At 49.3% G+C, this 70,210-nt stretch overlaps 2 protein-coding genes across 34 annotated transcripts in view; one reads left to right on the top strand and one right to left on the bottom strand.

Annotated features, from left to right (window-relative positions):
- The first annotated feature begins 8,270 nt into the window (after nucleotides 1-8,270).
- PKNOX1 (PBX/knotted 1 homeobox 1) lies at nucleotides 8,271-52,937 on the top strand. Of its 21 annotated transcripts, none has more exons than XM_060405947.1 (15): nucleotides 8,927-21,468; nucleotides 21,687-21,764; nucleotides 25,898-25,972; nucleotides 26,984-27,052; nucleotides 27,967-28,073; nucleotides 28,695-28,782; nucleotides 30,376-30,503; nucleotides 32,510-32,681; nucleotides 34,404-34,574; nucleotides 38,024-38,123; nucleotides 39,108-39,205; nucleotides 42,914-43,042; nucleotides 46,725-46,801; nucleotides 48,923-49,095; nucleotides 49,809-52,937. In XM_060405947.1, the coding sequence occupies exons 7-15, from the start codon at nucleotides 30,376-30,378 to the stop codon at nucleotides 50,018-50,020; spliced, it is 1,260 nt and encodes a 419-aa protein (XP_060261930.1). In that variant the 5' UTR covers nucleotides 8,927-21,468; nucleotides 21,687-21,764; nucleotides 25,898-25,972; nucleotides 26,984-27,052; nucleotides 27,967-28,073; nucleotides 28,695-28,782; the 3' UTR covers nucleotides 50,021-52,937. The 21 variants fall into 21 exon arrangements, with proteins under 21 accessions (XP_060261898.1, XP_060261900.1, XP_060261908.1 ...); XM_060405913.1 differs by lacking the exon at nucleotides 28,695-28,782 and having other exon boundaries at nucleotides 8,927-9,350; nucleotides 10,919-10,992; nucleotides 12,723-21,759; XM_060405916.1 differs by lacking the exon at nucleotides 28,695-28,782 and having other exon boundaries at nucleotides 8,927-9,350; nucleotides 10,919-10,992.
- A 16,688-nt stretch (nucleotides 52,938-69,625) lies between these two features.
- CBS (cystathionine beta-synthase) overlaps nucleotides 69,626-70,210 on the bottom strand; it is a 22,377-nt gene continuing 21,792 nt past the window's right edge. For all 13 annotated transcript variants that reach the window (XM_027960878.3, XM_027960866.3, XM_060405973.1 and 10 more), the window contains one exon: nucleotides 69,626-70,210. This exon is cut by the window's right edge. The gene's annotated coding sequence lies outside the window, so the exon portion shown is untranslated.

The following is a 70,210-nucleotide window of genomic DNA, read 5'->3' on the forward strand; positions in this document are numbered from 1 at the left end:
GGTCAATACTCCTTTTAAAAATTAGCAGTCTGGGATTAACAGATAGACACTGCTGTACATAAAAGAGGTAAACAACAAGGACCTACTGTATAGCACAGGGAATTATAAGTAATCTATAATGGGAAAAAATCTGAAAAAAAAGGTACATATATATATATTTATAACTGAATCACTTTGCTGTACACTTGCAACTAACACAACATTGTAAATAAACTATACTTCAATTGAAAAATAAATGATACAAAAAAGTGCTTATCTGATAATACTAAGACGTTCCTTGCATTTTTCTGGGCCCCCGGTGAAGACCTGGCAGCAGCCCCTGCCTGTTTGTCCCCGGGCAGCTCACTGACACACTCTCACCATAAAGGAAGGACAGTGTCACTAAGAATGCCCCTTATATAAATCACCTTCTTTATCCATTCATCTGCTGATGGACACCTAGGTTGTTTGTATGTCTTGGCTATTGTAAATAATGCTGCTGTGAACACTGAATGCATATATCTTTTGAATTAGTGTTTTTAGTCTTTGGAAGGGGCTTCCCTGGTAGCTCAGAGGTTAAAGTGTCTGCCTGCAATGTGGGAGACCAGGGCTCGATCCCTGAGTTGGGGAGATCCCCTGGAGAAGGAAATGGCAACCCACTCTAGTACTCTTGCCTGGAAACCAGAAATGGAATAGCTGGATCATATGGTAGTTCTATTTTTATTTTTTGAGGAATCTCTTTTCTGTTATCCATAGTGTCTGCATCAATTTACATTCCTTACAACTCTGATTTTTATATTGTCTAGTGAAATGGATCAAGCTTCCCAGGTGGCTCAGTGGTAAAGAACCTGCCTGCTAATGCAGAAGCCGCAAGAGTTGCAGGTTTGATCCCTGGGTCGGGAAGATCCCCTGCAGGTGGAAATGGCAACCCACTCCAGTATTCTTGCCTGGAAAATTCCATGGACAGAGAAGCCTGGCAGGCTACAGTCCATGCGGCTGCAAAGAGTCAGACACGACTGAGTGACTGAGCACAGACACGCTGAAATGGGCCAACATTTGGAATAAGTGCATAACTCAGGGAATTAATATTTTCCAAATGACTAAATGGCCACGTTACAAAATCATGTGTGAGAAACAGATCCATCCAACCAGCCAGAGAGACCAGTGTGGTCTGGTCTAACACTAGGAAAGGTTCATTGCTATGGTGCTGTAGTCCACGTGGCAACGAACCTGAGAGAAATGTCCTCATACCAGATGGAGAGTCTGTGTAAACTCTCCTCCATTATCCTGCTACACATCTCCGCAAGGCCAAACTTTCCTCACAGACATCAACTGAAGCGACACATTACAACAGTCTGAAGACAGAAGCAGACATGAGAATCCAGCTGTCTTCTGTTAAGCTAGACGTTAAAGAGATTTGCAGAATATGAAGCATGTCACTGTTCTCACTAATCATGCTTTTTCAAGTAATGATTTTTCATAGAATGCTATTTATCATTGAATAACAGGGAATCAGTTTCTTATTGTAAGGTTAAATAAATTAATAAAATGAGTTTAAAGTAGTTTTGATTTATAATACTGTATGTTTTCACGAACCTCAAATCCAGCTGTAAAGTATGACAGGGCAGGCTCTGGCCGGGAGAGTTCAGGGTGATATAAAGTCATTCATTCCAACCCCTCTGGGAAATTTAACTTTAAAGTTCCCAATTCCTCATTTTAAGAATTTCTTTTTATGATATATATATATATATATATATATATATATAGCCTTTTAAGTATTTCAGAAGGTAGGAGGGGAGGGAAAGACAGCAAAAGAAATTTGAAAGCAAAAGAGTCTTAAAAATCATTGCTAGCACCTCACACCCATGAGAATGGCCACTATCAAAAACCAGAAAATAATAACTTTTGGCAAAGATGTGGAGAAATTGCAGTCCTTGGGCCTTGCTGATGGGAATGTCAAATTACGTGGCCACTGTAGAAAATGGTATGGTGATACCTCAAGCAATTAAAAATAAAATTACTATATGATCTAGCAATTCCACTTGTGAAACAAGGATCTGTACAGTGTGTTCACACCAGCACTGTTCACAGTAGCCACAGGGTGGACACAGTCCAAGTGTCAATGACGCGTGATGGATAAACAAGGTGCTCTGTTTTGACTATGAAGTATTAGTCCACCTTAAAGAAGAAACTCCTGCCATGAGCTACAACGTGGAGGAATGCTGAAGATACTGAGCTCAGTGAAATAAGCCAGGGACCTTACAGTACTGTTTAAATTGGATCACTCTTCATAGCAAACAACAAAGAGAAGTTGAATTTTGCTTATTGGTTCCATTTCTCAGACCAGGAATTGGGTGCACAGCCTGGCTGAATGCTTTGGGCAGAGGTGGGTTTTGTCCATCCACCTCCCTGGACCCCTGACACTGGGGCGGCCAAGACTAGAACAAAGTGAGCTCAGCCCTGCAAAAGCTTTTGTTGGTATTAACTTTTGTACTTCAAGGAGAAACAGATTTTCACATGCACGACATCACAGACCATGCCTCTTGACTGTGAACCTAATTTAGAAACTGGCCCGATCACAAAGGAAGCTGAGGCAGCAGCTGGGTTTGGAAAGTTGCTGGTTGCCAACAAGCAGCCAGGTCACTGTGTCACTGGCAGCCGAGTGGCCCAAGGAGGTCTGATGGGGTCCTGCTGTAAAGGGGTCACCACCCAGCTTTCATCGGGAGCAGCCAATTTCCCGAACTTGTGGTTGGTCTGAGGGGTGGGCAGTCTTCGTGGAGTGACCGCGACAAGGCCAGGGAGAGATGATTGCTGTGAAATAGGAGCCGCAGGCAAAGCTTTGTGCCATGGGCACAGCTGTTCTGGGGCATGGCCGGGACAAAGCTCTTTCACTGGCAAAGTTGTCAAAGGCTGTGCACACAGGGAAAGGCGGAGAACCGCTATTGCAGTCCTCAGGTGGTGCCTCGTGATCTTTCTTTCTTTTTAACTGAACAATACAGTTTACGTAGCAAAAATCTAAGTGAAGATCCGGTATTACAGTTAAGACTCTGGGTGCCTGAAAGTGATAAGAAGAAAATCACAGCCTAAAAACATGAGTTTGTATCAGGGAACTTATTTATATAAAGAAGACTTAATTTAAAAACTTGGTTAATAAAAGGTCAGGATAAAACTGGGAGAAAGTTGGCTTTTTGTAATAGCAGCTGATATATATGTGTGTATGTATATATGACAGATTTTATTTTCTTGGGCTCCAAAATCACTGTGGACAGTGACTGCAGGCTGTTCCTCCAGCCTCAGAAGGAACCAGCTCTGTCCACACCCTGATCTTGGACTCCTGGCCTCCAGACTTGAGAGAATAACTGTTGCTTAACCATGCAGTCTGGAGCTTCCCTGGTGGCTGGGTGGTAAAGAAACCACCTGCCAACACAGGAAACGCTGGTTCGATCTGGCCTGGGAAGATTCCATGTGCTTCGGGGCAACTAAGCCCATGTGTTGCAACTACTGAAGCCCATGCGCCCATGTTCAGCAACAAGAGAAGCCACTCCAATGAGAGGCCCATGCACCACAACTAGAGAGTATTCCCTGCTCACCCCAACTAGAGAAAAGCCCAACAGCACAGCCCAGCACAGCCAATAAACACAAACATATATGAAATTATTTAAGCACAGGCACTCACACGCAGTCTGTGGCACTTTTTTACAGCAGCCCCAGCAAAGTAATACACTAGTTTATTACTAGTATATGAAGACCTGGAACAAGCGACACGTTTGCTGGGCATCTCCAGCGAGAAACTGCTCTCTTTAGAGCTCAACCTTCTGGGTTTTCTGATTCCAGTTTTTCATTGTCTTTGAGCTCTTCTACAGTCTAAGTTGTCAGGAATGGGTGACAATGCAGATGTCCCTCCATTGTTGACTATGTGATGAAGGGACAACCCTCACCCCACGGCTGTCAAATCCTTCCACTCAAAGCCAGTTTTGCACAAATTGTAAGTTCACGCCAATATTCCAGCCTATGTAAGTGTTTGTTCTTCGCATTTTCCTTTGAACAGGCTGTGACATCTTGCTGTTCCCTCAATCAATCAATGAGCTCAGGAAGCTGTTTGCTACCCGTTGATTGCATGTCTGCCTGAGAGTCATCATTTCGTCTCGGGCCAACATCATGCTTTAACCCTGCCATGGCTGCCATTTCCCTGCTGCATTGGGCTGGGGTCCTCAGGGAGGCTGCGTCACAGGTGAGGGCAGTGTCTCCTGCCCTCATCTTTTAGGGATTTCATTGTTGAACTGTCCTCTGGAGAAAACGGGGGCTCAAGCCTGAAGAACCATGGACATCTGCAGGTATGCTGGAGGCCTTCCTACACAGCTCACTGCCTCCTCTGCAGAATTCCCTGAGAGGTTCATGACCATCCCCATGGAAAGCAGGGAACTGGATCTCGGGGAGGTGACGTGGCCTCATCCACATTCACGTGACAAGTGGCAAAGCCACTTGTCCACACCCAGCACTGTAGACTGCAAGCCCAGGGCTCTCCTAACTACATCACACTGTCCCTTTTACACAGAAAAAGAAATGCCACGTGGGCAGGCTCTAAGGTGGTCCTGGGGGATTCTCTCTCTCTGCTGTTTCTGTCTTCCTGGTTCCCCCTCCCCTTGTATTTGGGCAGGACCTGAGACATGCTTCTAACCAACAGAATAGACAAGGGTGATTGATTGGAAGATGCTTCTGGGATTACTTTATACAACACTGCAACTTCTGTCTTCCACGCTGACTCTGTTCCTTGCTGGCTTTGATGAAGCAACCTGCTGGCTCTTCTCTCCATCTTCTCTCTCGAGAGGTCCGTGCGGCAAAGAAACTGAATAGGCCTCCAGCCAAGAACCAGCAAGGACCTGAGGCCCTCAGTCCATCTCCCCACAAATATGTGAGGTTGGAAATGGATCCTTCCCTAGTCAAGCCATCAAGTGAGACCACAGCCCTGGAGGCCACTCATGACCCACCCTGAGGCAGAGGACCTGGTCAAGTTATGCCCAGATTCCCGACCCACAGAGACTGTGAGATAATGTATGTTGTTTTCAGACACTAAGTTTGGGATAATTTGTTACAAAGCAATAGATAGCCAATATACCATTTATTAGAAGCACTGGTTCATGCATTCAACAAATATTTATTTGCGAGGTACTAGCACGGGTGCTTGGCATACATCAGTGAACAAAAGAGTAAAATTCTTGGTCTTCTGGAGCTTAGATTCTATTATTTATGTGTGTGTACAGGGGGTGGGGGTATTGGAGGATAGACACAGTAAAAGTTACATGGTTATGTGGTGGCATTGTACGTTACATGTAAATAAGCTACGTGGTTATACAGTTACATCATACCTTACATGTAAATAAGTTACGTTGTACCTTACATGTAAGTAAGCTACATGGTTACACAGTAGTATCATGTTACCTGTAAGTAAGTTACATGGTTATACAACTACATTGCAAGCTACATGTATCTACAGAAGTACCGTAAGAGGAGGAAGCAGGGTAGGGAATGGGTTGGGAGTTTACAATTTTAAACCTCTTTTGAGAAAGTGAAGTTGAGAAAGACTTCATGGAGTGAGAGACAGCCATGGAGATACCTCTGAGAAGAATGCTTTAAGCACAGGAAATCAGCAGTGCAAAGGCCCTGAGGCTGAATCACACTTGGAGTGAGCTAGGAGTAGCTAGGAGGCTGGCTGGAACAGAGCAGGTGAGGGGAAGGGTGGCAGGAGCTGAGGTCAGAGGTGTGGAAGGGAGAGGGATGGTAGAGACCTCACAGGCACTGCATGGACTTCAGTTTTGCTCTAAATGAGATGGGGAACTCTTGGAGGGGTTGAGCATAGCAGCAATGTGGTCTGACTCATCGCTGGTGACTTCCTGTTCACCTGTGCAAACTGAAGTGGCTTATTCTCTGCCATGCTGGCTGCCTTGACAAGCCAAGAGATTCGCCCTTATTTGTAGGGTTTTTTCCCCCACTCATTTTTTTTTTTACCAAAGCCCCAGATCCCAGACATCCTCTAAAGATGACCCCAATCCTGCCTCCCCGCACCTCCTCCAGCTTTCACCTTGCAATCTTCCCTGCGAGTACAGCACCTTGCACCCCATCCTGGCTGCCACAGGCTTTGTGCACTGTCTCACATGCTCTGCCAGGCAGGGTTCAAGGCTCACCTTTCCCCTACATTCTCCCCCACCTTCTCCAGCTTGAGACAGGGCTGCACGGAGTGAGGCTCTGTCTGTCCCACTGGCACCTGAGCAGAGTTCTTTCTACCTTTCCCCACGGGTCCCACAAAGCTCCTTCACCTGCCTGCCTGCTCCCACCTTCTCTCCTCCCCTCCTGGCTTCATAGCACCTGCTGTCATCCAGGTAGTTCTATGAACAGTTATACGTGGCTTTTTACTTCATGCACCTAAATGTGGTCCTTGGGGTAATAGCAGTAAGCCTTTAACAAAGAAATTGGGAAGAAAGTAGGCAGACACGCCCGTTGTGCACAAACCTTTCTTTATTGTTCATAAACCACCCTGGTGCCACCACTGGGGGGAGGCCATGGGTGGAGGCAGAGGAAAGCAAAGGCCCCACTTCTACCTCATTTTCCATTTACTTTTCCTAAAAAGGGCCCCCAGATGTGTGAGCCTCTGGGCCAATGTCACGGACGACGCTTCCAGCCCTTTCTCCTCTGGAGCTGGCCCTGTGAAGAGGAGAGGAAGGGCAGGCAGATCATGGGGGGCCTGGGTAGAGGAGGCCAGGCATAGAGGCCAGACAGGGGTGCAGGGCCTGGGTCTCAACTGCCTTGGGACTTGTTTTGGGCCATCAGGGGACAGCACATCCCCAGGTTCTCCTGGACAGAGAGAGACCTCTCCCGCCTCACACACTTGATGAGAACCAGGTGAAAGCTTCAGTCACAGGTGGGGAGAGGGTGAGGCCAACCAGGGCAGGGCTGCTTCAGGGTGCCTGTGAGCAGTGCCATGAGTTGGGGCCCCAGCCCGGTATAATAATCTTCTGTCCCTGTCTTAAAATTCTTAGAAACTCTTGAACAAGGGACCGTTCATTCTGACTTTGCACTGGGCCCTGCAAACACAGGTAGCTGGTCTGCACCACTGAATTGTGTGGGTCCCTTCCCTCCAACTCTCCACTGGTCAGTGGCTCACTGCATCCTAGCCCAGGCGCTGCTATCACAGCCTTCTCTCTGGAAAACGGAGCATTTCTGCAGGACCACGCAGGCTGCCTGCAGCTTCATGGTGCTGGTGGAGTCCTGAAGACAGGAGGGAGGTCCTTCCCGGCGGCTCCCCATTGACTCCCTCCTGAATCACCAGGCATCCTCCAGTCCTGGGTCCCGGGGCAGCGTGCGAGCCCCTCTTCAGACAGAGATCCCACCAAGGAGGAATGTTTCTGTAGAAATGGACAGCCGTTTGGGCCCCATGCCTCTGCGGTAGGAAAGGCCTTGCCTTTTCCTTAACGTCCTGGAGGGCAAGGCCACCAGAGGGACCCGCGGGCTCGCTGCAGCACCGTGTTCGAAAGTCCACCTTGAGATACACCATACTTTCCGCGTCGCCCTAAGAGGTACCACTTCACTGGCAGATGGGGCCTGCGTGGGCCACCGGGGGACAGGTGCCTGACGGCAGAGCGCGGTACCAGAGGCGAGCCTGCAGCGGTGGCTGGAGCCCAGACCGCGGCTGAGGGCGCCGGGGGTCAGGTTGGTGGCTGGGCACTGCCGCCGCTCTCGGGGCGCACGTGTGCAACCTCTGGGAAGAAAGCAGGGGACTGCCTCGGACCTGCACACCAAGGGGGCGCCGCGCAGACTAGGGGCCTGGGCGCCAGATGCCCGCACGGCCTGGCCTCCGAGGACAGCCCGGGACTGGCCTGCCCTGCATCGCCAGGGCGCGCATTCAGGGCTCCTCCCGCGGATGGTAAGGCCCTCCCTCCCCGCCTGACCATCGCAGATGGTTTCGCCCACCCAAGCCCGCTCCACACACTTCCCCCGGTCTCTGAGGAAAGAGCGGAGGGGGCGTGACGCTAGCAGGCCACGCCTCCAGCTCCACACTAGTGAGGCGGGGCTTGCGGCCTGAGGGGCGGGCCGCTCTTCGCGCCGCGGCCCAGCGGCTGGGGGCGGGTCCCGACTGAGAGGCGGGGGCGGGGCCGGCCACCGCCCGCCCCCGGCTCACTCTCCGCCCCCGGCGCCCAGGCCCCGCCTCCAGCCGCCGCGGCGCAGGGACGGGGCGGGGCCCGGGACCCTCAGGCCCCGCCCTCACTGTGAATATTGATGCGGCGCGCGTCGGCGTCGCCCTCCTCCCATTGAGCGAGGCTGTGTCGCGTGGCCCAGCGTCGGCGTGACGGTTGGACGCGGGCGCGGCACTGCGGGTCCCGATTGCTGCAGCCGCTTGTCAGTGTGATGAAGATTGGCACCCAGGTAAGCTGTCACTCAACCGCTCCGCCGCCGCCGCCGCTCCGCCGCCCCGTCCCTATCAATCACGCCGGCCCGCCGGCGCCGCAGCCGCCGCCCCGCCGCCGCCAGCTGGGTCTCCGCGGGCCGCCGCCGCCCGGGAGGGCCGCGCCGGACCTGCCGCCCGGGGCAGGGGGCGGGGAGGGGGCGCGGGTGGGGGAGGGGAGCAGCGGCCGCGGGGAGGGGCGCTGAGGGCCGGGCCGGCGCGGGGGCGCGCCCCGCTTGTTTTTCGGTGTGGGCTTAGGGACGCGGAAATTTCTGGAAGGCTCCGCCGCCGCCGCCGCGCGGGGCCCGCGGCGAAGCGCGCGCTCCTAACCGTCCCTCTCGGAGCGCGGCGCGCGCCCCTGCGCGGGAGGGGCGGGGGGCGCGGGGGCGCGCGGCGGGGGCGGGGGCCGGGCTGAGGGGGCGCGCGGGGGCGGGGCGGGGAGCGGGCGCGCGCGGGGGCGGGGCCGGCGTCCGGGGCGCGGGGGCGGGGCCGCTCGGGGGCGCGCGGGGCGGGCGTTCGCGAGGCGGCGGCGGGGTGCTCGGCGGCCCTGAGGCGGGGGCGTCGCGCTCCTCGGGCTTCCGGGGTCCCAGAGGCCGGGCGGTGGCCGGCGGGTCCCGGGTTGTTAGGGAGCCCGGGGTGCGCGGTGTCTGGAGCGAGTGACACAGGCGTCGCGGGTGGTAAACGGCCGACTAGAGCTAGAGGACGGCGGTGTGGGGCCCGGCCCGGCCGCCCGCTGGCTCCCACATTCCTTGAGGGAGAGGTCGTGAGTCACCTCAGGAGAGGCAGGGAAAGAGGAGTCTGCTTTATTTCAGCGCAGAGGCTGCTGGGACGCGGCGTCGTTAGTGGTTCAGAGGCTGGGCCCGTTAGGCTTTCCTTTGTGATGCACGACTCCTGAATCCGTCTTAGTGCGTGCTGCCCGGGTCGGAGTCCCGGGGTGAGGGCGGAAGGCGGATGCTGGGGAGGGGGAGGGGAATACCTGTACTGACGCGAATGTGCATTCGGTAACTTTGATCGCAGACCTGCACCATCCAGGGTAGATTTGCCGTTTGTAAGGAGGTTGTGATTAACAATTTTGATCCTAAGACTTAGTTTTCAGTAGAAGCTACTGGTAGGGATACTTCCCGCTTTATGCTAAATGAAACCCTCAGCTTTTGTTGGATATACTTGTATGATTTCTCCTGACATATTAAGAGAGGGCTTATGTACTTGTATAATGTTTTATGCAGTGTTTTCTGAATACTGTGTGGAAAAATCGAAGTGAAATGTGAAAATTCTGCCAGTACAGTTGCTGGTGATGCTCTCAAATCTAGGTGTACGTGGGTTTGGAAGGTGGCCCACTGACTCCAATTTGCCTTTATCGGTTTTTTCCTTCACTTTCCCAGCGTGGAGAGAGTCGTGCGTTTCGTTCAGCACGGTTGTGGAATAGAGTTGTAGCACACAGGGCTTTCCAAAGGACCCTTCCTACTTCAGAGATTTACAAGTGGGGATTACAGTTGGTGAAATATCGGATGAGGCAGGACTGGAAAGGTGAACACCCCATGCTGATGATCTAAGTGCAGACACTAATGATACTGGTGTTAATGCTGTCCTCTAGGGCACAGATATTTACATGTCTGTTTCAGTGTGTTGTAGCTTTAGGAAAGTACCACTTAGGATCAGTGAAAGGTACTGGGGGAATAGTAACATTCTAGCGTAACTCTCTCTTTTGTTGCTAACTAATTGAAACTGTTCAGAACACTTTGAAACCTCTAGAGTGATGCAAATCATGCGCCCCAGGGGGCCTTTCCTGCCCTCCCCAGACCTCTGGTCGCCTCCTCTTGGCACAAACGTTTTTAAAAAAATGAAATAGGATCAGGAAGAGAACCTATTATACTGAAATACAGTTATAAAATACAGTTTGATAATAATAATAACCTGTTATACTGAAATACAGTTATCGGAGAAGGCAATGGCACCCCACTCCAGTACTCTTGCCGGGAAAATCCCATGGATGAAGGAGCCTTGTAGGCTGCAGTCCATGGGGTCGCTAAGAGTCGCACGCGACTAAGCGACTTCACTTTCACTTTTCACTTTCATGCATTGGAGAAGGAAATGGCAACCCACTCCAGTGTTCTTGCCTGGAGAATCCCAGGGACAGGGGAGCCTGGTGGGCTGCCGTCTATGGGGTCGAATAGAGTCGGACACGACTGAAGTGACTTAGCAGTAGCAACAGTTATCAAAAGTATTGAACTAAACTTGTAATGAATTTCCTTACCTGCTTTTATTAGCTCATGTAGTAACAGATGGAACACCAGATCTAATTCTTTTTGAGTATTGATGAGTATAAGTGACACTTTGAGATTTTTGTACAGTGCTAATGTTTTGTGAAAATATTTGTAGTTTCTGTTAGTGAAGAAGTCACAGGTGCTGTGCAAATTCCAGGATTTTGCGACTACCTGTGGAATTGAATGAGTGCTAAATTTCAGCCAGACGTTATAAAGATGTGATTTTTTTCTCATTCAGGTTCACAGAGACCAAGTTAAGAGCCTCTGCACTAGCAGTGGATTTGCTGTCAGCGCATCCCTTCCTAGGAGTATGTAGGTGCCCCCCTTTTTCTTCCTCATGATGCTGGTGATGAGGGCAAGGGTGATGAGGAAGTAGGAACAGCACAGCTCAGGGAACCCAGAGCTGAACTGTCTGGGGTCATAGCAGGGTGAGTCACTGGAGTAACTGTCTGACACCAGTAGTGATGACTCACACGTGGGATAGGTTACAGTTCTGTCTTGTACAAGTTGTTTAGGAAAGTGGAGTATAGCGTTGAAAGGGTTCAGTTGAGAAATTGTTGGAATCAACATTCAGGGACTGGGAGGCAGAGGCATTTGGTTGGAAAGACCTGGCTGTAGAGACTGTCAGATAAGGCCCCTCTGGCCATATTGCCCACCTGGCCAGCGAATGGTCAGGGTACCTGGCTGCTGGGTGCCCTCGGCTGGCAGCTGTCCTCGTCTTGGTGTGTCAGCCTCACTGGTCTACTCACTGTTTCTGGGAGGTTTGCACACTGTGCCGGTTGCTGACCCAGCCAACTTTTTGTCTGGCAAGGTGGTTTCAGACTCTGGATGTGGAAGCTCTATGGGTCTGAGGTCACTTCTGGGGACCTGCGGAGGGGACAGAGTAGCTGCTTCATTCCATCTCAGCTTCCTTGGGTGAAAGTCCTCCAGCTCTTCTAGAATCTTGAAAAGCTCTGATCAGTCAGGTTTTGGGACCGAGGGCCTGTGCATTGGTGAACGTTGTTAGTTCCCATTGTGTTTAGCCTTCTCTCCAGTGTTAGGATGCACTTGTCCGGACAGGTCCAGCCAATAGACCCCCAGCCCTCCCTTCCCTTCAGGCAGGCACACTGCCTGCCCAGTGTGGGGTCATGTACTCCTGTCTGGGGATTATTCTACTCAGGGCGACCCTGCCACGCCACAGGTGTCTGTCATTTGGCGCAGCCTCTGGCCTTGTCAGGGAGAGGCCACAGGGCACGTGGTGGGAAATGCCTCTGGTGTTCCTGTCTTTAACGCCTGGCTGCCGTACTCAGGCCCCGGGGCGGCAGGCAACAGGCTTACTTCACCGGCAGGGCACGCAGGAATAAGGGAGAAAGGAACCTAGTGGAGTCCAACGACCCAGGTAGTGCTGGGCCTGGGGGTGGATGCAGTTGCAGCTTGGGGCATGGCGGGATCTGGCTGCCACCCCTGCCTTGACATTCCGGGCTTGCTCTTCCCTTGTTGATCTCAACCGTCTGCTGCTTCTGCACACTCTTTGCTCCTCAACTCTGCCCGCCTTATCCTCTTCTGCTCTCCTCACACACCCTGCCCACCCCAGAGACAGGGTGACAATTGTCTCGCCCTCCACCATGTCCCTCAGGTGCCCCAAGGAGGGGTGGGCTTTTGCCAGCTCACAGCCACTCCCTTTCCACAGGGCCTGCAGTGGGGTGGGTCACTTGGAAGGGACTGTAGGTGGTAGGAATTGTGATTGCAGTTTCCTCAACAGTCTCGTTGGATTTGCAGAAAGTACCTTCATGAGAGCTTGGCAAGCCCTCAGTGTATGCCATACTATAGCTGAAACATTTTATCAAGGTTTTTAAATTTTTTTTTTTTGCTTTAAAAAATCGAATTTAATTTTACATTATTATAAATTCAGTTATGTGTTGATGCCAAGTATCTTTTTAAAAATAAGATCACAGTTTATTGTTGCATAAATGAAACACCCCTGTGATCCTCTGGGGCAGGGGTTCAAAGCTGGGCCCCTGTTGACTTTTGGGGCTGGGTACTTCTTGTCCTATGTATTGTAGGATTTTAGCAGATGCCAGCGGGACCCCCACCAACAAGTGTAACGACCAAAAATGTCTTCAGATAGTGCCATGCATTTGCTGGGGGACAAAAATTCCCCCTGGTTGAGAAGTAATGCCCTGGAACAGCATTTTCCAAACCACCTTGTGTGGAACCCGACTTTAATGGGGTAGGCATAAGTTTTTACATATTCATCAGCTATTTTGAGTTGTATTTTTAGTCAGTGTTATGTATATTTTCATGTATTTGTGTAATTGACATGTTTCTCATTTTCAGCGTTTATCTGCGGTCTTACTACGGTTCTGTGATTCTGGTTTTGCGTGTGTGTGGCTGTCCCTGCTGGTGTAGATGGAGCCTTTCAAGCATGTGGGTCTTGTTGTTTCCTGTGTTTATTTGATCATCCTCTGGCCTGCCAAGCTGAGCGCCAGCCGGATCAGGGAAGGGACGAGGCTGCCAGGCCCATGTCCACAGTGCTCTTTCCCTGAGCTCAGACAGTGCCCTCAGGAGAAAGATGGTACCATGACATAACCCTTGCCTTAAAGGGTTGGGTTCCTATTGAACCTAAAAGATATTCATTGACCATTAACAGCAAGTATATCATGAAAGTTTCAAATGTCCGTTTTTAATGATGAGAGTGGTAGTCATGGTTTTAAACACAAAGCTGTGATGTGAGTTTAAATTCTACCAGCTGTGATAGGCCTTTCAGCTCAGAATTTACTGAAAGGGATTGGGAAACCATTAAACACCTTTGTTGTTGGAATTTTGCTGTGTCTCTCGTGAACGTATGTGGTTGGCTTTTTTGGGCTCGATTTTGTTTTGACAGGATTTAACATCTGTGATTTTACTTGAATATTATATTAAACTTCAAATGGTGCCTCTCAAAACCTTGCTCGAAAAATAAAGTGATCTCTTGACAAACATTTCTCCTCAGAATGAGTTCTTGACTGACCATCTCGCTGGAGAGGGACGTGAAGGCGGATGGAAGGGGAAGGAGGAGGGGGCGCCTGGTAGGGTCAGGGTTGGGGGGGTGGTGGGGGCAGGCGGCTGGTTCTCTAGCCAGTCACAGCCCTTCCCATACAAGAATGAAGACTGATGGCGCTGTAGTGACATACAGCTACTATCCTCCAGGGGTGTTGGAAAAGGTCTCTTATTTTGAATATGGAATTTTGACAGTTTTCTTGGGGTTCTTAACAGCTCTCTCAGCTTTATGAATGCACTGGTTTGGTTTAGAGAAGGATCATCAATTCCGCACCCCCCACCCTTGGTCTAAAGGGGTAGTTTGTACTGTCTCTCCATCCTCTTCCGGCTTCATTACCAGCTCTTACAGCCACTAAAACTGAAATGACCGCAGAATTTCCTGCATTTCTGTGTGGATGGAATTGATCCTGCTCATAGAGCAGCTTCTGAGAGTGGCTGAGGACCCTCCCTGCTGGGAAACCTGAGCCTCTGCTAGGTGGGCCTGGCAACCGGGAAGGGAGGGAGCTGCCGGACACCTCAGCATGTGTGTGGACTAAATGAAAAATGCAAGAGACTGCATCACTGAGGCTGAGTTAGAGCACGTTGTAGCTGGGGTTATAGTATAATGTGTCTCTTGGGACAGCTAAACTCGAGGCCAGGGGTTGGTAAGCGACAGGCCTGTTTGCCGCGTCCCACTGTGGCCCATTTTGTACAGTCCTGGAACCATCCATGGTATACTGCAGAGGAAAAAGAAGACGTGATAGAGGCTGTGTGTGGCCCGCAAAACCACACACAGTTACCAGCGGGCCCTCTTCAGGAAGAGTGCTGGCTGACTCAGTGCTCCCCTGAAACCAGTAGGTCTGGATCTAGATGGATCAAACAGTATAACTGTTGGGGAAATAATAAAAGGGGAAAGGGAGGGTATTTTCTCTCACTGGACTCACTGGACTCTTAACCTTGTGATGACCAGTATGTAGTGTGATGGGTGTCAACACAGAGCCTATGTAAATTGTTCTTAACTCTTGATTAGAATCTAAAGGGATCCATGGGAATAAATGCTGGAAGCCTAAATCTAGAAACCTCTGTTCCAGTGGGATTCCCAATGCCTCCTTGCTCTTTGATTTTTCTCTGTCATCAGAGCACCAAAAATCCCTGCTCTCCGATAGAGTCAGTGTAGAGTGTCAAATTCTCTCTCATGGGTGCCCCGCCTTGCCTGGAAGCCCCTGTTCTGAGACCCCAGATGCCAGAGGGCTCTACATCGCCAGCTCTGGGGTTCCTGGCTGGAGAGCAGGCCAGCTAAGCTCCTGAGTGCCTGGAACCCAGGCTGGGGAAAGGACCGGAGCCTCATTCACGGCCTCTTTTTTTCTTTCTAGAATCTTTTTTTTTCCCTTGATCTTCATATCTCTTTGGGTGATTCTTATGTGAAAGGAATGAAAACAGGAGATGGAGTAATTCTCAACTCAATTTTTGAGTACTTTTCTGAGATTTGCTTTCTTATGGACCCTTTTGACTTGATAATTTAATTTTTTTATTTTTTGGCCATGCTTAGTTCCCAGACCAGAGATCAAACCCCAAGCCCCTGCAGTGGAAGTTCGGAGTCTTAACCACTGGACCACCAGGGAGGTCCCCTGGCGGGGACCTAGTGTTTCTTTAACTTGCCTGAGGACATGCTTTAACTATGGTTTATTTAGATGTTCATTTCTCGTTGTTTTTTTTTTTTTTTAAGCTTATTTATTTGGTTGCATTGGGTCTTAGTTGTAGCATGGGGGATCTTTGTTGCACGGACTCTCTGGTTGAGGAACAGGGCTTAAGTTGCTCCAGGGCATGTGGGTTATTAGTTCCCTGACCAGTGATCGGACCTGCATCCCCTGCATTGCAAGGCAGATTCTTTCTTAACCACTGGACCACCTGGGAAGTCCCTGTTTCTCAGTTTCAATGTTAATGTTAGTCCAGTATATCCTGGGACTTTCTTGGTGGCTCAGATGGTAAAGAATCTGCCTGCAGTGCAGGAGACCCAGGTTGGATCCCTGGGTTGGGAACATCCCTGGAGAAGGGAATGGCTACCCATTCCAGTATTCTTGCTTGGAGAATTCTGTGTACAGAGGAGCCTGCTGGGCTACAGTCCATGGGGTTGCAAAGAGTCAGACACAGCTGAGTGACTTTCACTTTCTAGTATATCCCAAGACTATAACCTGTAACTATTTTAAACTTTAAAAATCTCTCCATCTTTATGTATGTTATTTTTCCTGTTTTTTTTTTTTAAGATTTTTTATGTGAATTCCAAGTGGAGAATTCAACTGTTGAATTTGATACATGGAGTGAAATAACATATTATGGAATATTCCCAGTATTTCTGCCATCAAAATGTAAAGGAATGCTTTTTTAATGTAATTTTCTCATAAATAATATTGAAGGTGATGATTATAGTGCAGACAAAACATTGAAATATTTTCTCCTTTTAGCTAGAATGTCATTAAAATAATCTGAATTCTTGTCTAGACAAGTCAGAATAACCCACTGTTCAAAACTAGTTACTGTAAGATACTTTGCTAAGTTTGACTTGGTCCCCCATTAGAAGGAGGCAATGTTGTTAGCTCTGTGTTGCTGAACAAATAGAATATCAAATATACATGTGCATGGGCATAAATGACAGATTACATACATGTCATTCGTGAGAATGAAGCATTATAGTCAGGTAAACCCCAGATTATAAGTTTGACCTTTAAATGCCCTGAAATTCATTTTAAAGGTTTAAAAAAAAAATTCTGAAATATAGACACATTTGCCTTCCCAGATTGCTGTGTGCTCACTGCCAGCGCTGAGTCCCTGCTGCTAAGGAGCACAGATTCAAGTGTAGAATGATAACGCAGGTTGACATTTCGTCGAAGGAGCGAGGCTTGTTCTGGAAGCAGATTGGGGTGCAGGTGTCAGTGCTGAGGTGGTGTGAGGTAACCAGTAGGAGACTGGAGGCAGAATATGTGACTCCCAGGTACCCGAGGGGAGAGTGGAGCAAGGAAGAGTTTCATCATCTCAACAAAAAGGAATTCAGAAAAAAGAGGAGAATGAGGAGGTTTGCATGGTGTGTTAAAAAGCAAATGATGTAAGATGGCATGAACAAGCCCAGAGACACCGAATAATGTAAAAGGGTTAGCTCTCCTAAATGATAAAACTCCAGATTTAGTCGAAAAATGAAATCTAGCTGATGCGGTTTGTAAGCGACCTGAACAAGCGACCTTGTTTTATCTAAAGCTAAAATAAGAAGGTGGGAAACAAGGGATAGAAAACTGTTGTCAGTCCTACAGAAAGAAAGGTTTAGCAATACCAGTGTCCACTGAACTCAAGGCAAAAGCATGAGAAGAGCAGTTCTAGCCTAAGCTAATGTATCAGTAATGTAGCAATGTATCAAAATGTAGAAAAATCAGAAGGTTGATCCAAGGGGGAGAAGTTGACAGGGGGGTCCTCCGCAAGCCACAGACCAGGTTAGACCAGAGAGAAGAGAAGGTGTGGAGGGGCTTCTTGACTCAGGGCTACTGGCACCGGTGCCATGTGGTTCTCTGTGGGTGCTGTCCTGGGCAGTGTAGCGGGATGAGCAGCATCCCCAGCCTCTACCCACTGTGATAGGCAGAATGTTAACTGAAGTTGCCAAACGTCTGGGGGCAAGAATCGCCCCCAGTAGAGAACCACTGATAGAAAGGATTTAAAGGCTAGAACTGATGATGTACAGAAACTTGTGCCCAACAAACCTAAAGTATAGATTCTCAGTTACACAGAACATTGAACAAAAACCAGCCACATATTAGGCCCCAAAGAAAAATCCCAAGTTTTGAAAAGTTAATTCTATAAACCAGATTTTCAGACCACAGTGCAACCTAGACAGAACCTAAGAGTGAAAGGACAGCTAAAAATATCCACCTGAAAATGCTAAGACCCCCTTCTTTATAATGCTGGTTAAAGAGGAGATCAGTGTTCATTCTGTAAATGAAAGACAGAAGACTACTGAACGCTACTCATGGGATGAGGCAAGCCAGCTCTCAGGAGGAACAAAGGGAGTAGACCTAACTGTTTACTAGAGAACAAGGAAAATAAATGACTTCAGCTTTCAACTCAAGAAACCAGGAAAATAAAGTTAAGGCAAATCTGTTTTTGCTTTTTGCAAATCTGATTATGAGGAAATGAGAACATAGTATTTTAAAAGGGATGTGGCTGAAAATTTTACAAATAATAACATGCATTACAATTTGATGGTGGTAAATTTGAAGTGAAGTCGCTCAGTCGTGTCCGACTCTGCGACCCCATGGACTGTAGCCTACCAGGTTCCTCTATCCATGGGATTTTCCAGGCAAGAGTACTGGAGTGGGTTGCCATTTCCTTCTCCAGAGCAGATGATAAAAAGACCAAGTAGCTGATGTGAGTGGTTTATAAAGAAGGCATAAAGGACCAGAATTGACCTTGGAGGTAGAAAACTTGCACAGACCAGCAACTTTAGATGAGATGGAGAAGGTAGTCAAGATTTATCTCTGGGGACTTCCCAGGCAGTCCAGTGGTTAGAATCTGCCTGCCAGTGCAGGGGACTCAGGATTGTCCCTGGTCTGGGAAGGTCCCAAATGTGGCAAAACAGCTGAGCCCGTGCGCCATAGCTGCTAAGTCTGCACCCTAGAGCCTGTGCTCTGCAACAAGAGACGCCACTTCAAGAAGAAGCCTGCACACCACAACTGGAAAGGCGCCGCTGCTCGCCACGACTAGAGGAAGTGCACACATAGCAACAAAGAGCCAGCCAGTGCGTCAATAAAATTTAAATAAATAAAAAGTGTTTTTTTTTTTTTTAAAGAGGCACTGGGGTGAATTACAGCAAACTTTCATGAAACAGATAATTCCTGTGTTAAATGGAGCAACCATTCACTAAACAGTTATTGTGCACCTGCTGTGTACCAGACATTGTGAGGGCGGTGGGGCACGTTGTTGTTTAGTCGCTCAGTCGTGTCTGGCTCTTTGTGATCCCCTGGACTATAGCCCACGAGGCTCCTCTGTCCATGGGATTTCCCAAGCAAGAATACTGGAGTGGGTTGCCATTTCCTCCTCCAGGGGGTCCTCCCAACTCAGGGATCGAAACCCACATCTCTGGCATTGGCAGGCAAATTCTTTACTGCCCAGGAGCCAGCTGGGAAGCCCCAGGGTCTTTGTGGCCCAGTGTTTTAACTTAGATGCTCACAGGCAGTGTCAAGAGTCCTTCGTGTGCTGTTAACACACTTTGGCTCCAGTATGTATTTCCTATAGGTGTTGATGAGCAGGGAGGAAGAGTCCCTTTCCTCTTCAGGAATGTGTGGTGGCATATTCTGGAAATGTATGACTGCATGCCTTGACTGCTGCTGGGAGATGCCACTTGGAGCCAGGTTGGCACTTTCTTTAGACTCACTAGTGTGTGCAGAGTTACATTTGTGCAGCACTGAACATCACATGACTGAAGGTCGTGCTGTGTACCTTCTTCATCCATTCTCTTAGCGTTTCCCATTTTGAATGACACAGTAATTCATAGATTGAATTGATGAAATTAGTATTTGTAGGCATCAAAGTTGTCAGATTGTCAAATACTCTCTTGATTTCCTTGGGAGTTCTATAGTCATCTTAGAAACAGTTGCTCTGACATAGATAGACTGCCAGTTATCTTGCCAGCAAAACTGGGTTTATTCAGGATCAACACAGAACTGCAATTTCAGGTCTGCAACCACATGGAGCCCGGGAAAGTCCCTGGCTGGCCAGGAGAGGAGAACTCTTTTTAAAAGAAGGGGAGGTTGGGAGAGCGGGAGTTAACAGAGTCCACTGGAGGAATCCAGGGTTCATCTAGTGGCTTCGCGTTGCTGGGTTGGGACACTGCCCCGTTGGCTGAGCTCCGGGAAGTGGGGAGAAGAGTCTGTCCATTTCTTGTCTGGCTGTCCCTCCTGTCAGGTTATGAGAGTACCACTGCTGGCCTCCTGACTCTGTTTCACCGAGGTTTCTGTTTACTAATTTTCACAAAACAAAGTCTATTGTGCTCTCAGAAATAGCATGTAGAGGGAAAGGCCGGGCCTGGCAGCCAGACTCTTTCAGAGGCATTCAGCCTCATGAGCAGGAGGAGGCCAGGCAGGGCTGCAGAGACTAGCAAGTGTCCTGGTCCCTACTGGTGCGGGCACAGGATGACCTGTTCATTCTGCTCCTGGGTCTGTGGCCAGGAGTTTGGAAAGGGTGTGGTGGGAGTGACCTGTCTCTGCCCTACAGGTTGGGGTCCTCAGCTGGGAGGACCAGGAGGCCCGGGAGTGGCTTGGTGTCTGAGGGCTGGGGTCTTGGGGAGGGATTTTCTCAAACTGGAAATTTGGTGCTGGCTGTCAGTAGGGGTGTGAGCTGGGCTGTGGAGCTCTGCGTAGACATTCCCTGTGGCCTGCGCTTCCTCATGGAGGGGGAGGTGGGGTTCTGGTTAGTCAGACTTATACTTGACGGGGGTTGGGGGGACGCTCAGGGCTGTAGGATTGAGTGACCCAGTGAGAATGGTGACAGCTGCCGCAGGCCTGGGCTCACTCAGCCTCACTTTGGATGCTGTCTCATGAATGGTTCCCAGTGAGTCACTAGGGTCGGGTTTAAGAGGCGAGGACAAAGACCCTCTCTAGGGAGGAAGGCATGTCAGAGTTTGGGGATGTGTTCTAAAGTGCTTGTAGGGGTCTGGACACAGGTAGACCCTGGGTAGGTGCTGCCTGCCTTGTCTTCCCTCCCCCCCTCACCGAGCCCATTGTGGCGCTGCTCCCTCCTGGGACCAGGGCTCAGTGTGTCTCTGCGTTGTGTGGGTTACGTAAACAGGAGGGCGACCCAGAGCTCTGACCTTGTGGGGCTTCTGCGCTGCCAGCCCAGGTCCCCTAGAGTCCACCTGCCCGAGGCTGAGTGGGAGCACGTGGCTGACCACCACAGTGCCTGTGGGGAGCAGCGCCAGAACCCCGGGTTCACTCGCACTTTGCAGGCACTGATTGAATTCAGAGAGGTTTTCGTAAACACATCAAGATTCCAAAGCGTTTTGCATCTTCGGTGCTTTTCCTTCCAGCCCTGGCAGGTCTGAGGTCTCATTCCTGCTGTTCCGCTGGCCCATTTACCTGTTCTTGTGCCATTAGCACTTCTTTGTTGTTACTGTGGCCTTGCAGGATAGCTTGACATTTTTTTAGTTTCTCAAAAGAAGAAAAAAACAGGAATGTTGATTGGGATTTTATCTGCATGTGCTGAGAAAAACCAGTAGACTTTTCATAAACCATTGGAAATGTTGGTAGGTGTGAGGTTAGCCTGCAGACTGGAGGCATTTCTTACCCAGCAGTCCACCAGAAAGTATAGTGACAATGAGATACTTTTGATAGTAGCAAGAAAAATGGTAAAGTGTTTCAGGATTGATTAACCAGGAGTAGAGAAGACCTCCACAGAGGAAAACATCAGTTAATAAAGGATGTGGGAGAGAGCCACATGCTCAGGGTGCTCACAGATGTCTCTTCTTCCCATATTAATTCTGGACACTTTCTCAACATGGTTGTGAGGTTGTCTGTTGACAGCAGGGACTGTGTCTGGTTTGCTGCCCCATCCCCAGCATTGAGAACAGAGCTTGGCTCAGGGAAGACTTTCAGTAGATGACTGTGGGCTGCATCAGGCCCGGCCATATGTCCAGCAGACTCTGTGCCCTGCCTTTCCTCCTGACAGCACCATGAGCCTATTGCCATGATTAACCTTCATGTCCATGATTGATGGTCAGGACCACTGTGGATTCTACCATTCATTGTCCTGTGGCTGGTGTGTAGGTTTTGTTTCCATTTTTTATTAATGTGGATAAAACACATCATTTCCCTCTGGCTTTCTTGCCATGAGTTTTTTTTTTTTTTTTTTTTTAATTGAAGGATAGTTGCTTTTACAGAATTTTGTTGTTTCCTGTCAAACCTCAACATGAATGAGCATAGGTATACATATGATCCCTTCCTCTTTAACCTCCCTCCCATCTCCCTCCCCTCTAGATTGATACAGAGCCCCTGTTTGAGTTTCCTGAGCCATACAGCAAATTCCCGTTGGCTGTCTATTTTGCATATGGTAATGTAAGTTTCCATGTTCCTCTCTCCATTCATCTCCCCCTTTCCGCCCCTCTCCCCATGTCTATAAGTCTATTCTCTGTGTCTGTTTCTGCACTGCTGCCCTGGAAGTAAATTCTTCAGGACCATTTTTCCAGATTCCATATGCCTGTGTTAGAATACAGTATTTATCTTTCTCTTTCTGACTTACTTCACTCTGTATAATAGGCTCTAGGTTCATCCACCTCATTAGAACTGACATTTGTGTTCCTTTTCATGGCTGAGTAATATTCCACTGTGTATATGTACCACAACTTCTTTATCCATCTGTCAATGGATATCTAGGTTGCTTCCATGTTCTAGCTATTGTAAATAGTGCTGCAATGAACAATGGGATACATTTCCATGAGTTTTTAATGCCTGCCCTTTGAAATGAAGTTTAGAGCATAGAAGAGTTTATTTGATGGTATTTTAAAAATCAACATTTATGGACTTCCCCGGTGGCTCAGTGGTAAAGAATCCACCTGCCAATGCAGGAGACACAGATTCAATCCCTGATCCAGGAAGATACCCACATACCTCAGAGCAACTAAGCCATGTGCCGCAACTGCTGGGCCTGTGCTCTAGAACGGCAGGTACCGAAGCCCGAGCACCACAGAGCCCGTGCTCCGCAACAAGAGGAGCCCCGCAGCATGAAGCCTGCTCACCACAGCTGGAGAGTGGCACCCGCTCGCTCCAACTAGAGGGAAGCCTGCACAGCAGCGGAGACACACCATGGCCAATAAACAGAGAAAAGTATTTTTAAAAATAAAAATAATAAAAGCAGTGTTTATTGAGGCTACAGGCCTGTTTTTTCCTCTATGCTTTTATGTACAATTTTTATTATTCTCTTTATAAGTTTAGTCATTTTTGATCTTTCACCCATAAGACAGCCTTTGATCAATTCAAGGTGATCAGACTGCATGTACCGTTTTCACATGTACCATGCACCCATATACAACTTTAATCTCCTTATGCAGCTGGAAAACCTAGTTTTTAGTAGAGACCTTTTTCATTTTAAGCACCTTAACTATCTGACTAAATAAAAGTTTCTTAAGTAGATGTAGTCACTCAAAAATCACACGTGTGGCAAGTCTCAAGTTACCACACTTTCCAAGCCTTCTGCCAGTAAGCGGCTTCCATGGGATGAGGAACTTGATTTTGTTTACCGCTGTACCCTTGGGACCTAGAATAGTCCCTGGCAGTCAGTAAACTTGCATAAGGGAAGAAATGTTTGCAATCTTAGTAAACTTCTCATACCTTTTCCCTAAAAAAGAAATGTGTAAATTCAGTAACTCAGTTACACCTTTCAAACTGGAATCAAAGCTGATGTCTAAGATTAAGTTGCCAAGTTTTCTTAAATACTGCAAACAACTTAAGTGCCAAATACACAGATTATTCTGTGAAGCTAAACACAATAATATCAAAATCTAAGTCTCCCTGAGGGCTTAGAGACACCAGTGAGGCCATAGGGAGGTCATCTCAGGCGTGTCGAGGTTGTCATCTGGGGGGTATCACATGGGCTGGGATGTGGGGAGCTGGGGTGCTGCCAAGCCGGGCCTGCTTTGACCCACACGCTGCATCTCTTCTTCAGGTCCCTGTGGACTGAGCCAGCTCAGACCTTCCCATCTGCTCTGAGCAGGAAGGTCTGTCCACCTGGTGGGACTCGGCCAGTCTGTCTGCCTCTGGTTCTTTCCTGATTTGTCAGTTGTCCTGGACTAGAATGCTCAGAAACGTTAAAATGCTTGTTAGATTTGGCTCACATTTCATGTGTTTGTCTGCCTTCAAGGTCACAACACTAGTGCTGTCTTCTTAGCTGACTTCGAGAAGATTGTAACCTTTTTTGATATGTGACCATAGCAGGCTACAGTCTGTAGTGTTGCAAAGAGTCGGACATGACTGAAGTGGTTTAGTATGCATACCTATGGTCGGGGCTTCTCTGGTGGCTCAGTGGTAGAGAATCTGCCCGCCGATACAGGAGACATGGGTTCAGTCCCTGGTGCAGGAAGATCCCCTGGAGAAGGAAATGGCAGCCCATCCAGCCCATCCAGTATTCTTACTGGGAAATCTCATGGACAGAAGAGCCTAGTGGGCTACAGTCCATGGGGTCACAAAGAGTCAGTCATGAATTAGTGATTGAGCATGCCCTTCAAATACATATGGTCAAATTGCTTTCTGACAAATTGCTGTCACGATTTGTGGGACCTGGGACTCCTTCAGTGTGGCAGCTTTCACTTCATTTTTGCTAGCAAAGTGGCACACCACTCTTTTAGATTTAATAATTGCCAGCCGAAAAAGGATGTATTGTTTTAAATTTTGTACTTTTAAAATTACTTTTAAGATTTCTGTACATGAAGTTTGGAAAGCTCTGTTTTCTTCATTTGTATTAGTCTGGCTGGACTCTTGAAAGGGTATCAAAGTGACAGTTTCCATTAATGTGTCCTTTTTTAACTGGATGGAATTTGTAAAATAAAATAAACAAAGCCCATGTCTTATTGCCCTTGAACACCAGGGTGTTGTATGTCTGTTGGGCTGGTGGTTCTCCATCTTGTATGTTGGAGCCTCAGTTCAGTTCAGTCGCTCAGTTGTGTCCGACTCTTTGTGACCCCATGAACCGCAGCCCGCCAGGCCTCCCTGTCCATCACCAACTCCCGGAGTCTACCCAAACTCATGTCCATTGAGTTGGTGATGCCATCCAACCATCTCATCCTCTGTCGTCCCCTTCTCCTCCTGCCCTCAATCTTTCCCAGGATCAGGGTCTTTTCAAATGAGTTGGAGCCTCGCATGACAGTAAGTAGTGAGGACACTCGGAAGAAAGGGGACCTGTGTACACTGTTGGTAGGAATATAGATTGGTGCAGCCACAGTGGAGAACCGTATGGAGGTTCCTTAGAAAACTGAAAATAGAGCTCCCGTGTGATCCCGCAATCCCACTCCTGGCATGTATCTGAAGAAAACGAAAACACTGATTCAGATGTTCATAGCAACACTATTTACAGTAGCAAAGATATGGGAGCAGTCTAAGCGCCCATCAGCAGAGTAGGTAAAGAAGAAGTGGTACATGTATACAGTGGAATATGACTCAGCCATGAAAAATGGAAACTTGCCTTTTGAGACAATATGGGTGGATATGGGGGATATTATGCTTAGTGAAATAAGAGGCAAATTCTGCATGGTTCCCTTATATGTGGAATCTAAGAAATAAACTAGTGACTATAACAAAAGAGAAGCACATTCACAGATACAGAGATCAAACTAGTAGTTACCAGCAGGGAGAGGGGAAGGGCAAATAGAGGTAGGGGATTAAGAGACACAAACTACTAGGTATAAAATGGACAAGATAGGGTCTTCCTTATCTTCGCTAAGACTGCACTCCCAATGCAGGGAGCCCAAGTTTGATCCCTGGCCTGGGAACAAGATCCCACATGCTGCCACTACTAAAGATCCCGAATCCTGCAACTGAGGCCTGGCACAGCCAAATAAGCAGTAGATAAATATTTTTTTAAAAATAAAGTAAGATTCAAGGATATATTGCACAGCACAGGGAATATAGCCAATATTTTTAAGTAACTATAAATGGAGTATAATCTTTTCCAAAAAGAAGTGAAGGCACTGTTGTTTGAGTTTGAACATAAGAGACACTTACTTTTCTGTGCAATAGGGCAGGGTCTGTCTGTGATCTGGGAGGGCCTGTAGCAGCTTGGCAGAGGCCTTGACTGGAGCAGACCCTTCCTCCCATGCCCAAGCAACTCTGCCCGGGTGAACCCCGTGGATTCCGCTGCCCGCCCGCAGGTGCCAGTCCGTGTTACTGCCCAGGTGGAGGATTGTTCTGCCGCTGCTGTCACAGTGCCGCGGGCTGGCCTGGACCTGGACTGCCCTTTCGCGCGGACAGCGCCATCTGCTGGCTGCTCTTCTGGCTTCCTGGGTGTCCTGCGGCAGTGTTGGTTACCTTGGCACTCTTTCCTCCTATCTTTTTTTTTTTTAAATTTATTTATTTTAATTGGAGGCTAATTACAATATTGTGGTGGTTTTCGCCATACATTGACATGAATCAGCCATGGATGTACATGTGTTCCGCATCCTGAACCCCCCTCCCACCTCCCTCCCCATCCCATCCCTTAGGGTCATCCCAGTACACCAGCACTGAGCACCCTGTCTCATGCATCGAACCTGGACTGGCGATCTGTTTCACATATGGTAATATACATGTTTCAATGCTATTCTCTCAGATCATCCCACCCTCGCCTTCTCCCACAGTCCAAAGACTGTTCTATACATCTGTGTCTTTCCCCCATCTTATACTCAATGAAATATTAGTCACATGGAGTTGCTTTCCCCCCACCCCCTCCCCCACTTCTTCCAGTTTCTTCCATCGTAGACTGAATGTATTTGCAAAACTTTTGACACAAATTTCAAAATTCTCTTTTAGAACAGTTGTACCCAGTTAGGTCCCATATTGAAGGTTTAACCAGATTTGGTAGTGAGAAGGACTACACGTCTATATATTCTGTTGATAAAATTTTGGCTTGTCTGCAGTATTCACTGTGGGCATTCTGAAAGCCCCCGAAGTTGGAAGAGTGGAAGCGTGGGCTGGATCGGGCAGCAGTGGGCTTGGCTGCTGTGTGTTCCACCCTGCTGGTGGGTCCTCGAAAGAGACCTTGGAGAATTGGCTTCCAGCCGAGGCTGACATGGCTGTGGCCTTGGTCGTCTGCCTGGAACTCTCTAGGGCCTCTGCTGTGTTTCGTCTGGGTCCGCTGTAGGGACCGTGGCAGACCTGCCCGGAAGCTGCTGTCAGAGGACACCAGTCAGTGAGCGGCTCAGGCCCTCCCGGCTCGGTCCCTCCCGACCAGCTGGCTGCAGGGGTCCTTGGCTTGTTGCAGTGTCACTCCAGGCTCTGCCTCCAGTTCACAGGGGTTCACCTGGCTGCCCCCTAGAGCCTCTCCACTCCCCCCTTTCCAGGACACTCTCTCTCGACCCCTAACATGATGACATCTGTGAAGATCCTATGTCTAAGTAAGGCTCCGTGTGCAGGCCCGGGCTAGGACATGGACCCTCCTGGAGGACACGTCGGGCCTCTGCACATGTTGGCCGCGCCATGATGGGTGCCGGGCTTGTCCCTGTGGCCCAGCCTCGCTTGTTCAGGTTCCCTGTGGATGCTGAGAAGCGTCTCGAGCCTGCAACGTCCTGTCTCTTGCTTTCTCCCCCCAGGCCATAGAACCTGTTCCCCACGGTTGGCTCCACCTCTGGACATGCGGCTCTGCTTGGCCGGTTGCTCAGGTGAGGACTGTCAACTCTCCCGACCCTTCCCACGTGCAGCCAGACCCTCTGCACAGCCTGTGCTTCTGAGGCTCTTGTCCACACGCCCCCGCCCTCCTTGGCGCCACAGTCATTCAGTCCGCCCTGCACACCATCAGAGGGCCTGTCCTGAGCTGAAGCCTCTGCCTTCCTGCTCACACCTTCCCAGGACTTCCTGCCCCCCAGGAAGACCACCATGTTTACCTGGACCATGAGCCGGTGTGGCCTGCTCTTTCCCCCCCATGCCGCCCCTTCCCTGCCGTCCCTCTGCACACAGCACCACTGTCCTACTGCCTGTGGGTGGCGGGCAGCTGCCCCCGTCATCCTCTGTCCCCACCTAGTTTCCTCATCTCAGGTACCTGAGTGTGCACTGACAGGTGGATGGCAGTGTCCACCTCTGTGCTGCCTGTGGCTGTAAGCTGATGCCTGGCGCCATCCCTCCAAGCCCTCCTGTGTCCCTCCTGCCTAAGACTGGCCTGGCAGGCTCAGTGTCACATGGCCCTGGGGCCCGCCAGCTGCACGCTCGCCCTCTGTCGTGTTCCCCTGCCCATGTCTCCTGTGTGCTGCCTGGTGTCCCTCCTGTTTGTGGTCCTGGGAAAGCCCCAGGGCCCAGGACAGTGTCCTGCACATGTAGACTTTACTAGGTGTTGCTCAGTGAGTGAGGGAGACCCAAATGCCTGCAAACGAGCTGACACACCCGGCCAGGCAGGCACTAATGTGTGATTACCAGGCAGGTGCGGAGTGCCGCGTAGTGTTTGTCTTAGACCGTAGTGAAGGGTGCTTTTTACTTTCCGTGTGGAAATAACGTATTTTAAAAGGTATATGGGCGCTATGGAGTAAGCAGACAGCAATGCTCTGACTTAGTGACTGATGCTTCTCTGTTTTTGTTTTCCCAGACACCATTTGCGTTTGACTCAAGACGATCTGATGTTTTATAAGGAATTCATTCACCATGATGGCGACACAGACACTGAGCATAGACAGCTATCCAGATGGGCAACAAGTGAGCGCTGCACCCTGCCCCACACCCTGAGCAGCCCACCCACCTGGCGCTGGAGCACCCGCAGCGCCTGTGCGTTCACACACGCCTCCCTGCTGGGGCACCCGCAGCGCCTGTGCGTTCACACACGGCTCCCTGCTGGAGCACCCGCAGCACCTGCCTGTGCGTTCACACACGGCTCCCTCCTGGAGCACCCGCAGCGCCTGCCTGTGCGTTCACACACGCCTCCCTGCTGGGGCACCCGCAGCGCCTGTGCGTTCACACATGCCTCCCTGCGGATGCAGGGTCACTGTTAAATGCTCGATGCATTTATTACATCTTGGTGCTCCGAAGGATTAGCTGTAGAATTGTTCAAGTTGTTTCCTAAATAACACCAAGATTCAGTAATTTTGAGTCCCCTAAATCAGAGTTTCTTGGGAATTTACCTTTTTAATGTTAGTGTTAGTAAATGTCGGTTTTACAGAAAAGCTGGTTGTGGTGATGATCGCAGATTCCCGTGTTGCCCGCTTGCTGGTCTGAGTGGAGCCGGACCATCTGCTCTGTTTCTGTCCGTGGATGTGGGCGGTGGAGGGGGCTCATCTGATGACGCGTGGGGTTCTGTCTGTACTTTTCCTATCCCTGCAGGAGGCGGTCACGATACCCAGCTCCCTGCTTGAGGGTGTAGGGAGCGCCCAAGCCTGGGGCAGCTCACCCACCTGTCACTCCCCACTTGGTGAGATTTGGAGGCTGTGCCCCTCCCTTTCCAAGTTAGGTCTTTCTTTGATGGACAGTTTTATGCCATTCCTGGAATGTTTCCCATTGCAGCAATTTTGTTTTTGTTGACTTTTCAAATTAAGTGTTTCTACTTCTCAGAGATAGGGAATTCTGTTCCAGGCTGCTCTCTTTACCGGAAGTCCTCTGCTATTTCCAAGTGATTTTGTTTCTCAGAGGCACATCTAATGGCGTCCCTGTGGCGACTTCTTGCGGGCTCTGTGCCCTGGGGACCCTGGACCCTCACATGCTCTCACCTCTACTGCCCCTGCAGCTGACCCCCGCCCTGAGGCACTGAGTCCAGGGAGGGCTGGGCCAGTGCTTGTAATAGCTCCGCACCTCCCAGGATGTGGAAAACTGTTGTGAGTGTTCTTCCTTGCAGTAAGCATTTGATTTTCTACAATATAGATCGACCACGTCTACTTAGACAGCCCTCTGAGGGCGAACAGTTAGATTGGTCTTTTTTCATAATCATTTTAAAAAATCCTGAAATAAATCTTAAGCTTTTTAAAAAATAATACTGTCAGACTTCTCTCCAGAAATACTGTTTGATTGGGCTTTTTTAGTCAGTTGCTTTCGGTTTTGGTTTATTTTTTAAGAGAGAAGCTATTCCTGAGTATGCTGTTTCATCCGGAAGCATCATGGAGTGACCTGCTGGCTCTGTTCTGTTGGAGAGAACAAAGCCCAAGGCAGCCTGCAGGGCTGCAGCCCGAGCGCCAGGCTGCCCTCCTGGCAGGACGACTGAGGATAAGCCCCGCCACCCAGGCTCCCCCAAGAGTCTACCTCCTTGAGGGGAAAGGGGAAGCAGCTGGGGGCGGGGCAGGTAGATCCCAGACACCCCAGCCCTGAAGAAGCCAGGGCACTGATCTGCTCAGGGATAAGAGAAGTTAAGGGAGTGGTTTTGTTTTATTTGTAAATCGATTTCTTTTATGTTTAGGGATTTAAATATTCTTCCCCTAAGTTCCAAATAGCACAGCCAGCCAAAGCAATTTCAATGATAATAGCTTCAAGACTTCCTCTTATGTTTAAAGCTGTTCTTTAAACCCAGCTGGTCTTTGCTTTCTAGATGCAGTGACTTTCCTTAAAGTTTTATACCTTGTGTATTCCTGAGTTTAAGGACTGGTAAGGGAGAATTCCAGCCCCATCACACATATGAAGTGTCTTGGGCTTGAGTTGTTTTTGTGACAAGATAAGAGAGCGTGGACTGTTTCTCCTTCTCCAACCACAGCATTACCTGCTGTGAGGATGTTACAGCGAGGAGAGGCGGACGGGTCAGGTCTCACATGCACTGGTTCCCTTCAGAGGTTTTGCAAATAATGTGTTTCACACGTCAGTCCTCTCAATTTTTAAATGGTTTGGAAATCTGACCTTTTTTTTTAACCATTTAAAAGCATATTATTAGTACATTCAAAGGAGCTTTGTTGGTATATTCCTTACGTACTATTGCCAGTTATATAACCACCTGGCAGTTTGCCATTCCTCTGCTTTGAGAGTAGAATACTTAGCAGCAACTTACTTTGTTTTTAGTAACAAAAATACTCTCCTCCTCTCACAGATGCAGGTAGTCACAGAGTTAAAAACGGAGCAAGACCCCAACTGCTCTGAACCAGATGTGGAAGGAGTGAGCCCTCCCCCGGTGGGGTCCCAGACACCGATGGATGCAGATAAGCAGGCCATTTATAGGTAGCGGTGAGATGTGAAGTGTGTGGGTGTTCGTTCAGAGGAGTGATGAGGATGGAGGCCTGGTTAAACCGAAAGTGAGCTGTTGGCTGGGCAGAGTAGTGGGCTGGAATGTGATAATGCTGGGGTGAAAGTTTTCTCAGGTTACCATGTTATTGCTAATATCTTTTTAAAAAACAGTTTTGGAGTATAAGTCTACATTTAGTCAACCTTACAACAAGCAGTCTTTAAGCCCAGCTGATGGTACTAGAGATTTCTACCACAAAGAAGGAGAAACAGGAAGTCTACCCAGTTTCTCCCAGTAAACAGAACACGGGGTGCTTCTGAGCTCACCTTATGAATGGAGAATCACCTCTGCCACCAAAGCCAGACAAAGACAACACAGAAAAAGAAACGTGAAGACCAGTCCGTATGCTTCATGAACTTTGGCATAAAAATCATTAGTAAAATATTAACAAAATCGAGCAGAGCAGCATGGAAAGAGAAGAATATTACTGACCAGGTGGAGTTTATCCCAGGAAGCGAGACTGGTTCACCATTCAGAGATCAACCAGTGAGCCATATGATGTGATCATATCAAGTGATGCCAAGAAGCATTTGACAGAAGTCAACAGCCAGTTATACCTAAAAACCGCCAGTGCAGCAGTCGTAGAGGGGAGCTTTCTTAACCTGATGTAGGGAAACTACCAAAAAACCTATAGCTCACGTCATACTTAATGGTGGAAGATGGAATGTTTTCCCCAAGTCTGGGGACAAGGCAGAGGTGTCCACCCTGGCTCCTCCTGTTCATCTCTGTGGCAGAAGTTCAGCCAGTTCAGTGAGGCAAGACAAGGAAAAGACATATCCAGTTAGAAAGGCAGAAATTAAATTGGCTTTATGCACAAATGATGTGATTGTCTATGTATAGAAAATCTCAAAGTTTACCAAAGAACTTCCAGAATGAAACAATTGAGTTTAATAAGGTCACAGGTTGCAACAGCAACACATAGAAACCAGTCCTATTTTTATACTAATAGTGTACAATTGAAAACTGAAGTTAAAAAGATAATAATACCATTACAAGAGCTCCAAAAAAATTTTGATGTAAATCTGACAAAACACATGCAGAAACTTTATGCTGAAAACTGTAAAACGCCCATGCAGGCAGGCAAAGAAATCGTTAATAAAAGGGCATGCTGTGTTCATGGGCGGGAAGATTCAGCATCGTAAAGATGTCCTGAAATTGATCTTTAGCTCTGTAGCAGTTCCAATGAAAATCTCAGCAGGATGTATTTATACATATAGACAAGTTAGTCGTAAATTTTATATGGAAGTCAAAGAACTAGAGCTGCTGAAACAATTTTGAGCAAGAAGAATGAAGTTGGAAGACTTTGTCTACTTGATTTTCTCAGTGGAGGAGAGGTAGACTCTCCAACAAATGGCGCTGGAGCGGCTGGACATCGATGAGCAGAGAGAAGACCCATGCCCTAAGCTCACATCCGACACAAAAATCTACTCAAAGTAGAATATGGACCTAACGTAAACTCCGGAGTTAGCCAGCTGGTGTTAACCATGCAATGGAATATTATGTGGCCAGAACAAAGAAGGAGGTACTGACTGATACATGTTCCAACAGTGACAAGCCTTGAGGACATCATGCGAAGTGAAAAAAGTCAGACACTGAAGGTCACATAATATATGACTCCATTTGTATAAAATGTCTAGAACTGGCAAATCTGTAAGACGGCAGATTAGTGCTGACCTGGGGCTGGAGTTTGGTGGAGAATGGAGAGTGACTACGAACAGCTACAGGGTTTCCTTGGGGGGTGATCATATTATAAAATTGACGGTGGTGGTTGTACAACTCTGTGAATATACTAAAATCCACCAAATTATAAACTGTAAGCGGGTGAATTGTGTGGCATGTGAATTATATCTCAGCAAAGCTCTTATATAAAACAGTGCGTATATACGTACTAAAGCATTTTCATGAAAATGTAGAACACATATTTTAACATTTTCCCCCCCAGGCATCCACTATTTCCATTATTAGCTTTGTTGTTTGAAAAATGTGAACAGTCTACCCAGGGCTCAGAAGGCACAACTTCTGCCAGTTTCGATGTGGACATTGAGAACTTTGTGAGGAAGCAGGAGAAGGAGGGAAAGCCCTTCTTCTGTGAAGATCCAGAAACTGACAATTTAGTAAGTAAAATTCGCGGTTTTCATTTTTATTTCTTCTAAATTTAACCTGTTCAGTAAATTGTACATCTCTAATTAGAACTTTGGATTGTTTTTGGTTTTGCTGAAGCGGGGAATTTTCCATTTCTTGAGATCAGCCAGGTCTCCAGCATTCTCCAGTGACCCCTTCCTGTAGTAATCCAGCCAGATGGCTTGAGCCTGTGAGCTGAGTGGGCCAGGAGTTCAGTCCCTCCCGAGTGTTTGGAAGGCCCTCTGGGATTGCCGTGCCCCCTGCCTTGCTTCCCAGGCAGTGTGTCTGAGCCCAGCATCAGCTCTCAGCTCTCCCCTGATCGTGGACCCTGGCTTTGCTCTGGAGGCCAGCACTGCTGGTGGGTGATAGACTGTGTGAAGACCTGGGGCGGAGCAGGCATGAGCACAGAGCCGGGGCCAGCTTAACAGAGCCTCTGGCGCCCCTTGCGGCCTCCTTGGCCTTTCTGTCCGAGCCAGCCCGGCTCACGAGGGCATCTTCCTCCCAGGTGCAGTGCTCCCAACCTCTGCGTTCTCTGTGCTTTCTGAAGGCCGCGGAGAGTTCCTTGGGGTGACGTCACTGTGGTGCCCCAGGGGAGCGGTGCCCTCCAGCACTGGCAGCCTGTGTCTGGGACGTGTTCCTCCACCAGATCCCCGCTGGAGTCGGCCAGCTCTCAGACCACAGCCTGAGGCCCCTCATTAGCAGGGAAGGGTTTTCGGAAAACTTCCCTGGATAAACTGCCCTGGTTTTAGGTGCTGTTTTTAATTTCTTAGTATATATTCACCCTTACAGCTAGATAGATTTTCTAGATGAGGTGTCTGACTTTGAGTCTGAGTCCTCGTCTTGGAAATGGAACCAACAGCTCCCGCTCTCTGGGGATGAAGGCCATGTGCTCTCCCTGCCTCTGGCCCTCCACGTGCTGCCATCAGTGAGGAGGGAGCAGGAGTGCCAGTGTGGGCCAGGCTGGCAGGGACCAGGGCCCTCCTGCTGGACGCCCCACACAGGGCCAGCGGGGCTGGCATGTGGTCATTCTCAGCATCAGCTGGCTGGCTGGCTCACTCCACAGAGATGCCTGAACTGCTGCACCAAGGTCACGGGGACCGAGCTGAGTTTTAGGTTGTGGGTTCACAGGAAGTGGTGTTTGTGGTGCTGGTTCATCACTGGTATCCACGTTATGTACTACTAGGAGGCAAATTACTCCCAAATTTAGTGCCTTTGTGTAAAACTGAAGAACTTTTCAGGAAAACTGTAAGAGAAAATCTTTAGGATCTGGGGCTAGTCTAGGGCCGGGCAGAGAGTTCTTAGACTTGACACCAAAAGCAGAATCCATTGCAAGCAGAGTTGGTAAGTTGAACTTCTTCAAAATTAAGAGGCACCTGGCGGGTGGGCACAGGTTCATCCTCGTTTACAGATGAAGGAACAGGAGCAGAGTGAGGGTGAGTCACCAAGGGGGCCGAGATTGAGCCCGGCAGCTCCCAGACTGTGCCTGCCATCTGGGAGGCGGGCCTCCCCCTCTACTCACCAGCTGAGCCCGACACCAAGCCACAGGGCAGCGCAGCTGCAGTGCTTGGTGGTCCTGCAGACTCTGACGTCTTCCTCCTCCTGGTCCTGGCAGCCCAGGCGGCCGTGTCTGTGCAGGAGACCTGTGTGGTGATGATGGCCGCTTACCCTCGTGCTCCCTGGTTCTTGTCTGAAAGTTTCGATTTTCTTGCTTCTAGATGGTAAAAGCCATCCAGGTTCTGCGTATTCATCTTCTTGAGCTGGAAAAGGTTAATGAACTCTGCAAAGATTTCTGCAGTCGCTATATTGCTTGTCTAAAAACGAAGATGAACAGCGAGACTCTCCTGAGTGGGGAACCTGGCAGCCCATACTCTCCCGTCCAGTCCCAGGTATTTACGTCAGGGCTGCATGCCTGTTGGGTCACCACGGTGTCGGCAAGGGTGAAGCATGTGGGCGTCTAAGGCCACTAGCCCTGTCAAGATGGGGGGGTGGGCGGGGGCTGTACTCAGCCGTCCTGCTCTGAGGAGCCCCCAGGTCTCTGAACGTGGCCTGTGCTGGGAACACACATGGCCCCTCAGGCCAGAGAGACCACCTGCCTGGGCTTCACGCCGTGAACCAAGTGGGCCTGACTGCGTCCTACGCCAGAGCCCAAGGCAGAGCACCAGTCATTGCTTTGTTTCTCTTTTTGTAAATGAATGTATTAAATTGTGGTAAAGCACACAACACAGAATTGACCACCTTGACCATTTTAGAGTGCACAGCTTGGGCGTTAAGCAGCCTCACAGGGTTCTGCAGCCATCCTCACCATCATCTCCAGAACGTGCCATCTTCCCAGCCTGAAGCCCCGTCCTTATGAAACAGACCCCTCGCCGTCCGCTCCCAGCCTGAAGCCCCGTCCCCGTGAAACTGACCCCTCGCCCTCCCCGCCCCCGCCCCTGGCCCCTCCATCCTGCTTTATGTCTCTAGGAGCTTGACTGATCTAGGTACCTGGTGGGGGTAATCATGCCGCGTGTTTCCTTCTACGTATTTTACTTAGCATAACGTCGAGCTCATCCACGCTGAAGCACTGTTGCATTTAACCACTGAAAGTGTGTGCTAACATTTCACTGTGGTTGTCTTTCACATTAGCCGTCAGGGAAACGACAGCCGTCTTTTCACGTGCTGATTTCCATCTGAGTATCCTCTTTGGTAGAATGTCTACTCACGTCTTTTGCCTATTTTCCAACTGGATTTTTTAAAAATTGTTGACCTTTGAATGTTCTAGATCCAAGTCCTTCATTAGATATATTGTTTGCCAATATTTTCTCCAAGTCTGTAGCTAATCTTGCATCCTTTTAATAGGGTCTTTTGCAGAGCAAACCTTTTACATTTTGATAAAGTCCTATTTATCAAATCTTTTATGAGTCACACTTTCAGTGCCAAGTCTAAAACTCTATGTCTCACCCTAGATTCCAAAGACATTTTTCTCTTACCTTTTTTTTTTCTAAAAATTTTATATTTTACATTTAAACCTGTGACCCATTTTGAGGTTTGTTTTTATGCCGATGTTTGTTGAAAAGGCTGTACTTACTCCATGGAATTACCTGTGCACTGTTGTCAAAAATTAGTCGGCTATTAGTAGGGCCCATTTTTGTGTTCTCTGTTATGTGTTTCTAGACTGTCTAGTCTTGATACTTGTTGCTGTATGTGTCTCAAAACTGGGTGGGTCAATTTCTCCTAGTTTATTCTTTCTCAGAATTATTTTTGGTATTCTAGTTCCTTTGCCTTTCCTTATAAATTTTATAATTGTTTTTCAGTTGCTAAGTCGTGTCTGACTCTTTTCGACCTCATGAACTGCAGTATTCCAGGCTTCCTTGTTTTTCACTTTCTCCTGGGGTTTGCTCAAACTCATGTCCATTGAATCGACGATGCTATCCGACCACCTCAGGCTCTGTCGCCCCCTTCTCCTCCTACCCTCAATATTTCTCAACATCAGGGTCTTTTCTAGTTAGTTGACTCTTCCCATCAGGTGGCCTAAGTGCTGGAGCTTCAGCTTTAGTGTCAGACCTTCCAGTGAATATTCAGGGTTGATTTCCTTTAAGATTGACTGGTTTGATCTCCTTGCCCTCCAAGGGACTCTCAAGAGTCTTTTCCAACACCACAGTTGAAAAGCATCAGTTCTTCAGTGCTCAGGTTTCTTTATGGTCCAACTCTCACATCCATACATGACTCCTGGAAAAACCATAGCTTTGACTAGACAGAGCAAGTGTCTTTTAATTTTGTGGCTGCGGTCACCATCTGCAGTGATTTTGGGACCCAGGAAAAGTCTGTCACTGCTTCCATTTTTCCCCCTTTTATTTGCCATTAAGTGATGGGACAGGAAGCCATAATCTTAGTTTTAGTTATCTTTTTGGATACAGTCTTTGGCTAACTTTGGTATCAAATGAATTGGAGCGTATTCCCTCCTCTTCTGTTTTCTGGAAGAGACATGGAGAACTAGTGTTAGTTCTTCTTTAAATGCTTGACAGAATTCTCCAGTGACACTACCTAGACCTGGAGATTTCTTTTTGGGGAGTTTTAAAATTACTAATTCAGTTTCCTTGTTAGTTATAGGGCTATTCAGATTATCTGTTTCATGCTGAGTTTTGCACTTTGCAGATGTCAAATTTATGTGTGTTGAGTTGTTGACAGTAGTGTTCCTCTTTCATCTTTTGATGTCTTTAGGGTCTTTTTAGGCCCTGTTTCATTCCCAATAGTGGTAATTTGTTTTTTTCTCTCTCTTTTTTTTTCCTGTCAGTCTTACTAGGGATTTGTCAGTGTATTGACCTTTGCAGAGAACCAGCTCTTATCTCTGCTTTGTCTGTTTTTCTATTTTCAATTTCATTATTTCTGTTTTCATCTTTATTATTTCCTTCCTTCTGCTGCCTTGGTCTCATTTTGCTCCTCTTTTTCTGTGTTCCTGATGTGGGAGCTTAGATGACTGACTTAGATGGCTTTATATTTATGCAGCAAACTTGATGTAGACTGACTGGAGTTTTTATGTTCAAATCGATGTGATGGTGCACAGAGGAGTTATCTCTGAAGGATATCCACATAGGCTGTTTAACCCCTTAAATGTCTGGGTGCCTGCTCTGTGCCAGATCTGTGCTGGAAGCCAGGTGCAGAGAGCCTGTCCTTTGTCAACTCCCAGGGCAGCCATCACAGAAAATGGATAAATTAGCCCATTTGGGTCTGACCTCAGATGAGTAGATCCTCCAGTGTGGTGTTACAGACGTTTGCATGGCTCTTGCAGTCGGCCAGATGCAGACCCAGCACCCCACACACTTGAACGCTGGGGGCTCTGATGTGCTCTGTGCAGTGGGAAGGGCAGGTACAGACTCTGCTGCCCTAGGGTGTGCCCCCACCCCCCGCGGCAACCCCCCCCCCCACCACAGCCCCAGCATGTGGCATCATCTTCTGAATAGTTCATCTTGTCCAGGAGGCTTTGGTTCTTGGAAAACTCTGAGCTGAGTTGAATGGAAAAGGTGTGTCACGAGATCAGGTAATTTTTGTCTTCCTAATCATACCTCCAGGGCTGTAGGGTGTGTTTAGTGTGCTGATGAGGTGAAAGATAATCTTTGGAAGCTAAACTGAGAGCACTATCTCAGTATTGATCTTCATATTTAACAGTCAGTTTTGCATCTCTTGGTTTCCAGATACGGATGTAGCACATGCCTTGTGAAGACTTGTCATCTGGTGATGCTCTTTGCTCGAGCATCTTTCCTTTATTAATGATGCCTTTATGCCACTTGCTGTGAAGTGTTAACCATGGGTTTTCTGTTTTCTGATAACCTCTTTGCTGTGTGTTTCTGACTTGCAGCAGATTCAAAGTGCCATCACAGGCACTCTTAGCCCCCAAGGAATTGTGGTGCCAGCATCCGCTTTGCAGCAGGGGAATGTCACCATGGCAACAGTGGCAGGTACGATGACAGAGAAAGAGACACTTTCCTTGAGCTTTTGCAGGAAAAAGTCCTTCACATTAGAATGAAGCAGCACATAACCAAGGTTTCTAATTACTGCCAGTTTCCAGTACAGGACCACCAGCATCTAGATCTCTTTGAATGTCTGGTTCTTGTTAATCCTCAGTAACAAATATATTATGCAAATTGTGTTTCCCTGTCAAAAAATATGGGAAGGAAAGGTTTTATTAGAAGTTGAAAATACATAGCAAAAACCACCTGAAATTTTTAAATAGCACAGTTTTTAATTGTCCTCCTAGCAGCACCTGGAAAATCTTAAGTTGTTGTTGAGTTTTCCAAATTTGCTGGCGTATTGAGTGCAACACTTTCATGGCATCATCTTTTAGGATTTGAAATATCTCAGCTGGAATTCCGTAAGTTGTATTATTAATTGATGACAAGGAATGAAAATGCAGTCTTAATGTTGGGATTACCTGTTCTTGATGCACCAAGGAACTGTAGACTCTGTCCTCCTTCCTGTGATGGTTTTTAGTAGACGTTGCACATCAGAACCATCATGAAAAGGGCAAGGGCACTGAAGCAGGGAGTGAAATTGAGGCTGAAACCCCCACATAATCTCACAAAAGGAAACCTCCCCAGGAAGATGAAGGCGCATTGGATGAAAGAAACAACTAGAGTAAAAAGAACTGTGATCTCATACCTTTGCCTGAGTCCTTTAAGACATACCAGGAAATAGAGGCAAGCCAAGGAAGGGGCTCATGGACTGCCCACCTCCCCCAGCCACCCTCCCACACTGTCTCATGAGGAGCCCTGGCTGCCCTCCACCCCACCCTGGAAGTGAAAGGTCAACTAGCAAGGTGCTGGTGACCGTCTGAAATGATTTTCAAAGCCCGTAAGCTACGGCTTTATTCTTCCATGACTACGTTGAGGCATGGTGTTCACTGTCGAGGTTTGGGGTGATTTAACTTTTCTTGTCCTTTCCAGGGGGTACAGTCTATCAGCCTGTCACAGTTGTCACTCCCCAAGGCCAAGTGGTGACACAGGCGTTGTCGCCTGGTACCATCCGGATCCAGAACTCCCAGGTGAGTGGAAGTGGGCTGGGTGGGGTGGGGGTGAGCACGTGTTCACAGTGCAGGGGGAAGGTGGGGCGCGTGTTCCCAGTGTGGGGCACAGGTGGAGCTCTCCCCTCTGGATGAAGGTCATTGTCCCAGGCCTGCTTCCTCAGGTACTTCCCAGTTAACCTGAATGTCCATGTTGCCTGTCTTTTTCACTTTTCATCTGTCTTATCGTTGCAAAGTCCAGAGAAGCCTAAGGAGGGACTTCCTTGGTGGTCCAGTGGTTAAGACTCTGCCTTCTGATGCAAGGGGGCTGGGTTCGATCCCTGGTTGGGGAACTAAGATCCCACATGCTACATGACCAAAACATATATAAATAAAAATTAATTAATGAAAAAAAAAAAATCAAGCCTTCAGAGAAGCTTAAGGAAGGAGGAAAATGTCTCTTAGGACCCCTCCCCACCACGTTGGGCTGTGCAGCTGTCTCCACTGCTGGAGATTGGAGGCTGTGTAGACGCATCCTTCCCAGACCCCTGGAGGTTCGCGGCAGACTGCAGGCCTCTAGCTAAGGGTGTAGGGTCGGGCTTGCAGCAGTGACGGTGCTGTGAATGCTGTGGTGTGCCCCACCTTGAGGCCCTCCTTCCCTCTCTGTGCCTTTGAGATGAAATAAGGCCGGTCTCCTCTCTATTCTAGGCACATACGCAGCTGTTGTTTCCCCCACTTCGCTGGGTTCACATCAGAAGCAGTGTTTCTGTCATCAGTACTTATTTCAGACCGTTGTTTACATTAGTTCTCTTTGGTCTGCACGGATGTCTTCTACATCCTTATTGGCTACTTTGAGGCCCAGCCCTAGGCGTGTCAATGTTTTCCTAACTCAGAAGCAGGTGTGAGAAGGCCTGGGCAAGGGGCATGCTGGGCCCACGGGCCCACGACACGAGGTGGCTGCCCAGGCCCAGCAGTGGGGGGAGTGGGGCTAAGCCCCCTAGCACCCTTCCTTCACCGCCCCACCACGAGCCTGCTTTCCCTGAAGTTTTCCACTTACAACGGCTCTGAACATAGAGCTGGCTTGCAGAGCATTTCCTAGCATCATAGCGAAGAATTAGAGGAAGAGCACTCTTAAATCACTTGCTTATTTGTTTTGTAGAGGTTCATTCGTGCAGTCATTTAAGGGAGAATATGAATTTTCTCTAGTTTACAGAGCAGAAGTGCAGAGTGTCGGTGGGGTCAGTGGAGCCCCTCCTAACATGCAGCATGGCCGATGAGCGAGCCCCGTCTGCCCTGGTCCTGGCCAGCCCCGCAGGCCCTCCCCCGCCCTTGTCGCCTCCCTGCCATGTCCCGGGTGTCTGTGACTTCCAGGGCAGCAGGGCTGGGAGCAGAGAAACAAGCCCTGTGGGTTTTTTCACAGAAGAGTGAATAGATTTGACGGGGGCCCTGGTGGGGTGTGCTGGGAGTGATAAAACCTGTAGATTTGCAGGTATGGTTCTACCAGAACTATCTGGGCTGCTCTGTGCCAGGCACTGCCAGGGCCTTGCATCCTCCAGTCTGGGACATTTCCCTGAACTCTGTGACGCCTCCACCCCCATGCACATCCTCTCCTTCCAGAGCCCTTACTAACTGGACACGCGACCTGCTAGGCTGAGTCTACGGATTTTTCTGTACTGTTGTCTTTGTGTTCCCACTGTCCACTTTTTGTCTACATTCTGAGAAATTTCCTTTTACATTCCGACCCATCTATTAAATTTAAAATACTAAGCGTAGTTTTAATTTCTAAGACTTTTCTTAGCCCTCTGTGGTTTTTTTTTTTTTTTTTGAAATCACATCCATGAAGGTCCCCTGTCCATTTCCTCTGCATCACACCCGGCTCATTGCGTTGGTGTTTGCGGTTTGTGATAGAGGCTTTTGGGTGTCTGGGGAGAGTTGACTGTTCTTCTCAGTATAAACATGAATGCTGTCTGCTGCTTGTCAGGCTGTGGGCCGTGGCAGCTGGCTCTTCTGTGGCCTGACCTCCAAATTCTGCCCTCCTCCTTCTGCAGTTTTGCTGGAGCAGACTTAGATTTCTTGCTTGGGGGAGGGGCAGGAGTGGGCGGGGATCTCGCACTTCCATGCAAACCTTCCTCACCCTCTTTCTAGCCTTGCCCCCCTCCTCCTGCCTTCCAGCTATGCTCAGGCTGAAGCCTCTGCTCTGTTTCTTGCAGGGCTGGGGCCTGTTGGTCATCCGCTGAGACTGATGGGGTGGTGGGGTCTCACTCCTGCTTAAATTTTCACCCAGGTTCCTAGGCTTATAAATCTCCCTGCCACGTGCAGGCCCAGGCAGTGCTGGAGGGCAGCAGGCTGGGCGTGCTGGTCCCCTCGCAGGCCCTCAGCCTAGTTGCCTCCCCAAACCCTCTTGGTGGTGTCCGTGAAGTCGAGACACAGCCAGCTGTCACTTTCCCTGTTGATGAAGCCACATGTGCTTTCACCCTGCATAAGAAAAGGGGCACCGAAATGGAGCCCCGTGTCAGATTTCATGAAGAAGGCCGTAAATGAGGCAGGCACATCTCAGGCTCCATTCCAGCCCCAGTGGAACTAGTTTTAAAAGTCCGCACGCACGCACGTACATGAGTGTACAGGCAATGCTTCATACTGCCCAGTCCTTCAGTAAAAACACACGTGCATCCCAGAAAACAGTCATGTTCGCGGCAGTAATCTTGAGTTTTCAGAAATTTTAGATACAGTTAATGTTGTAATTTCTCCTTTAATTCATAAATTCTGTTTAAATGTTGGTGTTCATTTATCCAAAATGATATAAATCCGGAGGAAGTACAAGTAATATAGTGAAAATATATTTCACCCTCCAAAATGAACTTCCAAACTCTATAAACTATGTTGATGACTATCTGATACTGAAACTGACTCGCAGAAGCCACTGCATGTTTGCATGTATAAAGTTTGCCTCGTCCGTAAGCCCTAAGTTAAAGCACAGATCCCAGCGGCAAGGCCCTGCTATGCCAGTGTGGAGGCCGCCACGTGGGCCATGGTTTTGTCCCTGGTCTGGGTGGTGAGCACCATGGCCCTGTGTCTCTGCAGCAGCTGGGAGTGAGGTGCTGCCTGGGGCGGGCGCGGGGCCCCAAGCTCTCTCCCCGTGTATATGTGGCAAGACCCCATCTGAGGGGTGTTACACATGCATCCTTTTCCTTCCAAGATGGAATGAACAGGCATCTCATACTCTGCTCAGGGTAAGGGAGGTCATGTCTCAGATGGCTGTGGAGCCGTCTGGGCCGAGGTCGCCAGGCCCTCCAGCCCCTCTGTCTACACTTCCTTCCTGTTCTGGCCTGGCTCCTCTAGTTAGTGGCTCTTCTGGCTTCCCTGTTGTTTCTCATTGGTTGCTTTTAGGCTGGGAATGGGTGTTGTCGTGTCTGTTGCTAGAGGCAGTGAGATGAGGACAGGTATGCACAAGAAGGGGCGCACCTGTCTGCAGAGGGGGAGACTCTTCAGAGTGGATGACTCAGTTGACTTCTCAATGCCCGTCCCACCTGCCTCACTTGCTATAGCTGAGACATGAGTGTAAATAGTTACAATGCGGGGACCAAATCCTCAGAAAGCTAACCCATATGGAGTCCAAGTGTTTGTGCTTGTACTATAAATAACTTGTTTACCCAGAAGAGCCTTGGCTGTTCTCGCCACCTACAGTCTTAAGCCAGTTGGATTTGCCATCACGTTCTGTGCTGTCTAACGTTATTTTCAATTGTTTAAAAGCTTCAGTTACAGTTAAACCAAGATCTCAGCATCTTGCATCAAGATGACGGCTCATCTAAGAACAAGAGGGGGGTCCTGCCGAAGCACGCCACCAACGTGATGCGGTCCTGGCTCTTTCAGCACATCGGGGTGAGAACGGACGTGACTGCCCCGTTAGCACGGCTTCGAGATGCTTTCTTTCTGCTTATTGTTTAGGAAACATTGACTTACATGGGCTGGTAGGCCAGGTTTTAAGAATCGGTTTTGTTGACTGTCCATAGTGCATAGACCACGAGACAGGAGGGAGGGCTACCCAGAATTGGAGAAAGCCTTCAGGAAACTAAAATCAATCAGGGTTACCACTAGTGAGAGGGAATCCCTGAGTTCAGCCAACATTAACAGTGCCTGAGCCTGAGAGAAACTGCCTGTGGAATGTACCTGGGGGGAGGTGAGGCCGATTAGAGACAAATGGTGGGGCAGACAAATGGTGCTTTCAGGCAAAACCTTGCAAAATAGTTATGTTTTATATGTATTATGGGCTTCCCTGGTGGCTCAGACTGTAAAGAATCTGCCTGCAATGTGGGAGACCCAGGTTCGATCCTGGGTTGGGAAGATCCCCTGGAGAAGAAAATGGCAACCCACTCCAGTATTCCTGCCTGGAGAATTCTATGGGCAGAGTTACAGTCCATGGGGTCACAAAGAGTCAGACACGACTGAGCAACTAACACTTTCAACACTTTATGTATGTTGGATTTGAAAGGGAGGTGAGGAGTTGAGCTTGTGGGCAGAGTGGTTGGCAGATGGGCTATTGACTGTGAAGCGGAGCTTGGTCTGTTGATTCCATGGGAAGACTTGCTCATGACCCATCCAAGCTGCAGTCTTCATGCCCCTGACTCAGGAGAGGGGGTGACCCTGAGTAGTTTTCAGGGGTGACAGTGGTGTAGCTGCTGGGTCGGGAAGGACAGGCTGACCTTTGAGGGGTAGGGGGAGGTGGAAGGGGGTGGAGGCAGGAAAGTGCTCACCCACTGAGTTACAGCCTGTCCAGGTGGAAGAGGGGGGCAGGGGGGCTTGTGGGCAGATGCGGAGGCTGCCTCTGGCATCCAGAGGGGCGGGAGGCCAGGAAGGCTGGCAGGAAGCCCCTCTCCACCAGACATTTCCATCCACGAGGTTTTCCTTCCATGGTCCTGCCCGGGGCTGCTCCTGGGTTAAGCCGGTGGGCCCAGACCTGCCCCTTGGCATCACGACCGTCATCACACCCTGCAGCCGCATCCTCACTGCCCCCACCTCCTTGCCTCTCTGCCCCATGTACCGTGGTGCCCTCAGGTCTCCACAGTCCCCCTTTCCCCGCAGAGGTGCCCGCCACCTGGGCCAAGGGCAAGATTGTTCCTTGGCATCTTTGTCCTCCCTTGACTGGGAGCCCCAAGGCCAGCGCCCGATTGTCGCCTCGTGTCCCCTTGGGGCTTGGTCCTGGTCCCTGCTAAGCCTCTTTCCTCTGCCTGACGTCAGGCTCTGCGTGCTGGGCCCTGGTGGGAGGGCACAGCTCACGCACACATGTGGGAGGAGAACACTGTTGTTTGCTGCAGTGCAGCCTCATGGGGAATTTGGTCTCAGAAAGAGTCAGAAGGAAATGGAGATTTCATGGCTAGAATGTCACAGTGATGTTCATTATAATAATGGGGAATGAGGTGTTGTGTGAATCAGGATCCGTGGATTTGATGGGAGGTTGTGCAACTAGTTAACACGGTGAATGGGGGCCCAAAGCACTAGGAAGCTGAGGTACCTGGTGAGAAAGCAGATCGTACGTGTTTCTAAGTATGCTGTGATTACTACAGCTAGTGAGTACGTCTGTAATGTAGTGATTGGACTATTACACACACAACGGAATTGGGTTTTTTCCTATTGTTTCCTTTAAGGTATTAATCATTTCTAAAATAGACCTTGCTCATAGGTTCATTTTAAAATGCCAATTTTTTTCCCGTGTAAACATTTTCTATGTCTTCTTGCCCTCGTTTCCTGTAAATATTATCCTCCCTTTGGGTTTTCCTCACACTCTAGGCAGAAGTTGTCCCTTTTTTTTTTTCCTGGTTTGTGTACTTGCTTCCTGTCACCTTTTTATTTTACAAGCTTTTTAGAGGACAAGAACGATATTTCTGTTCGCAGAAGCTCTCAGATGGCTCCATGTGCGCTCCTGTGGAATGAAAGTGAGTTACTGTCAGTCAGTGTGAGGCACTGGAGCGCAGCTGAGATGAATCTGCTGCTGTTCCATTGTCCCCAAGATACACAGTGATTTTTCCAACACAGGATGGTCACTTAAGAACTGAAACACGCTCCCACCTCCTTTGTGGGCACTGCCCACTCTCTGAGGTCCTGGTCGGTGCAAAATGAGGGATTTGAGTGCATGTAGGTTTTAGAGTAGATGTCTCTCTGGTCCCCCATGAGGACGATAGTCACCTCTGGACACGTTATTCCTGTAGATAGAAATTACCTTCCTTTGGTGCTTCTGTGAATTTTGGTACAAGCATGTCACACTTCTCAGATGTCGCGATTTCTGCGAGTTGGAGGCTTGTGGCAGCTCAGCGTGAATCAGATCTGTTGGTGCTGTTCCTGACAGCATGTGGTCACTCTGTGTCTCTGGGTCATGCTTTGGTAATTCTCGAAATATTTATTTCAGACTCTTTCGTCATTATATTTGTTAAGATGATCTGTTCTCAGTCATTTTTGATGTGACTTTTGTGAAAAGATCATGACTTGCTGACGACTCAGGTGAATGGTTAGTGATTTTTAGCAATAAAGTTTCTTTTAATTAAGGTGTGTACTTTTTTTTGGACAAAAATGCTTATTACACATTTATTGGACTACAGTATAGTGTAAACACAACTTATATACATTTTTGGAAGCAGAACAATTTGTGGCCCATTTATTGCAATGTTTGATTTAATGAGGTAGGGTGGAACTGAACCCACAGAACAGAACAGAACCTATGTGTGTCTGTATTTACTTCTGGTTTAATTCCGTTTTTTCTAAGTGATATATCTCAGTCATCCATGAAAGAAGGAGGAAATAGCAGACACCCCTTCCCCAGCCCCCAGCTGAGCTCTCTGCCAACAGCACTCGTTAGCCCAGCAGACACTGTTAGGAGACCTCAGTGCATCCCGTCCACTTCATGCTCACAGTTCCTGTGACAGAACGTGTCACCTGGACATGATGGCCTGGGGCAGCCTGTCCAGGCCGCTTCCTGCCGCCTCCTGTTCCACCAGCCCAGGATGGGGAGGGTGTGCCCTGCCTTGCTTGGGTTCCTCGTCTGTGAGTGTGCAGAATCAGTGGATTCCTGTGTAGGATGTACACAGGTGATCACATTATCTGTTGTGCTGCGGGTCAAAACGCAGCCATTTATCTGCTTTAAATGTTTAAACTGCTTTTAAACAGTTTATCGTTCTGAAATGACACCTGTGAAGCTGATAGAAAAACCAAAAGTTGTATCGGGTGCTTAGAACAGCACCTGGCAGAGCCTCTGGCATCCCTCCACTTCCAGCGCTCTTACCGTCACCTCTTGCCTCCCCGTGCCCTTTGAGCCAGACTCCCATCTCGACGACACCTCTGCCTGGGCTTCCACCAGCTGCTGCCACACCTGTGTTCTTGGGCAGCTGGGAGAAAGCCTTCATTCTGTTTTAGGCATTTCTGGAAAAAATATAAGACTAAAGTTAAGTTTTAGGTAAAAGCACTGTTCACACCAGTTTTCACTAACAATTATTTGTGTGCTTCTGTTTTACCAGGGTGGTCTTGAATTCCTTTTTAAAAGTAAAGTTCACGGTGACACTCCTTTTATTTTCAGCATCCGTACCCGACAGAAGATGAGAAAAAACAGATTGCTGCTCAGACAAACTTGACACTACTCCAAGTGAACAACTGGTAAGACGCGCCCGCTTTCTGAAACTGCGGTCAACAGCACACCTGGAAATCCTGGCGCCAGCGAATAGTGCGGTGTGGGGGGATTACATGCGCATTCCTCTGTTATCAGAGTCTGGAATTGGCGGCAGGACACTTAAGCATAAATCGCACACACTTTCACCTAAGTTTTGTGACCGATGCCCAAGAACTTTTCACTATGATGTCCTCGCTCAATCAGAAATGCGTTTCTCCAGGGCCTCCCCCCACCCCCACTTAAACCATCATGTTTTGTGGATGAGTTTCCCTGGGCCGTGGACGGCCGAGGTGAGTTCACCTGATCACTGGTGGCCCCCTTCTCCCCCGACTCCTTTTGAGACCCTGTATCCTTTGTTCAACAGTGATGTGGGGAGGCAGCCCCCCAGCTGGCCGGCCACAGGGGTCCTGCCCCACAGCAGGCCTAAGGGGTCCTGAGGAGGAAATGTGTGCTTCATCCAGGAAGCACCCTGTTGTGGCTCTGGTGTCACGTGTCACTGTGGACACTGGGGCCCTGACCGCACGTTTCCCCTGAAGTTAGAGGCGCTGATGCCACTGAGTGGCACGGGGTGTGTCACTAAAGTGTCACCAAGGGTCACTAAACGTGCACTTGCATTGCACTTTTAGCCATCGGCCTCATTTTTTACTGACTATTTTACTTGTCATTCAGACGTACGAAATGATTTCAGCTTAACAACATTGGCACGTGTAAAAGAAGACAGTTTCTACCACTTGTAAACATTGTTGTATTTTCATTTTAGCTGTTAAAATGTAAATTTGAAGGTCAGGTAGATTCCAATGTAAGCAATAAAAATTTTCCATTTTGTGCAGTTATACACGCAGGAGCTATGCTTTGGCACTGCATTAAGCATTTCTACTGTCTTGCCTTTGAGCTATTCTTTTTGACTTAAGTGCCAGTTATAAGCCATGGTGCTGGATTATTTCCTGTTGGATCTTTTAAACAGAGTGTTACCAAGAGTCGAAAGGCTCTGAGTGTTTGTTGCTGTGAGTTCTGTCAGGTCTTGCTCTGTGACAGTCACCAATGTCTTCACGGTGTCCCATTTAGAAACTGTGTTTTGACTCGGTGACTGACGGATGGGCGAGGGGCGGAGGGCAGAGCGCTGCCTCTGGCTGTGCTGATGGTTGGTGGCTTGTCAGCCTCTTCACCTGTGGGCCCCTGCTGCTCCTAGCTTGCTCCTCTGCTATTAACAGAATTGTCTTTTCTAGAAGGTTTGACCTCAGCTTTTCCTTTTAAAATTAATAACAATTTAATACATGTCTTTTATAAATTCTAAAATTTCTGAAGTCTTCTAGTGGCTATTTTTACCTTTTGTGACTTTCTTTCTTTATATATTTGCAAAAATTGTATTTTGGAGTGAATTTGAACACATCCATCATTAGCTCATGCCTGTGCCTCGTAGAAGCTTTGACAGAGAAGGACAGACAGACGTAGAGATGTCAGCGGGCTTCCCTCCCAGGTCATGCTGGGGTCCGTGGTGTGCCGAGGGGCTGTTGTGACCCTTCAGTCCAGCTCACGCTCAGCTGCAGGGACCAGCGATGGTCTCTGAATGAAGCTCTGTGGTGTCAGCCTGTTCATATCTAGTATTAGAATATGTCCTCAGGCAATTGGAAATTTTTTGAATCTTAGTATTTCACAATTAGGCAGCCTCAGAGCTGGACATCTATCCACACTCAGGGCCTGACTGGGTGGGCTCTCAGAGACGCCACCGCCTGCGGGCCTCGGGCGCCGGAGGCTGCAGGGAGCCTGGTTCTGCTGCTCTAACCTGCCGCTTCCTTAGAGAAGGGCATATTACATCCACAGTTTGAACAGTGTTGTCCCTGTCATCGTGAATACCCAATTCATAGACATGGATAAATCAGTGTGGAGAAGGGACATTGTGGGACGGTCTGTCTTTATTCAAGTGAATTACTCTAAAAACAGCCCTACTCTCTGGAAGTTTAGGTGAGATGCTTGGCGTTACTTTTAAGCACTTCTTACAGCAGGGAATACGTGGTCACATTCATGTGGTTTGTGAAGCACCTGGCCTGTCGTTGAGGCCACAGGGGCCTTGGAAAGGCCATTTTGACATGAGTATTTCCTTCACACAGGTTCATCAATGCAAGAAGACGAATCCTACAGCCGATGTTGGATTCTAGTTGCTCAGAAACTCCAAAAACAAAGAAAAAAACTGCTCAGAACAGACCCGTCCAGAGGTTTTGGCCTGACTCCATCGCCTCGGGAGCAGCACAGCCAGCCGCCAGTGAGCTGACTGTGTCTGAAGGTGGGCACCAGGCTGGGCGACCCCGTCCTGCGGGTGCGGGCGAGGCGGTAATCCAAGGGCAGGCAGCAGTCTTGCTGCGTCCACCGTGGGGACAGTGCTGGTCCAGGTGCCCGTCGGCAGTGCAGGTGTGCCCAGGAGAGTGGGGTGTGCGGCCAGACGCCCGAGGCCGCCCCCGTCTCTCTGCCCCTCCCGTGCCAGTGCAGAGTGTGTGTGTGTCATGCGCCCACTGCCTGGGATTTCACCCTTTGTGTCCCCTCAGGCTTCATCCAGCTGTGCGGTCTCCTGGCGCGGAGCCTTCACGGCCCAGCGTCACTAGTCCGCGTCCCGCTCGCGGGTACCTCATGTCCCCACTCCCTGCTGTTGGTCTGGAGCACAGGAGAGTGTGTCTCAGGTGTTCTCTTTCCCTCGCAGACTGGCCTGCCGTCCTCTGACCTCCTTCCCCCCTGACCCCTGCCTGTGGCCTCTCCCCTGTGTCCTGGGTCCCTTGTCCTCTGTGTGACTCTTGCTTTCCATCCCAGGTGTCTGTCCCCTTTACCGTCCTGACCCTCAGACCCTTTCTAGACAGAGAGCTTAGCTTTGCAGGGTCTGGGACGATCCTAGAAACATTCCTTAAATCCCTGTGGATGGTCCCAGAAACACAGCCGGGGGAAGACAGGCTGTGCAGCCCAGCGGGCTGAACCCCGATGGCATGGTGACGCCTCTTTGTGCCACAGGGGCCGTCGTGACCATCACCGCGCCGGTGAGCATGAACGTGGACAGCCTGCAGTCCCTGTCATCAGACGGGGCCACGTTGGCGGTGCAGCAGGTGATGATGGCCGAGCAGAGCGAGGATGACTCAGTGGACAGCACAGGGGATGGCGGGGCTGCGCTGGCGCCCGGCCACCTGGGCGGGCTGGTCCTGGAGAACAGCGACTCCCTGCAGTAGGGCCCGGCCGCCCGGCACCCCTTTTTATAGTTTGCACAGCAAACATTTTACACAGTTTTATTTCTAATATGTTTTATATGTAGGCATAGAAGAGTGCACTTTTGTATTTCATAGTAAGCTTCCAGGCCGTCTTTGCCGGTGCAGCGACTTCTTCTTTCAAGGTGTGTGTGTGCGTGTGTGTGTGTGTGTGTGTGTGCACACGTGTGTGTGTGTGCGTGTGTTTTTAAGGAGATTCTTCAAAGGTTTAACGCTAAAAATGTGATGAATGACAAACACCTCCCCCCCACCCCATGAGCCCCTAATTAGATTAAGGACTAGTGCTGCCATTTTCTGAACAATTATGCAGTTTTAATTTCGTTCTGTGGTTAAGGCAGGTCTCTGGGGGCTGGTTTACTTGTCAGCCCCGGGATTAGGAAGAAGCCTCTGCACCTGGAGGCCGCCCGTGTGAGGCGGATGACAGCACAATAAACCGCGTGTGACCTGTGGCGAATGTTTGCGACTCAAATGTGGTTCCGTCCTCATGTTCCGTGAGCCTGTGTCATTTGCTATATATGAAAAGAAACTCCTATTTTTACCTTGCTGGAATTATTGGATAAAAAGCTATTTTTATAAATTCCTTATGAATTGGATTATGACTATGTCAAGGGTAAATTCTAGAGGAGAAACAGTGCACACTTACTGACTGTCTCAATTTGAAAGGTTCTGAGTTGGCCAAATTGGAAGAACCTGCCCCCAGTTAGCTAGTATTCTGGTTCTCTGCTCTCCCGGGTAGTAATTCACATTTTCTACTATAAAAGAAACGTCTATTTAATGAAATTTTGATATCTTCAAATTCTAGTCAATATGTCGCTCAGATTGCAGTTTACACTTTATCTAAACGTACGTCTCAAGGTGTGTGCTAAGTAGGGCTTAGGTAAGTTAAGAAGTGGTAGCCAGCGGTCAGTTAAAAGCTTTTGCTGACTGTTTCCGTCTAATTTAAGTCTGACCACGGCTAAGTGGTGGTGTGCCGTGTTAGCTGGGTGTTGTCTTGGGAGCTTTCGGTCAGCGTATGTTATGCATAGGAAGTGTGTCATAAACTACTATCAAGTGTCCCTCCTGTCGGCTCAGAGCAGGCAAAGAGCAGACCCTCGGCTTTGTTACACAATTAGTGCACATCCACTGCAGGACGGACAGGAACCAGCAGGGCCTGGGGGTGGGGCGGCGGTGGCGGCTCGGCATCACTCGGTTGGTGGTTCTTCCTCTGACTTGATCACATCACCTCTGGATAATGGTGGGACTTCGGCTCCTGGTGACCAGGCGGACCACAGAGCAGGCTGGGTTTGTTTCCCTGGGTTCGGATTTGCATCTGCCAGTTTACTTTCAAGTGAGGCTTTTTCTCAGAGAGGAAGCAGGACCTGGTTTCACAGAAGACGTCTCTGCATCACCATCAGTGGGGACACCTGAAGCCCTGAAGGACAGTCTAATGGTCGTCAGTTCCTGAAAAGCAGCGATAGTAATTGATTGTGGACCAAGGCTACCCAGGGGTGTTTTGAGCAAGTGCAGATTTTTTTTCTGGAACTGACTTTTTCTTCCCAAATTATTAATAATTAAAGTTAGTCATAGGAGAATACTTCCTGGATAACTTAGAAGGAAGCAAGAAATACAGAGGAATTTCTTTTAAAATATTTCAGGAGATTTAAAAGAAAAACTTGACTTTCTTTTGGGGGAGAAAATAACATTTTTAAGCAGTTATTGTGTTCCTTTTAAACAATTTTATATTTTTTAAGTCACATCTTTTAAACTATACTAGTTTGAAAGATTGTTTTAAGTCCAACAAAGTTAGGATTTAAGATGAGACCCTGTGGAAGCTGGCCAGCCACCTCCTCCCTCCCTCGCCTCCCTCTGTCCCTCTGACCTCAGGTTCAGGTTGGTGACCACGACCTGCGGTCACTCCAGGTCAGTTTCCCCAAGCAGAAACCCTGTTCGTTGGAGCCGGGGCTCAGGGCTCGGGCTCCACAGGCTGCAGCAGCATGGACATGGGGCCACAGCAGGGCCATGTTGGGGTCCGGCAGTCGGTGCCTAGGGTCGCAGTCCCTGCTCCCTGCAGCTGGAGTCTGCATCCTGGTCGCTACATTCAGAGGACTAGGATAAAGATCATTCGAGAGGGGGCATTTCAAGCTCTTCCCATGAGCAACTGATGGGATCTTAACCCAACAGGCAGACTATTTTGGCTCATAAGCCACTGTCTGGGACATTGGTAGTTAGCTGGCACCTAATAAAGACCCATTTCTAAGCCCCTGGGGTTTTAAGAGCATCTGTGAGAGCACAACCCTGCTGAGCTCTCATCTTAAAGGAATTTGCTCTTGTTAAATTCTTTTCCCTGAAGGATGGTTTTGACTGTGTCTTGCAATCCAGGTTGAAAGTGTCGTGTTACCTGCTGTCAGCTCTTGAGTGGGTAGCAGATGGCTGGGCCATGTCCAGCCACGCTCCAGCTGCTGCAGTAACGCAGCTTTCGCGTTCTGATTCCAGAAATAAACAGTGTAAGTGTTTGTCCAGCGTGCAATGTAAGGTGGGCCACGGCCCCAGCTCGCTCAAAGACCACAGGGCCCTGATGCTGGAGTCGCCGTGGCCTGAGTCCCAGAGTCTTCTCCACATAACCTGCCCACGACCTGACTTGACTCTTACCGGGGTGAGAAAGTGGGGGAGTACCTTTTCTTTCAGACAAGCTGAGACATCCCAGGAAGGCGAGAATGGCCTGCCTCTGGCAGTTAGGGACAGAAAAAAAAAACCCCGCCACCCTCTCCTAATTTAGTTCTGTCTGGTCTGTGAACTGACAATCTTTAAATGTGAATGCTGTAACAATGTTTTCTTGGATTGTTGTCTTTGAAAGGGATTTTTGTGAAGCAACTGATTTATCAAAGCAAAAAAATTAAAAACAAACATGCTTCATGGACGTTTTATTTTCTAAAACTCATGTCACCGCAGATGCTTTTGCATTTTAAGGACAACATTCAGATGTTGACATGTTTGCTGGTGACACTTGGGGTTTGTCGCGACCCCCACAGATTCTAAAAAATTAGGATTGCACCACCCTGGAGCACTCAGGCCCATTTGCATCTTCAAGAATGTTTTCTAAGTTTCTTGAGGTAGTCACTGGTTTTCCAGGAAAAAAAAAAAAAAGGAAAGCTTCAGTTTGTTTTTTATTGTAGTTCACCATAAATCTAATTATTCTGATAGTAATGAGAAGAAAACAATTCACTGGTAAGGTATTACCTTTTGTAGTTCATAATGTGAAATTTCCTGCCAAGAAATTCCCGGTTGCGCTGAAGAGTCCATTAAACCACTGTTAGAGAATTTTAACTGCCAAACTGTTTATACGTAGAGGCTTAAGTCTGCAGACTAAAGTATTTTTTTAAGTGCATGTAAAATTGTGGACTTGGCTGGAGTGAGGAATGACAGTGGTGAAGTGTGTTGAGACACGCTTCTCATTGATTTGACAGAAGACAGTCACCCTGTTCTGTCTCCAACTCCTTTAGGTCAGAGGCGAGAGGGTGGGCGTGAAATTTCACCCAGTGAGACCTTGGCCCAGCCTTCAGCCCCTACGTGCTTCCTTCACATCAAGAAGAAGTTGGTTTATAAGATTTAGTGTAGCTCAAAGTAATACTTGACTAATAATATTCTCTCAGAAGAGAAACGAGTACATAAAAATCTGGGGATTGCCCCAGTCCAGTGGTTAAGGATCCGCCTGCCAGTGCAGGGGACCTGCGATGGATCCCTGCTTCAGGAAGATTGCGCATAGCGAGGAGCGGCTCAGCCCATGTGCCCAGGGCCCGTGCTGCAACAGGACCCACTGGGATGAGGAACGTGCGCGCTGCAGCTGTTAATAGAGAAAGCCCGAGCACAGCAACAAAGACCCAGCACGGCCAAAAATAAACAAAAATTTTAAAAAGCAATGACCTGGCAAATCCTGAAGATAACGGTATTTGGGCCAGATATTCAGTGTTTTGCATTCTGTTGCGTGATGCAGGTGTCCTAGATAACGTATATTATGTTTAGCCCACGTGCTGTGCTCTAAACCCTCTAAGAAGAAATTCTTAGCACAAATTATTTTTGCCATTTTACAGACAGACCCTCTTATTTTCACTAAGACCTAAGATCTCTGTACCATTTTTAAACTAAAATTCGTTAAACAGTAGAGCTATCGCTTAATGACAACGAATGCCGGCTTAGGGGGCAGGCGTCTCAGCCTACAGCCAGCTTCCAGTGACCACTCTGCTCATCACACTGATCCCCAGGCCCAGGTCCGGCCTCAGCAAGGCAGGGTCCCGGTCTGTCTCATCTCTAATTGGTCTAAAAATAACTAGTTAGTGTTTCTTAACTAAATGATTTGGTGAGTAAGTTACATACAAATGGTATTGAGGCATTGTCTCATACAAGTGCTCCTACTTTTTATATCACTGTTGAAACAACCCAAACAGGCCTGGGGGGAATCCCTGGGGGTCCGGTGGTTAGGGTTCAGTGCTTTCACTGCCCAGGGTCCAGACTCCATCCCTGGTCAGGGAACTAAAATCGCACAAGCCATACTAAGTGAAGCCAAAAAATTAAATAAATGGAGGAGAAAAGATGCATTAAAAAAAAATGCAACCTGTAAAAGCCAACGATGGGTTTAATATACAGGGATAAAGCAGGAATTCTTTGATTCCAGTATCTCTGAAAAGGAACATTTTAATGAAATTAGTGGCTTTAGTTGCTTATACATCTTTAGAAAATGGTTGGTAGAAAAAAATCGGGTATATTTTAAACATATTTTGTTTCACGTTAACTCAGTTTCCTTCCAATATTAACACCACAGTCAGTCCATGTCAGAGATAAGAGGCGAAGCCCTCAGTAGTGTATGCTGTCTGAGTGCAGACCTGAGTTTTCCAGCCAGAGAGTTCTGTTGGCAGGAGGACAGCCATAGAGCTGGAGAAAATGTTGTAGGGGGTGAAGCCAGAGGGGAGAGTTCAGAGGAGGAGCTGAGTGTGGAGGACACTGGATGGGAACCAGGGTGGCTTTGATCAGAGCAGCCTCACGGTAGTGGGGCCAGGGCCAATCCAGATGCAGGGGTTCTGGGGTGGGGGCGTGAAGCCAGCAGAAGCTAACGTGGGAGCTGATCATAGCTACTCCGGGTGAAGAAGACCTACGAGACACGTGTGAGTCATCGGGCAAGGCCCTGGGAGATGCAGCCACATCAGGAGAAGGCGACCATCTGGGAGGAAGCCTCCTCCCTCTCTCTCTTTTTTAATGCTAACGCTGGTAAGGAGTTCACATTTAGGGTTAAGGGAGAATTGTTGGAAGTCAGGAGAAAACGGCAGAGGATCTTAATAGTTCCCTGAAAAGAAAAGCCACGCGGCCAACAAGTGCATGAAGATGTTCTGGGCCGTGGCCTCATCAGAGACACATACTTGGAGACCCGTGAGATGGTAATTTATCTGGCCCTACTGTTAGCGGGTGGCCCTGCTGTTGGTTGCTGCTGGTGGGAGCATTGCTGGGGCAGTTGTCATGGAACCTAGCGGTCCTCAAGGAAATGAAGCTGGACTCTGGTCCTACAGGCTTCACCAGAAGGCTCCTACAGGGTCACATGGGACCTACAGCAATGCACGTGGGTGCTATCTGTGCTGGTGAGAGTCACAGAAGCACCCTGGGGTCCCTGCCGAGTGGAGCGGCCGTGCAGTTTATGGAGAATGGGCGGCAGGCAGCTACTCTCAGGTCTGGCTCTGAGGATGGGTGGTTTTCTCTTCGCTGTATCTCCTGACTCCTGAGCAAATGCCAGATGCTTTCTATAGAAAGCAGAGACCAAGGCCAAGAGTCCTGGGCCGCGGAAGTGGACGCACCCTCCAGTGGGCCTGCAGTGTGGGGCTGAGTCTGTCTGCTGAGCCGACGAGCTAGGTGTGGGGTTTAGTTTCAGCGTGGCTTTCATGGGCTTCAGATTCCTCCCGCCAGAAGGTCTCCCTCCGTGTTCCTGCCCTGCCTCCGGCGTTCAGTCGGCCCTGTGCACCTGTCCCCACCCTGGGGTGGGCGGTGTCTCTGCTCTCGTCCCCCCACCCTGGGTGGAGGAAGATGTTCTGATCTTGAGCAAGTCCTGTGTCCTGGGCGTCCAGGGTCAGCCTGGCTAGTGGTCTGGTTTCTCCTGCCTCTGCCGTGAATCAGGGTGGGTGCCTGGGGCCGAAAGGTTACCCACTCCTACCCAGAAGCAGCAGTCTTCACCCAGGTTGCCTGGGGTGGGGGGTCAGGTTCCTCCCCCATTAGATTAAGGTTTTTGCTTCAAAGGGGGGAGGGGAGGGGTGGTGGGTGGGGTTTCATGCCGGCTCACCCTGGGGGTTGAGGGGTCTCTCCAGTCCCGTCCTGCACGCCTGTGAGATGACACGGGGGCTGGTCCTCAAAGACCGGGCTGCCTCCTTCGTACCTGCCCCCTCCCGAGTCTGTGCCCCACCCCCACCTGACTTGGAGGGGCTTGTCCCTCTTCAGAATACAGTCACCTGGTTGCCTCGCAGCCTCAGCTCTCTGAGCTCAAGAAGAGTTATCTTGAGGATCCTCCACTTTTCTTTGTTGATAGGCTGTGAGTAGTGTTCTCGTGGCCTCTACATCCGAAATGGAAGTGAGCCTCAAAACAGGTACTGAAAACAAGATTTTAAGACCAGTGAGTGGAGAAAAAGGAAGTCGAACCAGACCCATTTCACCATCCCGTTTAGGTAAATAAGGAATGTAGAAAATGCTATTTTTCAAGGATTGTGCCTTTCTAAAGGCACACACCCCAGGAAGGATGCCCAGGAGGGAGGGCATTAGGAGTGAGTGGGTCCTGAGGACTAGCCAATCTCAGATGATGTGGGGCCTTGTCCAGATTGAGGGTGGTGGGCGGCGTGCACAGCGAGCTCCTCGCACCAGAGGCCAGGAATTAAATGTGAGAATCAAGAAGGGGAGAAACTATGCTGCTGCTGCTAAGTCGCTTCAGTCATGTCAAACTCTGCGCGACCCCATAGACGGCAGCCCACCAGGCTCCCCTGTCCCTGGGATTCAGAAATCGCTTTTATTCAGTGTTGAAGGGGCTGTCTGATGATCTCCCCCTTATTGTCGAGTGACCTAAAGCCATTAGGTCCTGGCTCTTGGCACTGGGATGTTACTCTTTGCAGCTGTGGGGTCTCGGCAGGTGAGTTTCCCAGTGGGCACAACGGTAGTTCCAGGTCCTGATGCTCTTCTAGAATTTCGTCCTCCAAGCAGGTCGCTGTCTCTGGGAACCGGGTGAGGTCTGTTGCCCTCTTGATGTCAGGACAGGAGGCAACAGTTGTGTCGCTGGGGTCCGAGGTCAGAACAAACGTGGCCTTCATCCTCCTGGCAATCTACCTCTCAGGACACGCACCCTTGGGTCCCAGCCACCATGTGTAAGGAAGCCCAGGCCACCTGCAGTGGTTCCAGGCACAGCATCCACCTCCCAACACACATGGGCAGGTGACGCTGCAGATGCTGGGAGCTGTGCCCTGAGTCAGGGTGGCTGCTGCACATGGGAAGTGTGAGCAGAGGGACATCCCCATTGCCTGACGCCACTGGAGATACCCACCTGAGTGGCCTCTGCCCCTGTGCTCCACTGTGCTGTGCGGGGCCTCCTCTCCTCCACCGTGTCAGGCACCATGGACCCAGGAGAAGAGCGAGTCACGTTAATCTTGATGCTGGTTCTGGATCCAGCCACTAGCCTTCCCCCATGTTGGTGTTGGGCCCCAGAAAAGTACTGAAAGGGCTGGGGTGCCCATGACCTGTCTTGCCAGGGACCTCGCTCCTCCAGCAGACACCTGCCTCATCCAGGGTGTGAAGTTTACCTTTGACCCTGTGGTGCCATCTTGAGCCTGACTAGGCCACGAGGGACGTGCCACAAGGAGGCTCTGCCTCCCATCCCCTCTCCCTCCTGACTTGGTAACTCACCCCCGCCTGTCAAGAGCACACCCGGCCATGCACAGCCTTTGCTGAGGCCGCAGGAGGCCCTGCCCTGCCTGAGATGCTGGTGATCTGACGGAGGCGGCAGACGGGCAGGGGACTTCCATCCTGGCCATCCGGGTGACACGGTGATGGAGGCTGGGTGTGCTGTGCAGAGCAGGGCACGTATGCTCCTGCAGGAGACGCTGTGCTGGGCACCTCCATGGAGGGACCACCCTCGGACTCAGCTCTGAACCTGGTCCCCCGACCTCTCCCCTGACTTGGAGAGCTTCTCCCACCCCAGGGCCTTTGCACCGGCTGTGCCTTCGGCCTGCTGGGCTCTTCCTTTGCCGTCTACTGGGCAGTCCTGCCCGTCTGTTGGGATATGTGCCCATTCTGCCCCCTGGGGCTCTTCAACCCTTTCCTTGATTTTCCTTTCTTTGTGAAATTGTGGTAAAGTACACATATCATAACATTTACCATGAATGCACAATTTATTTCATTTCCCATCACCCCGACTCTGCCCCTGGCCCCCACTATTCTCACTTCCTGTCTCTGGGAAGCTGACTCCCTCAGGGGCCTCTGTGAGTGGGACCATTTGGTGTTTATCCTTCGGTGACCAGCTTACCTCCCTCGGCATCACGTCCTGCAGGTTCATCCGCGTGTCAGGATGTTCGCGTCTGAATTCTTGTCCGTGAGTACACTACTTTTTATCTGTTCTCTGTTGCTCTCTAGCCGTCTCCAGGTGTTTTATTTCTTGTATGACTCCTCCCCTGAGCAAGGAAGCCCCAGGACCTGATCCCTGGTGGGAGCTCAGTGCTACCTGGTGAGGGAGGGAGGTGGGGAGCATTTAAGGCCCTTGCTGTCAGGCCACCTTCCCCAGGGATTGTCCGAGTTTGGTTTCCCCCGGTCTGGAGCTGGCAGAGGCCCACTGCCTGGGAAGGGGACAAGGACGTCCAGCACCCCTCACTGCTGCTTCTCTCTTGATACTGACCAATTTGGTAGATAAACCATGTTAGCCTGCATGCCTCTGCGTCCACGTGGAGGCATGTGTGCCACACCAGTATTCTAATGAATGAGGCGTTGCAGACAGTTGCTCAGTTGCTCAGTCGTGTCCGACTCCTTCCGACCCCATGGACAGCAGCACGCCAGGCTTCCCTGTCCATCACTATCTCCCAGAGTTTGCTCAAACTCATGTCCACTGAATTGATGATGTCATCCAACCATCTCATCCTGTCATCCCCTTTTCTTCCTGCCTTCAATCTTTCCCATCAGGGTCTCTTCCAATGGGTTGGCTCTTTGCATCAGGTGGCCCAAGCATTGGCGCTTCAGCTTCAGCATCAGTCCTTCCAATGAATATTTGGGATGGTATTTCTGCTGAAGATAGTATTTCTGTCTTAATAGGGGCAGGAGTCCTCCCAGCCCCTCCCAGACTGACATGGAGGACGGCTGCTCCCTTCTCCGACTGGCTTGGCTCCAGGAAGTGTGCGTTCTCCTGGAACTCACCCTGCGCTCAGCTGTGACGGAGAACACGGGCAGGATGGAAACCCAGCCATCCCTGGCAGTGTGGTGGAGGGGCTGCGCCACCTCAGGCCTCCTGCCATGACCCACACAGCCTGGTCCTTGTTCAGAAGGGGAAGCACCTGGGGGCCTGACTGACAGACAGGAAGCTGGAGGCAGGCTCAGACTGGCCGCCCACCCACAGCTGGTCACACCAGGGATGGGGCGGTACTGCCCTCTGCCTGCCAGCCAGACCCTGTGGAGAAGCTCCACATCGCCCCTCCCTCCTGGTGGCCCAGGCCCTGGTCCTGCTCTCTTCCTCCAAGTGTCTTGGGGCCTGCACCCTAGCTGCCTGGGTTGATGAGGGAGTGACTGCTGCTCTGTTCTAGAGGTTGGGAGGTGGACTTGGATTCCCCCCAGGATGTGAGTCATGAGATGAGGCAACCACAGCCCAGGAAGACCCTTTCCTGCTGGGTACTACCAAGCGTGACCCATGCCCACCACCCCAGCAGGGAAGGTCCATCAGCTATGTGGAACGACCATGGGTTTGGACCCAACGTACTCCACCAGCATGTCCTCTGGGACCCCAGTGTCCTGAGCCAGCTGTCTGTCATTTTGGGTTTCATTTTAAAGGGTTCCTGGGGTGAGGTTGTGGCAGAGACTCAAACCAGCACCCTACATTTTTCTTCCTTAGGACTTCTTTGGAACAACACCCCTATTTTAAGCTGAGCCTGTGGCCACTGAATAAAGATTCCACATCCTAGCCTCCCTTGCAGCTAAGATTGGCTGTGTTCCCATATTCAGGTCAGGGGGCAGGGCAGCCTCCCATGCAGACTAATGCCAGCTGTGCCCAGTGTGAGAGTTTGGAGCAGAGATGGTGGGCCTAGAGAACATACCCTCTGCTTAACCTAGAGGGTCTCCAGCACAGGGCTGTGTCCCAGGTCTGCCTCAAGAGAGGATAGTGATGGACTAATTCACCATTTTTCCAGTTTGCACAAAGGCACTGTGGCCTTGTCAAGCTGTGTGTCCTTCTGGCTGTGTCTGGCAGAGGATCTGCCTTTTTCAAATTCCCCCAAAGTTGCACTGTTGTGTTGGCAGATGGATCAACCAATAGGCCCCAAGTGGAAGTGTGACAAAAGGTGTGACAAAAGTGTGTCACCCTTCTTTATGCCCTTTGCCCTGCTCAGTGGAACATACACATAATGGCTGGTGCATCAGCAGCCCTCTGGGATCATGAGGTAGAAGCCTATGTTGCAAAAGCAAGAGCGGCAGATTAGAAAGGTGTTAGGTTTCTGCTGATGATGGAACTGCTGGCCTCTGCACTGTGATCCAGTGAGAGAGAAATAAACTCCTCGAACTTGAATGGAGCCGTTGTCATCTGAGGTTTCTATCACTTGCAGGAGAACTGAATTGTAGCTGATACACAGAGACTTGAACCAGCTTCCTTGTGGCTCAGACAGTAAAGAATCTGCCTACAATGTGGGAGACCTGGACTTGATCCCCGGGTTGGGAAGATCCCCTGGAGAAGGGAATGCAACCCACTCTGGTATTCTTGCCTGGAGAATCCCATGGACTGTAGCCTGCCAGGCTCCTCTGTCCATGGGATCCCAAAGAGTTGGACATCAATGAATGACTAACTTTTTCCCTTTCACAGAGAGTCTCGATGCTCATTAGCATATTAAAGGCTCTGAGAAGTCCTGCAGAAAGAAACTTAACTATTTCCCCAGGGCTAGCAAACAGTCAGCCTCAGAGCTCTCTCATTATCCAGCTCTTCACCCCTGAGGAGGCCCTTCATCCAGAGGAACAGTGGTTGGAGGTGACAGCCCCACACAAACAATTGCTCTTAGTAATCATGTCAAAGCATGCTTTCCAAAAGACTTAATCCATGCTGACTGGTTGGAGACCTGGGTTTCTGGGGTCCCATTTCTCAATAATGGGTGGAAGAGGGAAATAGTCTCAGAAATAGATACAGGGAGGATCAGGCTCTCAACTGAGTTTTAAAAATCTGTTCTCAAATAACTAGCTTTTGGAACTGCTCCCAGAAGAGTCTGGATTCAGCCCCATCACACACTGATGGGTTGATGTAAACCTCAAGGGTGTGCAAGTCCTGGGAAACAAGTGCATGTGAGCACGGAGCCGTGTCCCACGAGGCAGAGCCCAGAGGAGGGGGAGGCAGGGAAGAGGGTCAAGGGAGAGGGGTGGTGCTATTACCATGCTGAGACTTACTGGACGGTGGGTGGGCCTGATCACGTGTGACTTGATTCCATACCTGTAGTGTTGATCTTATCTCCTTCTTATAGACTGGAAATCAGGGCAACCTGCCCAAGGACCCTGCAGTCAGGATTCCAACCCAGTCTGAACCGGGTCTTGACTCTGCTTTCTGTAGGACCCAATGCTTGTCAGGGTGGAGCTGTCCCAACACTGGGAGGCTGTCTTGGGGGCTGTCGGGGGCTGACTGAGTCCCCTCCAAATCCACACTGAAGTCCTAACCCAGCACCTTGGAATGTGACCTTATCTGGAATAAGGTTGTTCTGTTGCTGCTGCAGCTAAGTCGCTTCAGTCGTGTCCGAATCTGTACTACCCCATAGACGGCAGCCCACCAGGCTCCCCCGTCCCTGGGATTCTCCAGGCAAGAACACTGGAGTGGGTTGCCATTTCCTTCTCCAATGCATGAAAGTGAAAAGTGAAACTGAAGTCGCTCAGTCATGTGCGACTCTTGGCGACCCCATGGACTGCAGCCTACCAGGCTCCTCCATCCATGGGATTTTCCAGGCAAGAGTACTGGAGTGGGGTGCCATTGCCTCCTCCAAAGGCTGTTCTAGATGCAGTTAATTAAGATGAGGTCATTAGATTAGCCCTAAGACAATGACCTGGCTCCTTATAAAAGGCGGTGACATGGAAAGAGACACATACAGAGAGAGGACACTGTGAATTGGAGACAGAGGTCAAAGTGATGCCTCTACACCTCAAGAAACCTCAAGAATTGCCAGCAGACCTCCAGAAGCTAGGAGAACCTGGGACAGACCCTCCCCCCAGACCTCAGAAGGAACCTGCTGCTCACACCCCGGCCTTGGCCCCCTTCCTCCAGAGCAGCCCCCTCCTCCTGCCTAAGCATCCCTCTGAGCAGCCCACACCCAGAGTGTCAGCGGCTCACACAACAGAGGGGTGAGTTTCTTTCTGTCTTATAGAAGCACAGAGGTTAAGTCGTGAGACCTAAACTGAATGAATACAGATGAAATGCCGACAACAGTGGCCAGTTCACAACGGTGATCTGTAAGGATCGGCCTCTGTGTTCAGAAATGTTCGTGTCTGGGCTTCCCTGGAGGCTCAGGTGGTAAAGAATCCGCCTGCCAACACAGGAGATATGAATTTGATCCTGATCCGGGAAGATGCCACGTGCCATGGAGCAACTCAGCCCACATGTTGCAACTGCTGAGCTTGAGCCCTAGAGCCCGGGAGCCGCAACTCCTGAAGCCCGCAACCTAGAGGCCTAGAGGCCGTGCTCTGCAACAGGAGAAGCCCGCACAGTGAGAGGCCTGCACACCACAACTAGAGAAGAGCCCTAACAGCAACGAAGACCCAGCACAGCCAAAAATAAATAAAAGTGTTTTTTTAAAAAAGTTCGTGGCAGCACCAAAGGTCGCAAGAAAGTACTGGAGACAAAAGTCCGTCAGTGCGGATGCACAGAGCCGCCTGATGGAAAACGACCGGGATGCGGCTGAGCCGGTGCAGCACCTGTCAATACTGCCGATCTCGGAAGTGCAGAGCTGAGCGGAGGGGGACGGCTGAGCCACGACACCCGTGACGCTGCACATGCCGTCTAGGGACACACGCATGTGCCATGAGAGGACACAGGCAGGCTCCAGCTCCCTCGGTGAGGGTTTCTCTCTTCAGTGGGGTGGTTATTCTTTCCACCTTTTTGTATGTCTGAAATATTTTATTAAAATCAGCAGAGTATTGGGGACCTTCCTGGTGGTCCAGTGGCTAAGACTCCCCGCTCCCAGTGCAGGGGGCCCGGGTTCAATCCCTGGTCAGGAAACTAGATCCCACATGCCGTGACTAAGACCCGGTGCAGCCAAAAAAAATTTTTTTTTTAACTGTTAAAAATCTCAACATTCAGAAAAAGAAGATCATGGCATCCGGTCCCATCACTTCATGGCAAATAGATAGAGAAACAATGGAAACAGTGAGAGACTGTTTTTCGGGCTCCAAAATCACTGCAGATGGTAACTATAGCCATGAAATTAAAAGACGCTTACTCCTTGGAAGGAAAGTTATGACCAACCTAGACAGCATATGAAAAGGCACAGACATTACTTTACCAACAAAGGTCCATCTAGTTAAGGCTATGGTTTTTCCAGTGGGTATGTATGGATGTGAGAGTTGGACTATAAAGAAAGCTGAGCGCCGAAGAATTGATGCTTTTGAACTGTGGTGCTGGAGAAGACTCTTGAGGGTCCCTTGGACTGCAAGAATATCAAACCAGTCAATCCTAAAGGAAATCCATCCTGAATATTCATTGGAAGGACTGATGCTGAAGCTGAAACTCCAATACTTCGGCCACCTGATGCGAAGAACTGACTTCTTGGAAAAGACTGATGCTGGGAAAGATTGAAGGTGGGGGGAGAAGGGGACTACAGAGGATGAGATGGATGGCATCACTGACTCGATGGACATGAGTTTGAGCAAGCTCTGGGAGTTGGTGAAGGATAGAGAAGCCTGGCGTGCTGCAGTCCATGGGGTTGCAAAGAGTCGGATATGACTGAGCGAATGAACTGAACTGATTTGTTTAAAAAGGGACCTTCCTGGGGGTCCGGTGGTTAAGAATCTGCCTTGCAATGAAGGGGACGCAGGTTTGATCCCTGGTGGGAGAGCTAACAGCTCTCATGCTGAGAAGAAACTAAGTCCGAGCTACTGAGTCCACAACTTAGTATCAACTAAGCAGCTAAGTCCACAACTCCTGGCCTGCAAGCCCCAACTAGAGAGTCTGCGTGCGGCAATGAATAATCCTGCATGATGGAACGCAGATCCTACATGCTGCGACCAAGACTTGATGCAGCCAAATAAATAGATAAATTTTAAAAATCAGCGGAATATTGTGTTGAGTGAAAGAAGTGAAACACAAGAGCATAATCTGATGATTCCACTGACAGGAATCTGCACTCGTCTTGGTACTGCCGAAATGAAGGATCACTGATGGGCACATGAAGCAACAGTCGTCATCCCCCCGCAGCCAGGAAGCCAGCAGTCAGGGTGTCACAGGGCTGTGCTCCCTGGCAAGACACTGGAGGTGGGGCCTCCTGCCTTTCCCGGCTTCCCAGGTCCCTGGTGGCATTCCTTGGTGTGTGGCCGCGTCCTCCTGTCCATGTCTCAGACCTCCCCTTGCTTCTCCCATAGCTGGATGCTTGTTTCTCTGTATGTGAGGGTGTTTAGGCCTGTCTGGGTGATCCGGGATTGTAGTGCACCTCAAGCCTCAATCTCTTCTCATCTCCAAACACTTCCACCTGGGAACATTCTTGGGTTCCAGGATCGGAAGCTTGCATCTCTGGGGCACATTACTTGTCCTACCCGTTCTGTTGAAAAACACTTTTTAAAAACGTTTTGCTGTTCTCAGTCAAATCATCCATGAGCCACCCCCAAGGTAGGAGTTCATCTTTGACCAGCTTTGTGTGGTCCCAGATGATGCTGTCAAAGTGCTGCACTCAATATGCCACCAAATTTGGAAAACTCAGCAGTGGCCACAGGACTGGAAAAGGTCAGTGTTCATTCCAATCCCAGAGAGAGGCAATGCCAAAGAATGCTCAAACTACCGCACAATTGCACTCATCTCACATGCTAGTGAAGTAATGCTCAAAAGTCTCCAAACCAGGCCTCAGCAATACGTGAACCGTGAACTTCCTGATGTTCAAGCTGGTTTTAGGAAAGGCAGAGGAACCAGAGATCAAATTGCCAACATCTGCTAGATCATGGAAAAAGCAAGAGAGTTCCAGAAAACATCTATTTCTGCTTTATTGACTATGCCAAAGCCTTTGACTGTGTGGATCACAATCAACTGTGGAAAATTCTGAAAGAGATGGGAATACCAGACCACCTGACCTGCCTCTTGAGAAATCTGTATGTAGGTCAGGAAGCAACGGTTAGAACTGGACATGGAACAACAGACTGGTTCCAAATAGGAAAAGGAGTATGTGAAGGCTGTATATTGTCACCCTGCTTATTTAACTTCTATGCAGAGTACATCATGAGAAACGCTGGGCTGGAAGAAACACAAGCTGGAATCAAGATTGCCAGGAGAAATATCAATCACCTCAGATATGCAGATGACACCACCCTTATGGCAGAAAGTGAAGAGGAACTAAAAAGCCTCTTGATGAAAGTGAAAGAGGAGCGTGAAAAACTTGGCTTAAAGCTCAACATTCAGAAAACAAAGATCATGGCATCCGGTCCCATCACTTCATTGGAAATAGATGGGGGAACAGTGGAAACAGTGTCAGACTTTATTTTTGGGGGCTCCAAAATCACTGCAGATGGTGACTGCAGCCATTGGAAAAGACTCTGATGCTGGGAGGGATTGGGGGCAGGAGGAGAAGGGGACGACAGAGGATGAGATGGCTGGATGGCATCACTGACTCCACGGACATGAATTTGAGTGAACTCCGGGAGTTGGTGATGGACAGGGAGGCCTGGCGTGCTGCGATTCATGGGGTTGCAGAGTCAGACACGACTGAGCGACTGAACTGAACTGAGGGCCTGGTTGGGAAAACCTCTGCCTGCCGGCTTGTCTCTGGGCCCGAACAGCCTTGGGTGGAATGGTGGTGTGACCTTCTTGTGGCTCCAGGGGACCCCAGGCTGCAGGACACCTGGTCCTCTAGTCTTGGAGATTAGTAGTTGATGACTAACGGACCAGCCGTTCCCACAAGACACACCCTGCTGTGACGCGAAGCCATGTCCACAACAGGAAGCCTTTCCAAGAAACTGCGCTGCTCCGAGGCAGCCCCCCGGAGATGCCAGGAGGGAGGGAAGCAGCTGGGGTGGGGCGGGGGGCAGCTGTGAGCCCCCACCACAAAGCTCCCGAGGGACAATGGCATCACCCACCAGGCCGTGCCCTCAGTGAGGAAGAGTGTTTCTTCGCCAAAAGAGGAGCCACACAAAAGAAGGAAGCTGGACCCCGGACTCCCTCGAGGTATGACAATTAATTCAAGGTGGACCAATAAACTAAAGGTAAAAGCTAAAATGATAAACTCTTAGAAGAAAATATAGCCTCGGATTTGGCAGCTGGTTCTTAGATATAATAAAGATAAAAAAGATAAATTGGACTTCATCACAAACAAAACACTGTTGGAACTTCCCTGGGAGTCCAGTGGTTAAGACTCCAGGCTTCCAATGCAGGGGTCATGGGTTCAATCCCTGGTCAGGGAACTGAGATCCCTCATGCCGCAGGGGGAGGCCAAATAAACCAAAAACAAACAGAACAACAAAATACTGTTGTGAACCAAAGGTCACTATCAAGAAAGGGGAAAAGATACATCACAGAGTGGGAGACAATGTTTGCAAATCACAGGTCTGAGAAGGGCTTGGTGTGCAGAACAGGCGAAGAACTGCTACAACCGAACAGAAGACAACCTGACTTGGAAGGGGGCAAGGAGCTCAGCAGACACTCCTCCAAAGACGGTGCACAGACGACCAAAAGAGCACGTGAAAAGATGCTCAGCATCCGTCAGTCATCCAGTTCAGTTCAGCTCAGTCGTGTCCGACTCTTTGCGACCCCACGAATAGCAGCACACCAGGCCTCCCTGTTCATCACCAGCTCCCGGAGTTCACTCAGACTTGCATCCATCGAGTCAGTGATGCCATCCAGCCATCTCATCCTCTGTCATCCCCTTCTCCTCCTGCCCCCAATCCATCCCAGCATCAGAGTCTTTTCCAATGAGTCAGCTCTTCGCATGAGGTGGCCAAAGTACTGGAGTTTCAGCTTTAGCATCATTCCTTCCAAAAGAAATCCCAGGGCTGATCTCCTTCAGAATGGACTGGTTGGATCTCCTTGCAGTCCAAGGGACTCTCAAGAGTCTTCTCCAACACCACAATTCAAAAGCATCAATTCTTTGGCGCTCAGCCTTCTTCACAGTCCAAGTCTCACATCCGTACATGACCACAGGAAAACCATAGCCTTGACTAGACGGACCTTAGTGGGCAAAGTAATAACTCTGCTTTTGAATATGCTATCTAGGTTGGTCATAACTTTTCTTCCAAGGAGTAAGTATCTTTTAATTTCATGGCTGCAATCACCATTTGCAGTGATTTTGGAGCCCCCCAAAATAAAGTCTGACACTATTTCCACTGTTTCCCCATCTATCCAATGAAGTGATGGGACCGGATGCCATGATCTTCGTTTTCTGAATGTTGAGCTTTAAGCCAAGTTTTTCACTCTCCTCTTTTACTTTCATCAGGAGGCTTTTTAGTTCCTCTTCATATAAGGGTGGTGTCATCTGCATATCTGAGGTGATTGATATTTCTCCCAGCAATCTTGATTCCAGCTTGTGCTTCTTCCAGTCCAGCATTTCTCATGATGTACTCTGCATAGAAGTTAAATAAGCAGGGTGACAATATACAGCCTTCACATACTCCTTTCCCTATTTGGAACCAGTCTGTTGTTCCATGTCCAGTTCTAACTGTTGCTTCCTGACCTACATACAGATTTCTCAAGAGGCAGGTCAGGTGGTCTGGTATTCCCATCTCTTTCAGAATTTTCCACAGTTGATTGTGATCCACACAGTCAAAGGCTTTGGCATAGTCAATAAAGCAGAAATAGATGTTTTTCTGGAATTCTCTTGCTTTTTCCATGATCCAGCAGAATTTGGCAATTTGATCTCTGGTTCCTCTGCCTTTCCTAAAACCAGCTTGAACATCAGGAAGTTCACGGTTCACGTATTGCTGAAGCCTGGCTTGGAGAATTTTGAGCATTACTTCACTAGCGTGTGAGATGAGTGCAATTGTGCGGTAGTTTGAGCATTCTTTGGCATTGCCTTTCTTTGGGATTGGAATGAACACTGACCTTTTCCAGTCCTGTGGCCACTGCTGAGTTTTCCAAATTTGCTGGCATATTGAGTGCAGCTGTTAGTCATTAAGGAAATGCAAATCAAAACCAGGGTGAGCTACCACGAGCCGGGAATGGCAACCCACTCCAGGAATCTTGCCTGGAGAATTCCATGGACAGAGGAGCCTGTAGAGTCCTCTGTAGACTGTGGCTACAGTCCATAGGGTCACAAAGAGTTGGACACAACTGAGTGACAGACATACACATCACACCCACTACCGTGGCTGTAAAAACCAAAAGCCAGGGACTTCCCTGGTGGTCCCGTGGCTGGAATTCCATGCTCCCCATATAGGGGCCATTGGTTTGATCCCTGGTTGGGGAACTGGATCCCACAGGCTGGAGATCATGGATGCCACAATGAAAAGGTCCTGCATGCCACAGGTGAGACCCGGTGCAGCCAAATATATATATATATATATATAAAAGCCTGGTGGAGCCAATAAATAAATAAATAAATAAATAAGCCAGAAAATAAAAGTGTTGGCAAAGACATGGAGCACCTGGAGCCTATTTGCAGTGCTGGTGGGGATGTAAAATGGTGTGGCTGTGGAACACCATCTGGTGGTCCCTCAAAAAAAAAAAACAAAAAACCCTGAAATATAGAATGATCACATGCCCAGCAATTCCAGTCCTGGGCATATAACCAAAAGAATTGAAAGGAGGTGTTCAAATAACCTATCCACGAACATTCATTGCACTACTAGTCACAATAGCCCGAGATTGGAAACAACTCAAACACCTACCAACTGTGGTCTGTCCATATAAGGAATACCATTCAGCCACAAGAAAAGAAATCTTCCCTGGTGGCTCAGATGGTAAAGAGTCTGCCTGCAACACAGGAGACCCAGGTTCAATGCCCAGGTCAGGAAGATCCCCTGGAGAAGGAAATGGCAACCCATCCCAGTATTCTTGCCTGGAGAATCCCGTGCACAGAGGAGGCTGGCGGGTTACAGTCCCTGGGGTCGCAAACAGTCGGACACAGCTGAGTGACCGATGCACAAAAAGGAATGAAGTGCTGATTCACGCTACAGTGTGAATGAACCCCAAACATAATGTAAAATAAAATAAGCCAGACATGAGAGGTCATAGACTGTGTGATTCTCTTTATATGAAATATCCAGAACAGGTAAATCCATGGACAGAAATCAGAGTGGTAACTGCCAGGCGAAGTGGGGAAACGGGAGGGGCAGTTTGAGAGGCGGATGAAAGGTTTTGGAATTTGACAGAGGTGGTGGCTGGACAATCTCTGATAAACACTACTGAATTACACATCTAAAAATCAATCATTTTAGGTTAAGGGAATTTCACCTCAGTTAAAAAACCCCAAGCACTCCAGCCACTCCAACTGACCCAGCTCCAAGTGGACTGTTGCCCCAACCCACACTTCTGGGCCCCATTCTGCTGCTCTCCGTTCTGCACTCCTTGGCGAGGCCCTCTCACCTCCACCTTCGGTCTCCCTACCTTGGTCATTCGGGGGTCTATCTGCCTGGCTGGGTTCTCTTTTGATAGATTTGCTTGCTGAAACATTTTAAAAGAAAGTTAAAGAAAAACACATCTAATGGAATAAACCATAAATAGATTCATTTAGGGAGACAAGTGTTAAAGATGAGGAAACTATAAGATCTCTGCCAGCCATGGACTAAGCTATAAGCAGTCTTGCTACTGGTCTGGAC

This window comes from Ovis aries, chromosome 1, assembly GCF_016772045.2.
Source record: "Ovis aries strain OAR_USU_Benz2616 breed Rambouillet chromosome 1, ARS-UI_Ramb_v3.0, whole genome shotgun sequence".
Lineage (NCBI taxonomy): Eukaryota > Metazoa > Chordata > Mammalia > Artiodactyla > Bovidae > Ovis > Ovis aries.

What these genes read in the sequence shown, in the direction of transcription:
- PKNOX1 (XM_060405915.1), top strand. Translation starts at nt 28,023, where the DNA reads ATGATGGCGACACAGACACTGAGCATAGACAGCTATCCAGATGGGCAA. An exon ending in CACCATGGCAACAGTGGCAG is followed by an intron (nt 38,124 to 39,107) that starts GTACGATGACAG and finishes TGTCCTTTCCAG; the next exon opens with GGGGTACAGTCTATCAGCCT. An exon ending in TCCGGATCCAGAACTCCCAG is followed by an intron (nt 39,206 to 42,913) that starts GTGAGTGGAAGT and finishes ATTGTTTAAAAG; the next exon opens with CTTCAGTTACAGTTAAACCA.